Source organism: Phyllopteryx taeniolatus, chromosome 8, assembly GCF_024500385.1.
Source record: "Phyllopteryx taeniolatus isolate TA_2022b chromosome 8, UOR_Ptae_1.2, whole genome shotgun sequence".
Lineage (NCBI taxonomy): Eukaryota > Metazoa > Chordata > Actinopteri > Syngnathiformes > Syngnathidae > Phyllopteryx > Phyllopteryx taeniolatus.
In genome coordinates, this window is record NC_084509.1 from 12,671,635 (window position 1) to 12,743,723 (window position 72,089).

At 40.6% G+C, this 72,089-nt stretch overlaps 4 protein-coding genes across 5 annotated transcripts in view; 1 reads left to right on the forward strand and 3 right to left on the reverse strand.

Moving 5' to 3' along the window:
• Window positions 1-673: 673 nt before the first annotated feature.
• On the reverse strand, window positions 674-2,495 carry LOC133482199 (late histone H2A.2.2-like). Of its 2 annotated transcripts, XM_061782044.1 has the most exons (3): window positions 2,354-2,394; window positions 1,452-1,509; window positions 674-1,187 (listed from the first exon to the last, which is right to left on the reverse strand). In XM_061782044.1, exon 3 carries the CDS (start codon window positions 1,135-1,137, stop codon window positions 721-723), a length of 417 nt encoding a protein of 138 aa, XP_061638028.1. In that variant the 5' UTR covers window positions 1,138-1,187; window positions 1,452-1,509; window positions 2,354-2,394; the 3' UTR covers window positions 674-720. The 2 variants fall into 2 exon arrangements, with proteins under 2 accessions (XP_061638028.1, XP_061638027.1); XM_061782043.1 differs by lacking the exon at window positions 1,452-1,509 and having other exon boundaries at window positions 2,354-2,495.
• A 21,898-nt stretch (window positions 2,496-24,393) lies between these two features.
• Window positions 24,394-39,091, reverse strand: bmp16 (bone morphogenetic protein 16). The gene is made up of 4 exons (XM_061782985.1): window positions 39,003-39,091; window positions 36,854-36,937; window positions 29,276-29,649; window positions 24,394-28,215 (listed from the first exon to the last, which is right to left on the reverse strand). The coding sequence occupies exons 3-4, from the start codon at window positions 29,640-29,642 to the stop codon at window positions 27,260-27,262; spliced, it is 1,323 nt and encodes a 440-aa protein (XP_061638969.1). The 5' UTR covers window positions 29,643-29,649; window positions 36,854-36,937; window positions 39,003-39,091; the 3' UTR covers window positions 24,394-27,259.
• Window positions 39,092-62,315: 23,224 nt separating this feature from the next.
• On the reverse strand, window positions 62,316-63,676 carry gemin7 (gem (nuclear organelle) associated protein 7). Its single transcript, XM_061782087.1, has 2 exons — window positions 63,520-63,676; window positions 62,316-63,338 (listed from the first exon to the last, which is right to left on the reverse strand). The coding sequence occupies exon 2, from the start codon at window positions 63,329-63,331 to the stop codon at window positions 62,939-62,941; it is 393 nt and encodes a 130-aa protein (XP_061638071.1). The 5' UTR covers window positions 63,332-63,338; window positions 63,520-63,676; the 3' UTR covers window positions 62,316-62,938.
• Window positions 63,677-65,627: 1,951 nt separating this feature from the next.
• si:ch211-261a10.5 (potassium channel subfamily K member 13) overlaps window positions 65,628-72,089 on the forward strand; it is an 8,374-nt gene continuing 1,912 nt past the window's right edge. The window contains 1 exon segment of the mRNA XM_061782443.1: window positions 65,628-65,956. Coding sequence (XP_061638427.1) covers window positions 65,628-65,956 — 329 coding nt within the window.

Genomic DNA, 72,089 nt, shown 5'->3' on the forward strand with positions numbered 1-72,089 from the left:
CTATACACAAATCAGTTTCATTATTTTATTTATATATACATTTAAAAAAAAAAAAAAAAAAGGGGCAAACCAACTCCAGTTTTTCTTGGAAAACACTTATCCTTGCTGTCCTGAGGGTTTGCCTAGCACCTTTCTGTACTGCTGAAAGGTTAACAGAATGTTTTCAGTCCAACACTACTGCAACCCAATCTTCAGTACTGGTCAGGCCCAGAATCAGCACTGCACAAGTTTTTTTTTCAGCCACACCTGCTCTATGGATGTGATGACTCCCATGTTTTAGGGTTGGAAGGTGATTAATGTAGTACAAATTAGGCCTCTACTTTAATTCTTGCATTTTTTTCCTACCCATCTTTGTCTTGTTTCACAGTGTATTACACCCTTTCTGAATAATATGTTTTAGCTTCAAGGAAGTGCATTTCTTTTTAAATCGCCAGAGAGCAGGGATAGGTCACCACTCTCACCCTAATAACTTCTTTGCTGCAAGACTGGAGAGAGATCACAATCCAGGTTAAAAAAAATAAAAATCCCCATTTAATGACAGTTTGCTGCCTGTGATATCCTTGGCACATTAGGCTATCACAGGCAGCAAACTGTCCTCAGGGTGTCTAGTACAGCAACCTTGTTATAGATGCCATTTTGTATAGTTTAGACAAGATTTGAGAAACACTGCAAATCTAGAAAATGTCTTTATTGTATTAAAATAAACTGTACAAATTTCAGTTAAAATTCTTGTGACTGAACATCTTTAGTAGTGGTGTCCTCTCTTGGGGCCTTGGTCTTTTTGGGAAGAAGCACCGCTTGGATATTGGGGATCACACCGCCATCTGAAATGGTGACACCAGCCAGTACCATGTTGAGCTCCTCATCGTTCTTCACCGCCAGCAGAATATGGCGAGGGGTGATGCGGCGCTTCTTGTTGTCGTGGCTGGCGTTGCCCGCGAGCTCCAGGATCTCAGCACAGAGGTACTCCAAGATGGCGGAGAGGTAGACTGCAGCTCCATTGCCCACACGTTTGCCATAGTTGCCCTTCCTCAGCAGCCTGTGGATGCGGCCAACTGGGAAGGTGATGCCCGCTCGCACAGACCTGGAAACTGTAGTTTTGGACTTTGAGGCAGCCGTCTTTCCTCGGCCAGACATCTTGGAACAGTACGGTGCTTTTCTCCAAATGGCAGAGTGACAAATCAGTACTAGGGGAAAAAACAAAAAAAGCCCATACACAGCTCACAAATGGAGTTACAGCTTCCAGGTAAAATCTCATTATGTATCATTCAACTACTTAATGTTTCAGTTATTTTTGCACAACTTACTATTCTCTAACAAGGAGTTGCTTAAGCTTTACAACAGTTTGATCCATGAATGGCTTAGTAGATTTCCCATTTCAATTAAAATGTTTTATTTAAATACTCCAATTCCACATTTTGACATGAGCCCAACGCATAACAAATCCTCACCTTTGTAAAGCTTCTAACAGGAGTTTCTCAGAAGGAATTGTCCATTGAGCAGCATTAGCTATCAAGTTGTGCAAAAAGTAAACTTTAGACAAGGTCAAATAAGTTCACCAGTCAAGATTCTAGTGCATTTTAGGTTAATCCTGAAAATCCATCTTTGTTAGTAGTGTATAAACAAAACCTGGGATCAGGAGTATCAAACTTGTTTAAAAAAAAAAAAAAAAAAAAAAAAAAAAAAAAAAAAAATCACAAGCCACATAGTTAATGCTTATAAAATTGTGAAATCACGAACACATTTCTAGAAGGGTCTAAAATTAAGAGACGGTGGTTTTTGACGAGCGACAAGGGCAGCCACCCAGGACGGCCCAGACGATCCACTGCCCTCCCCCACCGACGTCTGTAATTTCAATGTGCAGTTTAACGTTTCTACCCCCCACCCCAATAAACTAATACATTGCAATTCACTGCATAATTTCACATAATTGCCCTTCATTTGCTTAATCATAGTTATGACTAGTTTTGAAAAATTGTGCCAACCAGAAAGCTTTCACATATTACACAATGACATGGACAGTTGACACCTTAAAAGGAATTGTTTGGAAGAAACCAAGCATCCTACAACTGCTAGTATACACATTGTAATATACTTAATAATAGTAAACATTTGTTGCTTTTTTCCCCCCTTCATTGATATGCCCCCCCGATAGTAAAAACAAAAAAAAAAAAAAAAAAAAAAAAAAAAAAAAAAAAAAAAAAAAAAAAAAAAGGGTTCCCAAGCCTTACCTAGACAGACTAAAAATGGCACACACAAAAAAACAAAAAAAACAAAAAAACACCACCACACAATCTTAAGAGTCACCACCAAAGTTAATACAATTGTTGGTCAATCTTCTAATGCTACATACCTTCTCGGTGGCCCCAAACTAAGACAGGAGTACTGTGTTGGCCCTCAGCAAGCTTCTTTTATGACAGAGCGTGTTGATTGATGACACCTGGCTCACTCTCATTGCCAATCAAGAGAACTGCCGCAGAAACGATTTGCATGACTTCTCAAACGTTTCATCCAAACAATGCAGTCTACTGAGTACTGTATATATACATATATATATATATATATATATATATATATATATATATATATATTTATTTATTTATTTATTTTTTTTGCTTCATTTGCCAAACATAAAGTGGATGTTCATTTTAAAGACACTGTAAAGTCATTTTTGTGGTTTGTTTCTAAATACATTAAATCTGTTTGCATGTGTAGAGCCACACAACAGAGACATTTTTATTACGTTCGCGAGTCCACAAGGTAACAAACTAGTGAGCTCGCTAGACCACGCCGGGGTCATCTAATAATTCGGTGCCTTGCTCAGTGGAGTTGTGTGTGCGTCCCCACATAATAGAAAGTTAAGGTAAAATTAACTGTTTATTCAACACAGTGGCACACATTATTCAGCCTGCAGCTGTCTACAGACAATTGCGCACATATTGGTACTGTATGAACAAATGTGTTTGATTGACGGGTGAAAGTTGAGCAGGGCGTTTTCAGTACCTTCAGCGGACACAACCACAGCATCCTACTGCTGGAAGGTGGGCTTTATTCTTCATGATTTTGAAGTCTTATTTTATATACTTGGCTATTTTTTATTCATTCAACTTTGACAGGCTTGTTAACAACACTGTTTTATGTGGAGAGAGAGAGAGAGCGAGAAAAAGAGAGATTGGGACAGGTTTCTTGGCCCCCGGCGGTTCCTTGGAGTCTCAGTAGCTACTTGGCTTGTTTGTCCTGAGGGTTTGTCTAGTTTGGGGATGGGAGGAGCACTTTTCTGCACTGGTGAAAGGTTGACTGAATGTTCTTAGCCCAACACAGCAATCACTGCAACCCAGTCTTAAGTACTGGTTGTGTCCAGAATTGGCACTGCATAAGGGTTTTTGCTTTATATATGGATGTGAGGCCTCCTGGAGTTTAGGGTGCAATGGGATGCATTTAGTACTAATTAGTCTACTGCTTGAATTTGTCTAGTTTTGCTTCACATAATGTATCACACCCTTTCTGGATTGATGAACGATTAAAAAAAAAAATTCTGTTGTGGTTGTTATCAGTCTTTGCCTAAACCACTAACACACAGGAATTTAATTTATTTTATTTTATTTTATTTTATTTAACCTGTCCAGTTCAGCTGCATGGCCATGCAGAATGGTGGATCTATATGCCTTTTGTGCTGGAAAAGTTTTGCTGTGCAACAGTAGAGTTTGAAATACTCCCTATGCTTATTTTTTAATTTTACTTTTAATTATTCTGATGGTAATTGAAAATGCAGCCGTACAGAAAAGGGCTTTAGGGGACAGACATTTGTGGATTGGGGATGGGGAGAAGCTAACCAATAGGACAAGATGAGAGAGGACAGAAAAGGGCAAGACAGGACAGGACAAGACAGGATGAAACGAGCAGTGCTACTGATGAGTGGTGTGGTGGGATGCTTTTTATAGGGTCTAAACACCTGTAAGAACCTGTGAGTTGATATCTTAATATAACCTGTGTTATTATTAGTGGTCCCAGCACAAGCAATTCAAGCCTATAACGTGTCTATGGAATTTATTAGTGAACGACAAGCATATCACATGCATCTTAGTCAATTGGTGTATATATGGAGTTGATGAGCTGGCAATTTGAGGAAGGGTAGGCCCGGTCCCCTTCACCCACAAGGGCCAAGCGAGCGAGGGGACCCAGCCAGGGGGAGGCCACCCACTCCCCAGGACCCAGGGCGGTCCCCTAGCCCAACCGAAGCGCCTCAACCAGTCCCAAAGAGAGAGGAATGGGTAGCACATTCCTCTCCCACGTTCAATCCCCCCCAAGTCTAGCAAAGAGTAATGTGATGTGAATACGATGGTTACCACGTCCCCGACTGGCAACCATTATCCCTGTACTGGTATCGTGTGTGGTGTCGTGCATTAAAATTAGGGAGACTGGTGGGGGTGAGGCAAGACGGTCACGGGGCAATGATGACCCGCAAGCGTCACCCTTAAAATGAATCCCAGCAACCCTAAACCTCTGATCATAGAATCGTCCCCGCTGCTCACATAAACTTAAGGATTTTGGGCTTCCCGGTGAAATTTCAGAATGAACCTAAAACACTATAGTTTTCACAGGTGAACTTAATGTGACCTTCTCTAAACTTCTGAATGCACAACTCCAGCTGTTCCGTTTTCAAGATTTTTTGCACAATTTTTTTTTCTAACATGGAGCTGAATGACAAAATTTCCAACATGTGATCGAGGTATCAACCAATATATTTTCTGGTTCTTTTGATAGATTTAAAGCGTTATTGATACAGTACATCACAATCATTTTCAACAAGCAAACCAGGGAGGGAGAAAAATATTTAATTTACAGTATTTTGTTTAAAGTGATGCACGCACAGTGAGATGCTGTTGCAGTCCGGAGTTTTTAGCCAAGCGGTAGTGCGCTCAGCACTCAATCTGTGAGGACGGTGGTGAGTCCAGATGTGGTTGCACCGCGTGTGACGACCACCGTTATTCAAAGTTGTATACATAGATGTATAAATAAATTTGGTTTTGATATAACGAAATAAATAAATAAATAAATGCAGATTTACTTTGCAATCTATAGGACTGTTTTATGAGACATTATAGTAATAGTCACGTTGGATTTGAATAATCATAATTTTTTACCTCACTAAAAAGACTCATCTAGTCAGGTTGAGCATATTCCTTCCTCCTGCTACAATGCAACAATGGTAGCCAGCTTTGCCCTCCGCCCATGAGCGTGACAATGAGACACCGAGAACACAAAGAGACATTTGGACTGTGCGTATTAATTTAAAAAGATGGCGAAGGGCCAGTCACGGAGTATCCAGAAGACAAATTAAGCGGGGACCTTCCCCAGTAGGGTGTCCTTGGACAGATTGGATGCAAGGAAGCAAGGATACGCCTTGGAAGCTGTCACATGGCTGCTTTTAATCAACTACCCTACTATCTTTGGGGTCATTCGATGTTTAACGTCTCGAAATGGATTATTTTCATCTTTTGTTTTTTTGCTTAATTATGTTACCTAATTTTATAGTTACAACTGGTTAAACTAAAATGACAGTAAATGATGATAGCGTTAAATCTGTTCCCCAGACTTCCCCAGCCACTTCATCCAGCTCTTCCGGGGGGATCCCGAGGCGTTCCCAGGCCAGCCGAAGGACGGAGTCTCTCCAGCGTGTCCTGGGTCGTCCCCGGGGTCTCCTCCCGGTGGGACGTGCCTGGAACACCTCACCAGGGAGGCGTCTCCTCACCAGGGAGGCATCTCCTCTCGATGTGGAGGAGCAGCGACTCTACTCTGAGATCCTCCCGGATGACCGAGCTTCTCACCCTATCTCTAAGGGAGAGCCCGGACACCCTGCGGAGGAAACTCATTTCGGCCGCTTGTATCCTGGATCTCGTTCTTTCAGTCACGACTCACACCTCGTGACCATAGGTGAGGGTAGGAACGAAGATCGACCGGTAAATTGAGAGATTCGCCTTTCGGCTTAGCTCCTTCTTTACCACAACGGACCAATACAAAGTCCGCATCACTGCAGACGCTGCACCGATCCGCCTGTCGATCTCCCGTTCCATTCTTCCCTCACTCGTGAACAAGACCCCAAGATACTTGAACCCCTCCACTTGGGGCAGGATCTCATCCCCGACCTGGAGAGGGCACGCCACCCTTTTGTGACTGAGGGCCATGGTCTCAGATTTGGAAGTGCTGATTCTCATCCCAGCCGCTTCACACTCAGCTGAGAACTGCTCCAGTGAGAGTTGGAGGTCACAGCTTGATGAAGCCAACAGAACCACATCATCTGCAAAAAGCAGAGATGCAACACTGAGGCCACCAAACCCATGGGTGCTGGCCCAGCCACCAGGCGCTCGCCTTCAAGCCCCACCTCCAGACCTGGCTCCAGAGGGGGACCACGGTGACCCACGTCCGGGCAAGGGAAACCTGAGTCCATTGGTTGTCGTCATCATAAGGGCTCTTTGAGCCGTGCTTTGTCTGGTAACTCACCTAGGACCAGTTTGCCAGACAACCTAGCTCCTAGGATCATGGGGACACACAAACCCCTCCACCACGATAAGGTGACGGCTCAAGGAGGGGCTCAGCTGAAGGTTACTATCAAACTAAAAATAAAACAAAGAGAATTACATGTTGTGTATTTAAAACAACCACATAGCCTCCGCTAGTTGAATCCTAAAGTACAATGGGAAACTTCAGAGGCACATGTACTAACAATTAACATCTATGTGGCAGTGTTGTTACACTTTAAGCAACGGATACTGGAACACAAATGGTGTAGTAACACGTAGACAGACTATGTAATACAGTTGTACAGTAGACACTTTATCCTCTGCGAAGAACGACGAATACGACTGCCTTACTGAGAAGCCGAGAGAGGAGCTGAGTCTCAAGTACAGTACAGTATAGCTGTATGATTTTCTTATACTGCCGCCAGGTGGCCAAGGTACACACACCAGAATGAGCAGCACAATGTGCATTGAAGGAAAAAGTGTGACAAAAACGGTTTAAAAATATTTTTTTTTCATCTCAAATGTCACTACTGTATGTTTTCTTTCTCGTTGAAAACATCTAAAAAAATTTGGGGCAGTCTGGAATGGATTAATGGCATGTTCATTAATATCAATAGGGAAAGATGATTTGCGATTTGTTTTGAGTTACAAGCGTTGTCAAGGAACAAATTAATCTCGTATCTCAGAGTACCACTGTATTTACAAGGTACATATCAACAGAAATGAATGCCTCCCGCAAATTGACACCTACCTTTTCCATCAGAAAAAAACAGGTGGCAAAAGGGCTCACACTCTGTACTTGAGTAGAAGCACAAAAGAAAAGATTGGTAACGGTAGAAATCCAGATTAAACTCCTGTACTTAAGTAAAAGTATTAAAGTACAGACTGAAATGTACTACCAACATTTATGCAAACAAAACAATATGTGCCCATAGCTTTGCTCATGTTATGAACTGAGTAGCGAAAAAAATCGATATTGCTAATAATGACAACTGTAAAAATACACCTCATTTTTATGTGTTTTATTTGGTTAGACAATTTTCGGAAACATGGCCATGGATGGGTAATATCATACTTCTCTGTGTCTACTGCCAAATGAATTGTCAACTATTTTGATAATTGATCAATCCTTGAGATACATTGTATAACTTCAAATTATCCATATTAAAATTGGAAATTTCAGCCTCTCAACAGCAAATATATATAGATTTCGGTGGTCCTCCATGAAAGAAAACTGATTATTTTTGACATTTTCTGACATGCTACAGACTAAATCACTACCTGGATCATAATCTATAAATATATGAGCATTTTCTGCACCGTCAATTTAAAATAGTGTCCTGTTTTTTAATAAAGACAACAATTTTACAAATATATATATTTTTTTATCCAATTCTTTGATGAATCGAATAAATAATCAACAATTTATACGATTATTAAAAGAAATTGTTAATTGCAGCCCTAGGAGAAGTTGCAAATGCCGAACTACAAATATGCACGGGTCCACTGTACAACTACCTGAAACAATGCACTTAAGTACAGTAACAAAGTATTTGTACTTTGTACTCTAACGTGATCCCGCCACAATGTTGTGTACATCTATGTTTCTGCTCCCAGGAGCTTCCTCTGTAGAAATGCACTTATTGGTAGCTGTTCGTTTAATTTATCTGACAACTGTCCATTTATCATCTGCAGTACCACTCGTCATGACAACGACGCTGAGGGTGACACGTCGGCGCACGAAGTGGTGTCTGGTACGTCTGGCCCTTCTTGTAATTTGCACTTAATAAGGAGACAATCAAGGCGTCCACAGCTTTGAGTAATTATAAGTGAGTAATATTTATAATCACACAGAGTGCAGATGGTGGGAGACAGAAGGTCTAAACAGTGTCACTTTCTTCAAATTAGCTTTGTATTTCAGACATAGCCATCAAGCTGTAAGTGGAGGACACTTAATACATTCCTGTAAGTTGTTTTCTTCCCCAGCTATGGTAAAGTCATAAAAAAAAAAAAGTCTCTGTTTCTGGAAGTAGCACTCCCCGTTCTTCCTATTTCTGGAACTTCTGGATGGTGGATGAGTCAAGAATAGAAATCTTTGACAGATTTTTCCATTCCAAGTCTACTTCCTGATCACTCTTGCTGCAAACTTTTATCCTCTTCGTTGGTACCATGTCAGATGTGATGGCTACCATATGTCCGTACCCCCTTTTCAACACCAGCGTGGGAGGAGTAAAAAGCTATTATTTGGCACCGAGCGTCTCCATATGGGGTTTGACCAGAAGAAGGACATCATCACATCATTAGAAGGATGGAGAACAAAGACATTTTCCATCATTCCGCCTTCCATCCCACCTGTACACTACCACCACCCCTCCTTTCCTCGAAACCATCTGTTTTTCTCCCCTTCCTCTTTGGTTCCCGTTTTACTTTTTAGCCATTAGAGTGGAACATCCAAAGTGGAACACAATCGTCTTGATTGTCTTCTAATTTCAAAACGCTTCCCATACGAAATAATGCGAAGTGAATGAATACCGTGTCTTTTTTGGACTGCACAGACGATGATGTTTTATGTAGCATTTTAAGATTCTTTAGTACCATACAAATACAAAGAAAAGGTAACTACTGTAAAACAAGACTAAATAAAAGTAAAATAAAGTACAACTACTAGGCATGTGAAGACACCTGCTGGCCAGACACTTAAGACAAAATCCTTTATACAGATGCGTTATTGCGTTATTGTTCAATGGAACCAAAAATTCCAAAAGGTGCAGCAAATTCAACACTGCTCGTCACCAAAAGAACACCATATCTGCAGTGAAGCATAAGCATTTCCAATGTCATAAGTTCCATTTCATGCTCAATGTTTATCATTGCACTTTTGCTAATTGCCATCACTAGCACCCTTGCAAAACACCAAGAAAAGACCATGCACTCATGGTCGACAACGAGGCTCTCTAAAGCAGTCACGCCAGCGGACAATCCAAAGGGAAGATGCATTTTTGGGGTGTAAGCATAGCTAGCTAGCTAACTGCACATCACAATTGCAGCAGATAACCGCTGATGCCAACAAAGGCACTCAAGTTATCCCCAAGGGCCCGAATGGGCCCCATTTAGTCACGCCCCCAAAAGTCTGGAAAACTGAACAGGTAAAAAACAGTTTAATGCTAGATATCCATAGTTCAGTACTACATATTTCTCAGTCTTGTCACATATTTTCAGTCCTTTCTTCAAACATGTATTATACATTTAGAGAAAAAAAATGTCAATTTACTTTCCAGGGTCTATAAAGAAACACACCTCATACCATAATATGCCTGCAGTACACTCACACACGTCTTTAAATATGAATTCCCACGTCTGTGATGTGTTCGAGGGAGTTTCCCATTCCCAGCCCTCCTTCTTCCTTGAGAACAGCCATGTAGAGGAAGTGGCAGTGCTGGCATGGTTCTCTTCCCAAGTGGACCCCACCCGCAGAGGTGGGTCACCGTGTAAAAAAAAAAAAAAAAAAAAAAAAACCCTTCTGGATTCTGGTTTATGTTTCAAGAATTGTTGATTCCAAGATCCCGCTCCCCTCATAACATGACAAGCCGAGCCGCTCTGCTCGCTAATAAACACCGTATATTGCTCTATTTCACAGCTGGACTTTCCTCCGAATGTCTATTCTTTTGAGAGGAGGAATTCCCAAGCCGTCACTCAGGATGTTATGACATGAGTTCCGCTCGTTGGATGCGTGTTTTGCAGAACAAAAAAAAAAAAACATTCCAACCCGCCAAAAAATACTTCATTTAAGTTACATTTATGAGATAACAAGGGTTCAAGAAGTTGAAGAAATATGTACACCAGAGTAGAAACTGGCCATTAGACTACTAAAACAGCAAACTGAAGACATGAAAGTGGACGGAAATAGTTTTCACAGCATTCATTTGTATTTGAGCCACTGAGAGCTAGAGTGGGCTAAATCAGATTATTTTTTTTCATTTTTAAGTGCGCAAATAGAGAAAAGCAATATATTTGAGATGAATACTGGTCTAAATCAAGGTTGAAATGAAATGTTGTCATGTATGGGGCAGTCCATTATCGCACTCAGCACTTTTCCTAATTCATCACTGCAACACTGGGCCAACATCCAAGAAAGCATGGTTCAGAAATTGATAAGACTCAGAAAGTAAGTACTGGTGTAGCTTGGGTGTCATTGCCTCTGCATGTTAGTGTAGTTGAATGTTATTTATTATCTTTCAAGATGTCACCTAAGATGACAATATTTAATATTTAGGCTTGATTTGTTTTTACATATATTATATTGGTATAAAATAAATTACATACGTATTTAACTTTTGTCAATTCTCGTAAGTCAAGGCACTGGTATCTCAAGTCACCACTGTATTATGTACAAGTATGTTCTGGATACTTCTTTTCACAGAAATTGCAAAAACAAGTATCCAGAAGAAGTAATCATTGCTATGTAAAAGACAAAATCCACAGATTTGACGACAGTCATGAAATTTTAAATCACCTGCAAAATGAAAAGAAAAGAAGACAAAAATGGATGTAGCCCACTCTTGTTCTCGGTGGCTCACTTGCAACATGGAAGGGTCATTTTATGTAAATCCAAAATAACACTATGGTTAACATAGATTTGGGTTGGGCCACATTCTCCCAAGTGCGCAGATTTTCTCATCGACTTCAGTCTGTCATTCACGCACCTTCACATTCAAGCATGCATGTTGGGTTAATTGACGACAATGTAAATTCTCCATTGTTGTGAATGTGACTATGAATGGATGTTTGTCTAAATGTGCCCTCCAACTGGTTGGTGTACCCTGTCTCTTTTCAACTGGACCCCATCCCAGCTGACGAGAGTAATATAAGAAGAAAATAATGAATTACTTGAAAAAATCTGCTCAAAATATTGATTCTAAATTGCGTACAAAGAGCAGAACACAAACAATAACAAACGTGATTTTTAAAGCACAATGAAGATACTGAAAGTCACGCAAGCAAGTGGAATGGAAGGAATGTTTATACAAGCTGTTTTTTGCGTGTGCTTGTCCCCAGAAACACAATCCACAGGTGTCTTTTTCACAACACAATACTAATTCATATAAGTATCCTATAATTGCTTCCATGCATTATTAGCATGCATCTTCAAAACACGCCTGGATGGGACACCTGCTATATGGTAATCATTGTTCCCACAAAAGCATTTGATGGTGCGCCGTGAGCACCCAGATGGCCTGTACGTGGCCATATCTGTGTGTTCACTCTACCCACGCACACACACACACACACACACACACACACACACACACACCTGATGTTGACTCAGAGCAGGTTTTGGGAAATGGCGAAAGAATGTGGCTTTTTTTTCATACAGGAGGTGGATGTAGCTGCGATGAATTATAGAGTTTACTAACACACACACATGGAACCCCCTCCCCCAATAAAATAACATTACGGTTATAAAAAATAAAGCTGTCTTCCTACCTCCAGCCTTTGCTTGTTGCGCCTTCTCTTCTTTTCTAATTTGATCAAAACTGTGCACCTGAAGGTTTTGACCTTTTCCTCTCCATGTTTATGATAAATAACATTTCCCATTATTCCCCAAGAATGCCCCCCCAACACACATAAACATACACCCACCCACCATCTTTTCTTGCATCCCTTCTACCGCCACTTCACAAAGCGGTGCACATTCCCCATACAATCACCAACGATTTACATATCATGATGCCAATAGAAAACCATTAAACTTAACAAATGCCACCCTATGCAGACACACATGTTGCACATACCAGAAACTGCCACTGCATACATATTTCAATCACTTTATTGAATAAACAAACATATTCATACATGAGCTGGTGATGGCCACAACTCATGCTGATTCACTCAACACGAGTTGGCCAGTTAACAGCCAGCCAACTCTACATTCTCATTTGCTGACGCCCATGTCACTCACCAGGCCAGGCCCTGGCTTTTAAAACCATACAAACTCAAAGTCATACTACAGTAGAACTGGCTTTGAATAGAAAGTGGGAATGGCGACCCTGAATGTACAAAAAAAAGTATTACCTGCACCCCACATGCACATTTTATTGCGTTCAATAATGCAAAATAAATTTTTATCCAATAATTCGATTAACTGATGGGATAATCTGTAAAATACGCTATTCTAAAAATATTTGATAGCCCCAAAAATTCTAAACTGAATTGAGTTGAACTTCTCTCGCTCTCGTACAGTGCAGATACGTTTTTGCTCGCTCTGCTTGCTTCGCTTCTGTTTACATTTTTTTCTTGCTGATAAGATTGTTTTTCTTCTAAAAAAAAATAGAACCAGCGACTCCTGGATATTTTTAAACCTGTGGGACTGTACTTTTTTTGTAGATACAGTCAGTTGTTGCTATATTCCAATATTTTCTGATACCTTCTCCCCATTACGTGAGCCTGCTAATTAGCACAAGCCTGCTATTAGCAACAAGACCAGCAATCAAGATTCCTCCCTTTTCCACTGAGGACTATCGCGGACTGCTGCAGAGGATGTCAATCCTGGAAACAAAAATCCACCGTATTGAAGTGTATGTGGATGTAAATTGACAGTCGGGGAATGAAATCACTCTCCCGATGTCTCAAAATGGTGAGCAGAAGTATGCTAACAGACAGCCACTTATCTCAACAAAGAAGACGGATGCGGACTGTGGAAACAGTAATGCGGGCTGCTTCAACGCCGAGTGAGAGGCCGTTGACAGTCGCTACAGCGAAGGGCGAGAAAAAAGGATGTGAGTCAATGCAAAACATTGACATCAGACTTACAAATAGATTTGAGCCATTTTTACAAAACCAAGAATGCTCATCCCCCACCATCCCTGAAAGGTATGAAACGAAATCCATCCATCCATCCATTTTCTGAGCCGCTACTCCTCACTAGGCTCGCGGGCGTGCTGGAGCCTATCCCAGCTATCATCGGGCAGGAGGCGGGGTACACCCAGAACTGGTTGCCAGCCAATTGCAGGGCATATACAAACAAACAAAGAAACAACCATTCGCACGCACATTCAAACCTACGGGCAATGTAGAGTTGTCGATTAACCTCGCATGCATGTTTTTGGGATGTGGGAGGAAACCGGAGTGCCCGGAGAAAACCCACGCAGGCACGGAGAGAACATGCAAACTCCACACAAGCGGGGCCGGGGATTGAACCCCGGTCCTCAGAACTGTGAGGCAGACGCTCTAACTAGTCATTCACCGTGCCGCCTGAAACTAAATCATACAAGAAAAAAATGGCACCCCAAACATTAATAGTTGGTGATGGAGCTGTCAAGGATGTGAAATGTTTTTGCAGTGAGAAGAACACCAAAGTACTGTGTTTTACCAATGACATGGTGTCTGATATCTCTAAAAGAAATCCTGGAGATCACTAATCAGCACCCAACTGTGAAATCTGTCATTATACACACATGGGCCCTGGATGTTCTCAAGCAGCAATCTGAGGTACTGAAGTGAGATTTCATTGATCTAACAAAAGTGCAATGTTTTAATGCTGAGGTTTTTATTAGTGGACCTCTCCCACTTGTACGATTTGGAGATGGACGTTTCTCTAGGCTCAGTCAATTAAATAAGTGGCGCAAAGAAGTGTGTACGGCACTATCCGTGAGTTTCATTGACAATTTCTGCATTTTTTGGGAGCGCAGACATCTTTACAAGGCAGACGGTTTCTGTCTAATAGACAAGGGGTTAAGTTATTGGCTGCCAACCTTTTTTACTGTGTACGTCATTCAGCAGCCCAAAAAGAAAACACTGGCCTTGGTGATGCAGTTGTTCCTAAACAATCGGAGGAACAGGAGATAAGGCGACACGAGGCGCAGATGGATTCATCAGGGTCATCCAAACACCCGGAGGAGCGAATGACAAATGTGATGAGCCAGCACATTGAATCTCCCACACCCCTCCCTGCCCCATTGGAGCAAAGCCCAACGTAAAACTCACTCTCTACTATCTTATATTCTCTCCTCGGTGTGACGGACAGGATGAAGATGATTGTCAATATTGGAATCCATTGCACACCATCCCAAGATCTTCCTCCCATCCCCCCTCGCCTGAAACCACCGTCCACTAAGATGCGAATGGCCCCTCCTCCACCCATGAAGAACCTTATCTGCGAATCTGACTGATATCTGCGGGGTCTTTTCCAAAATAAGTCAGACCCCTGTGGAGATCAGGCATTTTTGATCCCTGTAATTACAAGGGACAAAAAGTAGAACTACAAACTTAGTGAGGATTAAAAGTGAATCTATCAAACTATTGCCTCCAGTTATCTCTGTGAGACTAGTTATTTTCAATATCAGGTCACTGGGTAATAAATCAATGTTGATTAATTACAACCTATGATCTGGACTTTTTGTTACTAAATGAAACATGGTTAACAGAAAGTAGCTGTAATACCATTTTAAATGAGGCACCAGCAAAAGTTTTATTTTAGTGTCAAATAGGGGAAAAAGGTGGTGGTATCGCTGTTATTTTTAAGTCATTATTTCAGTGTAAAGAAAATATATTGGGTGATTTTAGCTCTTTTGAATATCTCTGTTTTTAGTTAAAGGTGACCCAAATGTTATAGTTTTAATAATTTATAGGCCTCCAAGATACAATAGAAAATGTATGGAGGACTTTTCAGAAGTGCTATCAGTTATTTGTACTATTTTGTCATAACGGGAGACTTTAACATTCATGTTGACAATAACATGGAAAAATAATCTCAAGAACCCTCTGCTATACTAGACACATTTGACCTATCTCAACATATTAAGAGTCCAACCCACACTCAAGGTCACATCTTAGACTTGGTCATCTCTAAGGATGTTGAAATTCTATCAATTGACGTTAAGGATATGGCTATTTCTGACAATTTGTGTGTATTCTTTGAATTACAGATTCTTCCAAAACTTCAGACAACATCTATGTCTATTAAGAAAAGGTACATAAATGAGAGTACCGCCACTAAGTTTATGGAGACCATTGCTGTGCCACAAACTGTGAATGCTGAGACAGTTGATGAACGTTTGGATAATTTCACCTGTAAAATCTCAAACGTCATGAATGCTGTCGCTCCTATTAAAACTAAGACAATCTTGAGGTGACCTAGAACACCGTGGAGGAGCACAATTATGGTAAAGACCTCTAAATCTAAGTGTAGGAAAGCAGAAGGAGAAAAACTAAACTCCAAATTGACTATGACCTCTAGAGACAAAGTATTTGTAATTTTAACCAAGACTTCAACAATCCTCACACTCTGTTTGCTGTGGTTGACAAGCTCACAACCCCCCCAAATCAGATAACTCCATAACTTCACACAACAGATAAAGCAAGGAATTTGCCTGCTATTTTAGTGAAAAAAAATACAATCCATCAGGTTAAATATTAGCACAATTCAGCAAAATGATAACATTATACTACATCTCAAGCCACGCAGGAAAAACTCTATTACCATATTAGAACTTGATACAGTTGACCAAAAAACTGGAGAGAAAACGGTTCAGCAGCTGAAACCATCAACAAGCTGTCTTGACTCAATACCCTTTGACTTTTTCAAAGCTATTGTAAAGTCTGTGCTACCTGATTTGCAGCAAATAATCAATTGCTCACTCCAGTCAGGCGAGTTTCCTAAAGCTCTTAAAGTAGCTGCCATTAAGCCTCTGCTAAAAAATAGAGCGCTGGACGCTTCCATGTTAGCAAGCTATAGACCCATCTCAAATCTCCCTTTCATAGCCAAGATTGTTGAGAAAATCATTTTTAATCAACTCAGCAATTTCTTGAACTTAAATTGACTTTTTGACAAATTTCAATCAGGGTTCCGAACTCATCACAGTACAAAATCTGCTCTTCTCAAAGTGCTAAATGATATAAGATTGAATACTGACTCAGAAAAGGTGTCAATTCTGGTCTTGCTGGACCTCAGTGCGGCTTTTGATACGGTAGATCATAATATACTGCTGAACAGGTTGGAAACGTGGGTAGGACTAAATGGAACAGTCCTTAAATGGTTCAGGTCCTACCTGGAGGAAAGGAGTTATTTTGTAACCATTGGAAGTGTTCAATCTCATCGAATGGGAATGACCAATGGGGTCCCTCAAGGGTCAGTTCTTGGACCCCTCCTGTTTAGCCTGTATATGCTACCCTTGGGTCAAATTCTTCAGAACTTTAATTTTGACTATCATAGCTATGCAGATGACACACAGTTATAGCTAGCAGTGTCTCCAGATGACTACAGTTCAATTGAGGTGTTGTGTCACTGTCTAAAACAGATAACTATCTGGATGAGCCAAAATTTTCTTCAATTAAACCACAACAAAACTGATAATTGTTTTTGGCAATAAAGAAAAGAGAATTGCTGTTAGTAAATACCTAGAGTCACTTTCTTTAAAAACCAAAGACCAAGTCCGAAACCTTGGTGTTCTAATAGATTCCGACCTGATTTTCGACAGTCATATCAAATCAATTACTAAAACTGCCTTCTACCATCTGAAGAACATATCCAGAGTGAAGGCTTCATTTTTTATTTTATTTTATTTTTTTCTTTGTTTTAAATGTTTATAAGCTGTTTTTTTCCTTTGTTTTTAAATTATTTTAACCATGTAAAGCACATTGAGTTACCTTGTGTATGCTTTGCTTTGCTTAAATTTGAACAAGTCAGTTTGATTAGTTTAACAAATATCTTAGTAGAGTCCAGTTTGACATGCTTTTCATCCAAACATACACATACACATACACATGCACACACACACACAGGCACACACCCATACACACAAAGCAGTGATTGTTGTTTTTCTCCATCGCTACCGTGCACTTTAAATCTTTGGGAAAGTTTTTAATGTGACACATTTTGAAAACATATAAAACCCGCACGCCTCTTTTTAATGTTAGTTAATCATCAATTCTTCCTTGGTTCAGTGCAATGCTTTTAAGGCAACCTTTATTATGAAACAGTTTATTCCTCATTAAACACTAACACGAAAACATAAAAAGAACTATAGTGATCTTATGTGATGTTTTTGTTTGGCACTGGACGCTATTGTGATAGTGTGAGTGATAGTGTGTAATTGTGAGATTTTGCTATGGAAACCAAGGTTGAAATTTTTGGCCTTAATTTCAGAAGGTATATTTGCCACAAGCACAACATTGCTCATCACCAAAAGAACACGTTACCTGATTGGTCAGTTTTGAACACAGCCATATAGTTATAAGAGGGTCTTTCCTTTTTTTTTTTTTTTTTTTACACTTTACACAATTTTTAAAATTTCCCCTCTTAAAAATTCAATTGAGTTGTACAGACACTAGCTCACATTAATGGTGGAAATAGTTTTAAAATTATTTATCTTGGTCTATTTTTTTACATTACAAAAACATGAAATTTTACCAGGGGTGTGTAGACTTTTTATATCCACTTTACAGTATGCTCATTTTACTGACTCACTAAATGATGCCTGATACTCTGCAGTTGAACGTGATAAGTATGAGGACATACTGTAAATGTCAGTTGTTTTCAGTTTTTAAGGGACTTTGTGGAAATCGTTCTAAATTCAAATTTTCAGCTCAAAATTCTTCGTCAAAAGATATCAGTTAATTAAATCGTAAAGCGTCGTCTTCAGATGAGGACAGATGCTTCTGGATGCGGCGCATTTGCTCACGTCGAAAACAGAGGAAACGGAGCGCAAACAGGGGGAGTGAGAGGTGAAAACGAGGGGAAACAGTGAGCTCAGACACACACAAACCTGTAGGGAAGCGCTAGTTTGGGCCGGGACGAGTTTGCAGATGTTTCAAGTGCAAATCTAATCTTTACGCCAGGCCTTCTCCCTCCTCTCATTGCCTCTTTCCCTTCCACTCTCTTTTTGTATATTTATTTGAGTTTTCTCTTTGGTAACACTGCAGCATGTGTTTATACTGTATATCTCAGGGGCAACCTGTACATGTCTTCTAGACCTATTTATATGTATGTTTACTGTATGTATGTATGTATGTATCTGTATATGCGGCTGTGTTATACTCCACTTGTCTGTGCAATAATGTCTTTGTGTTGGCTCCACAGTCTCCACTTTGCTGCAGTGACCTGTTTTATTGCTGCCCTCAGTCTCATCTTGACGAGATGTTAATAGTTCAATTTCATCACACATCACCTGTACTTATCTGTCTGTCTATCTATGTGTTGGTTCCACAGTCTCAGTCTCTGTTCTCTCAGAGAACATACTGAAGGTGCAGAAACAGTCATTTCTTTGCTGTTCATGGAATTGTCCAAGGCATTAAGAATTAAAAACAATACTACCGCTCGCCTATTTGTAACATCACAAATCATCCTCCCTGAACCAGGAGTGTCATTCTAGCTGTAAATCGTGGCGATCGTGTCAAACTTCTCCTGTTCGATTTTGTGCTTTGCTTTCTTGTCTGATTAAATGTGAGACAACGGTCGTAAATTATTTGATGGAAGCTGTCCTATGAGACTACCACTTGCAAACTGTTAATTTAGCAGCGACTCCAACCCTCATGGTGGTAAACATCTGGAGAAGAAGTCATTTTGTCCCGTTTGCTGCATTTCTTGTCTAATTGACTTAACAACTATCAATGACGGATAGACCGTAGAATGTCAAGAGGAAACACACATTTGGACAAAAACATTGCCTAATATGGAAAGTTGTGCTCATCATTGGTAACACACCTACTACTTAGCTACAAATGGAAACAAGAGGTCTCAGGTGTGCCCTTAAATCCAATTGGAACTTTGGCCAGATGTTGAAAAGATGTCGGAACATTTGTCTCCAAGCATGTATTACCTTATGCAAGCGAGTAATCTCTGGAGGTAGCGGCCAGGAGGGTGGCCCCTGCTGTGATTGTAGACCTCAAACACGGGTGTGGTTCGACATTTGGGGATGCCTAAAAACAGATGTTATCTCACTACTTTGACCAGTTAATTCTACGGACTTAAAGAAGAGGGAGCCAAGGTTTCCCACCCTTTATGGCAGCGTTTCCCAACCTTTACTGAGCCAAGGCACATGTTGTTAGCCTAATAGCATATTTGCATGTCTTTTTTTTAACATTTTTGGAAAACAAGAAAAAACTAATTCAACAAACAAGAAGGAGTCCAGTTGCCTCAATTCAACCTTTGCGGATTTCCCGGATTACCTGATGACCTGGATGACTGAGAATCTACACAAACATCAAGAAAAGAAATGAATTTAAACTCAAAAGGACTTAGGCAATTTTGCTATTAAGTTAAAAAAAAATCTCACAGGACACCAGCCTCACATATCGCACATGCCAGAAAATGCAACTGTCTGTTTAAATTCTTAGTCATCCAGGTCAGAGTAATCCACAAAGGTTGAATAGAAGCAAATGGACTCTTTTTTTTTGATTAATTTGTTTTTTTTCTAGTTTTCTGAAAATGTTCAAAAATGATTCAGCTATTAATTTCTTATTGAGCTATAAGGCTAACAAAATTAGTGTGAAATTCAACTGTTTAGTTCAACACAAAGCTACTATTTTGTTGTATGAATGCCAACAGGTGGATACAGAGGTTAATTGTACCTTTTGTCGTCTAGTGGAAGAGCATGTTATTCTTCTGTCTGTCACTATACGTTGCTGGCATAGATATATGAACATACTGTACATAAGACATCATTTTTGGTAAAACATTTTTCAGACCAATTAAGTAAAACTGGATCATTTCCCATGGCACACCTGTTGATCTCTAATGGCACACTAATGTTTTGCAGCACTGTGGTTGGAAACCACTGCTTTAGGGCAAGGTTGGCTTCTCGCAATATTTTTGTAATTTCTAATACAGGTTGTTCGAAATATTTTTTCACCTAAAAGTGAGGAAAACCTTCCGACAGCAAATAAGAAACAAAGCTACATCCATTGACCCTCTTCTCAGCTTCCTCCCAAAATACAGCTGTGCAGGCAAGCAAAAGGTGGAATGCACCACATTGAGAGACACCTGCAAAAACATCATTTTTCATCTGTGAACTTTTACAAGAATAGGATGAAGGGAAGCTGGATAGGAAAGCTGTTTTCATGAGGAATGTTGGTCATGATATTTGTCTTCTACTCGTGTTCGCGTCCAGCTTAGATGCTGCAGTCAATCACGGCCAGCTTCTTGGATCGTCGAAGAGGGTTTCTGGCTCGCGGCGTGGCCTGATTGACGGCCTGACTCACTACACCTGACTCAGTCTGCTTGTTCTTGTTCGCTTTCAGAATGGGTCGCGATTTGTTTTATGTGACTGGGCTCCACGGCAGCGCACAACTGGTGGAGTCATTGACATCTGCCGCAGTGATCTGGGACCCTCTCATTTTATGGTGTGACACACACACGTATCAAACTGCAATTTAGTGTACTTAAGGGGTCAGTTACAATGACTGATGTCCAAAAGGGATGTTTTTGCCACCAGCGCTGAGCCATGTCCCGGTATGAGTGTTGATAGTGTCGCTTAGCAAAAGCCACAATTTATGAAAGAACAGTTTTGACAGATGATATTGCAGTTTATTTTACACCAGGCAACACCAAATACCTAAATAAATGTTTGTAAACAAACAGTTCTAAAAAAATTAATGTAAACGTATTGTACCTCAAAGTTAAATACAGCTGAGCTGTACTAAACAAAAGTCCTGTCCTGGACTAAAAAACAGTTTCAACAACTGTAACATTATGCAAAATTTGAATATTTAATCCAGTGGTTCTTTACAAGAGAGAGCCAGCGTACCACAGACCACATATGGAGAATCAATGTGATATAACAACAGGAGCGGGGCCAGGGGGTGGCCTGGGGAGCAATTCCATTTGCAGACAAGCTGGGCGAGACCCTCTTCCACGTCTACCTGTCGAAAAATGCACTTGACGAATATATACGTCAATGGCACTAAATGGTTGGATTCCAGTTGATGAATATACCTGTAAACGGCCATGAGAGTGGCCATGTCTATTTTTTATGGCCATGTCTATTTTTTCATTAACCTATGGGGCAATGATGATTTAGCCCTGTGAAGTCTAGGCTTTACACAAACAGGATTTTTGGGGCCGATCACCGATCAGCGAGTTTAAAAAAATGATAACCGATCACTGAGATGGAGCAAGAATTCTGTCCGAAAATGCATTTATTTTTTTCCACCAAATCCCTTCCCAACATCAGGTAAACAATATACAGTACATACATTGGTGCCTTGAGATACAAGTGACCTGAATTACGAGGTGTTTTTTTTATTTTAATTTTTTTTTTAAAAAACAAGCTGTCGTTTGTCTTTTTTCAAAATTTGACTTGCTACCAAAAATGTTGGATACAAGCGCTTTTTGGGTGCTCGTGAACTCAACTCACTTCAAAACAAAAAGCAATTTGGCATATTGTTCACAATTGACCCTTTAAGCATCGGATTGAAGACAAACAGTGCAGCAACACATGTATACATACTGTATACATATATATATATATACATACTGTATACACACATATATATATATATATATATATATATATATATATATATATATATATATATATATATATATATATATATATATATATATATATCCTCTGCATAGAACGACTAATATTATTGCCGCACTGATGAGCTGCAGGGAGGAGCCGAGCTGTCTCAATTAACAGTATAGCTATCTATCTACCTGTCTTATGCTGCCCCCAACTGGCCAAAGCAGGCACACCAGGAGAAGCAGCACAATGGCCATTCAATTGATGCAGTGTGACAAAAACTGTTTACCATCCATCCATTTTCTGTACCGCTTATCCTCACAAGAGACGTGGGCATGCTGGAGCCTATCCCAGCTATCTTCGGGTGAGAGGCGGGGTCTACCCTGAACTGGTCGCCAGCTAATCGCAGTTGAATTCTTATTTAACTATGTTATTCCTGTATGTTTTAATGAAGTACAATACTATAGCGTGCTATGAAAAAAACACATTCCAAACCTTTTTATAGTTTTTTTTTTTTTTTGGAGAGGCTGGAACAGATTGAAGGCATTTCCATTTATTTCAATGGGAACAGATGATTTGAGATACAAGTCCTTTGAGTTACAAGCACGGTCACAGAATGAATTCAACTCATATCTCAATGCACCACTGTATTTGTAATTTCATCTGCACCTGTGGCTAAAAAGTGAGTCTTTCACTGGTGCAGTCAATGAATGGGGGGATCGTTGCCAACAGCCCCTCAAATATCCACATGATCTCCTTTTTTTCATGGGTAGGGGATTGCCACTGCCATTTATTCTGAGGCATGAAGGAAAGGTTCCACTTTAATTCAAATGGCAAAAAAGATAAATTTAGCAGGCGACTTCCTGATTCATGGAGAATGATGTAATGCATTACTGATGAATGAGATGGGAGAGTGAGAGAGAGCGGAGGGGATGGGTTGTTAGAAGAGGAGGAAGTGAGTGACAACTTTTTGATAGTGGAGGGGTTAGATAATGGAGGAGGAAGGCCAGAGGTTATCAACAGGCCAGTAAGTGAGGTCTGATGCGTTGCAGCCCTTGACATGAATTGTACTGACACTCATCTGCAATGTTTTGTAAGGCAGTCAGCAGCCATCAGTGAAAACATATGTTGCGACGAACGTCCTTTGTGTCCATGTGTAGTTTTTTAAATTTCATTTTCTATTATACACACCTTGAGTTGCGAGTTTAATTTGTTCCATGACCACGCTCGTAACTCAAACTACTCAAAATCATCTTTCCCCATTTAAATTAATACAAATGCCATAAATCTGTTCTCGCCTCCACCAAAAGACAACACAGAAGAAAACTAGCACTCAATAATATAGTACTTGATAAAAACAGACAGTAATGACATAATTAAAGAATGATACAATTTTTGCCACATTTTTGTCTTCAATTCAATGGACATTGTGCAGCGTCTTCTGCTGTGTGTGCCTTGACCACCTGGGGGGAAGTATAATACAGACATCGAGACAGACAGGATGTTTCACAACTGACTCGTTAAGATGCAGTAATATTAGTAATTTTTCACAATGGTTAAAGAATATATGCCTGTGAGTATTGGTATATTATCTGTCTACATGTATTGCTACACTGTTTGTGTTCAAATATCGTACCTCAAAATGTTTTTCACAAGTCAAAGCAAAAAAACAAAACAAAAAAATGGCCGAACGACTAAAAAAACGACTCAAAAGTCGTACTGTTGTCATAAGTCATACTAGAGCGGCTCCAACTACTGGAGACAAATTCCTTGTGTGTTTTTTGGACATACTTGGCAAATAAAGATGATTCTGATTTTGAAAAGTCGGGTCACTCGTATCACAAGGCACCACTATACGTTCTTTGCTCTCATATCTTACGCACAAATAAAAAGTCTTTGGCTGTGCTAAATTTTATTTTAACTCACTGTAGTTTTCATGGCGGTTAGACTGGTTAGAGCGTCAGCCTCACAGTTCTGAGGACCTGGGTTCAATCCCCGGCCCCGCCTGTGTGGAGTTTGCATGTTCTCCCCGTGCCTGCGTGGGTTTTCTCCGGGCACTCCGGTTTCCTCCCACATCCCCAAAACATGCATTAATTGGAGACTCTAAATTGCCCGTAGGCATGACTGTGAGTGCGAATGGTTGTTTGTTTCTATGTGCCCTGTGATTGGCTGGCAACCAGTTGAGGGTGTACCCCGCCTCCTGCCCGATAACAGCTGGGATAGGCTCCAGCACGCCCGCGACCCTAGTGAGGAGAAGCGGCTCAGAAAATGGATGGATGGATGTAGTTTTCATGATCATCTTTATATCTCTAAATATATCATTTCATTTGAACAAATGGATCTAGTGGCTTCACTTCTGTGTCTGTAGCTGCAGAATACACATGCATGCACATAGAAAAATCTCACAGGCACAGGTTTGTTTTCTTTATTGGGAGTCATATTCGGAAGTTTTACAAGCTGCTGCTGCATCGGTGTTTTCACAAAGAGAGAAGAGAATGCAACACTGGAAAAACAATGAGCAAAGAACACGTCGTTTTGAAAGGCACAAAATGTGTCATCATAATTTTTCTTTGCTGTTGGCACATGCAGACACAACAAACGAGACTTCACTTCGGCACCAACGATGATACGCGCAGGCGCACACATACACACACACACACACACACACACACACACACATAGACAACAGGGGTCGACACTAATGTGGTGAAAGTCGAGTCAATGTCGAAAAGTCGCTGATGATGTTATTAATGGTATTTGAGCATATAGGTCTTCAAACACCCAATTCATGAAGAACACACATGTTAGAACACAAGAGGATCGACGTGGGCTGGGTGAAGACCCGCTAGCTGCTGGGACAGTTCACAGCTCCACAAAGCATTATAGTCCAGTGAAGAAAGCAGATGGGCGAGTTGACAGTCCACAGTAAACTGGCCGTTTGGAAGACACGATGCTACATGATTAGCGATGAGTTGACTTGAGTAAAGTCAACGTCATGCGCTAAACATCATTGTGGAGTAGTAATGTTGACTCATCGAATAGCCAATTATTCAGTTCATTCCCGTTAGTGACTTGTCGACGTCGTGCTTTAAATATCATTGTGGAGGAGTAAAGTCGACTTGATGACTAATCGACTAATTGGTTCGACCCCTATCAGCGACTTGTTAATGCCACGCTTTAAATATCTTTGTGGAGGAGTAACTAATTGGTCCAATCCCTATAAGTGACTAGTCGAGGTTACAGTCTAAATGTTATTGTGGAGTAGTAAAGTTGACTCATCAACTAGTCGACTAATCGGTTCAACCCCTATTAGTGACTAGTGGATGTCACACTCCAAACATCGTGGAGTTGTAAAGTCGACTCATCAACTAGTCAAGTTATGAATTAGACTCCTATTAGCGAGTAGTCAATGTCATAGTCTAAACGTCATTGTAAAGTAGTAAAGTCGACTAGTCTGTCCAATCCCTAGGTCATACACGCACGCACACTCATACACACAGCTTTGTTAGTGGACACCACTTATGTTGTTTATGTTGCTCAGCTGACATGATGCACAAACATATAAAGCTACAGTATAACTTACTTCATGTGACTGTGCAGTTTATCTTAAATATCACTGAGATTAAATACACCACAACGCTGCAGTCTTTAAATACATTTTAAGTTAAACAATGGAGCAACGGTGGATTGAGATGGAATCGCATCAGATCACTTTCACGTCTGTAAAGAAAAGTTTTCTTTTAAATAATAATGGAGTACAGTTAAAACAATAGCGCTGTTTTTTTTTCTTTCTCAGCATTGCTGATGTGTTTTGTATTGAAATAGCTGGTGAAAGAAAGATGCTTTCACGACCAGTTTTTCATGAAGATGCTTTGATGACTGGCGTTTATCGCTATTGTAAAACAAAAATGTGTGTTGCCACCCTTTTCCCACTGCACGGTATACACTCGCTATTGACACTTTCATATCAGCGTTATGGGTGAACCACTGCTGGTCAGTCACTGATCAAGAAGCTTAAGCGGGGTAAACACATATCGATTTTTAAAAATCTTAACCAATTCAAAAAATGTAAGAGGCCTCACATAGACAAGGCAATGATTGAGAAGGAAAAATGTATCTTAGCACACCCCACACCACAAGAGTATTGCTCAGGATCATTTTTTTTCGAGGCATCCCATAATCGGGCCTTTGCTGACTTTGATCAGAAGGGGTGGAAAAGGCTCAAATTTGGTCCGATTGCCGGTATGTGTGTACCCCGCTTTAAGATGGGTACACACATACAGCTTTTTAACATATTAAGCAATTTTTAAAAAGTGAGAGACCCCAAACATGACAAGGAAAATAAAATCTGCAAGTGTGTTTATTCTCTTATCATGTCTGGTGTACTCGAGATAGTCGTGGCTGGGCCTAACTTGATGTCGACCAAACAAGAATTAGGAATGGCATGTATTGAACAGGTTTAACATTGCGATTGTCGGCCTGACTGTTTTGCGAGCAGATGGGGGTGGAGAAATCCCTCTTAACACTCCCCACACCACAGCATAATCGCTCAGGATAATCTTTTAGAGATATCTGATAATAGGGCCTTTGTTGACTATGATCGGAAGGTGTGTGTGTGTGTATGTGTGTGTGTGGTTGGGTAGGTGGGGGGGATTCTCAAATTTGGGCCGATTTGCAATGTTTGTGTACCCCATTTTAGCTGTGGATGCAGTGTTACACTCCACAGTCTCCATTGTCCGTATGAGTTTAACCTGCTCATTGGTCTATTGTTCTGCATTTGCGATCGTAAATAGATAATCATTTTAACATTTACAATTGTCAGCTTGACCATTTTGCGAGCAGATCAGGGACGAGAAATAACTCTTAACACATCCCACACCGCAGGATAATTGCTCAAGATAATCTTTTAGAGACAATTGATAATCTGGCCCTTGTTGACGCTGATCGGAAGATGTGTGTGTGTGTGTTTGTGGGTGGGTGGGTGGGGGGGATTCTCAAATTTGGGCCGATTTGCAATGTTTGTGTACACTATTTTAGCTGTGGATGCAGTGTTACACTCCACAGTCTCCATTTGGCTGCAACCGCCTCAGTCTCCTCTCAGATAAAGTTTTTCTCATTTTAGCTCATGCGTTCAATTCTGCATGTTTTTCGCACCTTCCGATACCGTGCAGTGGAAAAGTGCCGTCATATTTTCTGACATTTAAGCTTAAATTGGGATTTTCCTTGCTGGAGAACATCCTGCCATCATTTTCCTCCCCAGACGGTTTCTCCTGCACGCTACCGGCACCCGCAGCCCTCCACCACCATGTCCTGGTAGTTCTTCAGCACCACGCGGTCCTGGGGGTCCAGGTAGAGAAGGGCGATGGGACTGAGCGAGGTGGGCACGCAGCAGGCCCGTGGCACGGCGCCGTTGACTGAGTTGACCAGCGTCTGCACCATAGCGTGGCTGGAGGAATTCATGTGGTCGGCCAGGGGGAAGCGGCACTCGCCCAGGCAGAAGAAGGCGTTGTAGCCGCTGGGCGCGATGATCCACTTGTGCCAGCCCACGTCGTTAAAATCCACGTAGAGGGGATGGCGGCGGCAGCGGTTGCGGGAGAGGCGCTTGAGCTTGGCCGCGCGACCGCCGTTACGTTTAACCCTTCCCGTTTGGCCATCCCAGCTCGGCGTGTTATACGTTTTAACCCGGCCCCACTTTTGGTCTCTATTCCAACTTTTCCTGGGCATCCCACTAAGGTTCCTTTGTCCGTGTTTGACCAACGATTCTCCCCGCCCGTCATGACTATAAGTCACCAGGAGGGGCCTCTCCTGGGCCCAGCTGTGCTCGTCCTGCCCCACTGACCTACAGACCCTCAAGTGCCCCCTCTTGTGTCCCTCCCCTTCGCCCAAACCGGTGCTGTTTTCTGGCACCACCTCTAGGAGAAAGTCAAGGTGGTCGTCTCCGTTCAGGGCTAAATCGAAGAGTTCTGCGTTCAGGCTGAATGCCTCCCAGAGGCCGCTGGATGTATGACTTTGAGGCTCAGCGGCGAGGAATCTGGTCTCTAGTAGGGTGGGGCGCGGGTCCTGTTGGCGCCCAGAGAGGTACAGGTTCAGTCTGTGGGGGCCGGGGCCCAGGGAGGCGCTCCTGGCGGTACGCAAGAGGCGGAGCTCAGCCGAGAGCACCTTCTCATCAAGGGGGATGGAGGAAATGTTGAAGGAGATGTGCGCCCATTTGTGGTCCTCTGCTGTGAGGGGCTCTAGGAGAACATCAACAGAACAAAAAAATACGTAAAAAAAATGTAAAAATACATCATTGCTTGATGGCTGGACTTTATTTCTCTTCTGTAATTTACACAGATAAACTCACTGGTCACACTTTTAGAAACAGCTGCCAATAAAAATTTAAAATTTAAAAATAAAAATCCATCCATCCATTTTGTACAGCACTAGTCCTCATTATGGTCACCAGTGAGCTGACTTTGGATGAGAGGCGAGGTACCCCCTGGACTGGTCGGCAGCCAATCACAGGCGACATATAGACAAACAACCATTCATACTCACATTCACATCTACGGATAATGTAGAGTCTTCAATTAACCTAAGAAACATGTTTTTGGAATGAGTGAGGAAGCCAGAGTAACTGGGGAAAACAACAAACTCCACACAGGAAGGCTGGAGCCTGGATTTGATCCCCCAACCTCATAGCTGTTTGGCTGATATGCTAACAACTCGATTACAATGCAAATCTGTCCAAAATTAAAAATAAAAATGAAAATAAATGATAAAATAATCAAAATTAAAAATAATCTAAAAAAAAAAAAAAAACTAAAAATAAAACAAAATAGTCCTAATTGAAAAAAAGAAATCAAGAAATTGTTGTTTATAAAATAATGGAATGGGCACCCCTGATAAATAAACAAGTATAATAAATCTAAGAAATATTTTACTAATAATACGTAGTTATAGCAACAAAAACAGTAACAATAATAACAGTGACAATAATAGCAATAGTAATAGTATATAAATATATATATATATATCTACAGAATATACATATACGTACACACGTGTGTGTATACACGTACTACAGCAACCCATCTAATCTATTACGGGCATGCTTGGACCATGTGTCATGTCTTGATTGTTAAATGAGACTGGTAAAAGATATCTGCACCTGTCATAAAGTAGATTTATACATCACCATAGGCTGATAAAAGAGAACATATAAACAGCTTCCATGGTGCGGTCTAAAGGTCCTTTACTTGCTCTCATTTTGACACTATCTATCGTGTGGTCACGGTGTAGCAGTGGTCTTACCGGTGTGGTGAAAGCTGCGTACGGTGTTGGCCTGCTGCACGTGCTGGCTGGGGAAGCTGAAGGAGGGGTCCTCCAGCATGTGGTACTGCTGCTGGTGGAAGCGGTACAGATCCATGAGGTACCGAGGGACCGGCACGCCAGGCCGAGGGTTGGGTTGCGAATGCAGTCCCAGGCGGCTCAGCAGGAGACTCTGGATGGTCTGAGTCAGGCCCGGTTCCAGGGGGAAACCGGTCAGCCTGGGCTCCGAAGTGAAGGGCGGTGCGCCGGCTAGCCTGCCATTGTAGACCTCGCCGGTGTCACCCTGGCCACCGGACAAGGCTTGAGGTAGCAGCAGGACCATGAGGAGCAGGAGGTTAGCAGGGAGCATGATGGACCTAACATGAGCAGCAAGACATTTGCTTCAGTCAACAAGAAACATTACTTCATCAAGAATTATGCTTGGAAATATTGGGGGGAAAGTCTTAACCACTATCATGGAAAACCTCAGTTGAGCAAGCATCCAAGGAGTGTGTGTTTTGCTGCTCTTTGGCTTTTTGCAACACATCCTAAAAGATGTCACACAAGACAGCATATCGCATGTGTGGTTAATTAAGCAAGAATCAAAAGGATTCCCTTTTTTCATTTGGCTTTTTCTTTGGATTTTCGGTGGTACTTCAAAATGACATCATGCGAGAGGTCAGCATATCATGTGAAACCTCAGTACACTGGTTATAAAAAGTCTACACCCCCAAATGCAAGTTTTTTTGTGATAAGATAGAGGTTGAATCAGAAAATAACACTTTTTGGGGGAGATTTTGTTATAATCCAATTAAACCAAAGATGAACATTTTGGGCAATTATTCTAAAAGGTATGCTTGGCGCAAACACAATACTGTTCGTCAGGAAAAAGCTTTGGGGCTGTTTTTCTCTGACTGGAACTGGGGTCTTACACAATTTTGAAGTAATTATGAACTGTTCAAAATAGCACTCAGTGTTAGCATAATCCATTCTTCTGATAGAAAGCAAAAAAAAAATAAAAAATCAACTAAGCAGAAAAAAAGCCAACTAGAAAAGCCTACGAGAACATCTGAACTTTATTTGAGGTTCATCAGAGGCACTTTAAATGGCAGCAGGTGTGTGCTGACTCCCATTTACTGAGTTTGAATGTGATTGGTTAATTCTGAACAAAGCCACATCCCCAGTTAGAGTAAAAGAGAGTACGCACATTTGTGGAACCACATTATCTCAGTTTTTTTTTTTTTTTTTTACTTCCCCTTGAAAATATATCTTTTTTTTAAATAATTTGAGTTGTAAAAGTCACATTAATGGTGCAAAAAGACTTAAAATGATTTCTCTTGGTCTCATGTTTTTGTATCACAAAAAAGAAAACCTGGCATTTGAACAGGGGTGTGCAGACCTTTTATATCCACTATACATCACAAGAGCTCAGTACAAAGGTGCTTTGCTTTTTGCAACTTCTGCTGTTTTTTGTTATTCAAAAACAATGTTTTGCAAGAAATCAGCATGGAACTCATGGAGAGTTAAGTTGAGCATTCAGCAAAGGATTAATTGCACCTGTGACTTTTTTGTAACACTTATTGTATTCAAGAGGTCAGGATATGTGCTATGAGAAGAATCTGAACAAATTGGGGGTTAAGACCATCATCCAACAACCCTCCTAATTAGCATCAAACCCTAAAAAAGCATTGCTCGTAATGACTGTGATGAGAGCTGATTCACAGCAAGATGAGCTCTACCATCCTCTCCCCTCCCCTCGCACACACCTTTTTGTGTGTCAGCGCGGGAACGTGACCACAAACTGGGAGTTCACACAATTACGACCACAGCTAACAGCATACCACCATGAAACAGATGTTAATAAGTCAACCGGTCATTAAAGAGCCAACACCCCTCCTAAGGTGAAAATTGAGCTAAGGTGTAAAAAAAAAAAAAAAAAAAAAGAGGTCAAATAAAAGAAGCCAAACCAAAGTGATCTGATGTAGTGAGATGCACGAGTTAAAAAAAAGGGTCTTTAAAAGAAACCACAGTTCCTTGTCTGCCCTTCTTTATCCCTTTATGAGGCATCGAATCGATTAACGGCAAGATAAGTGAGGCGTTTACGGCCTAAGCAAACACATAATGATGTCGTAATGGTCCGCTAATCTGGCCACATTGTCAGAAAAGAGGTTAGAGCGAGGCTACAGGTGTGACCGTATCTGTATCTTTTATGCGTACGTGATTGCGTAGGCCGGGCCGGCCGACGCGGGGTTCAAAGGGCACGAGAGAAGCAGCGTGGGATTGTCGCCGGCCCTCCATTACAGTGTGACAGCTGGCCCCACCCGGCAGGGACTGTTTCACCTGAGGCGAAGGCAACACAGGACAATTACAGACCAGACGCCTCTCCCTCGTTACTAAAAGCGCATTGAGGACAAGCGGAGGAACATCTCGCCTGTACTTTCCTCATTTACTAAAAGACACCGAGCGGATCAAAGGTTCACACAAGAGGAGCAGGGCACTCACACTTTACACAACACATACACACATAGAGGTACAAGAAAAAATTACCGAGTACTTGTTGTTGAGTATAGGAGTAAAATAAGTGACCTACTTTTTTTCTGGAATAAATTCATAATATTGTGAGAGTAAAGTTGCAATCTCACGAAAATGAAGTAGTCATTTTACGAGTGTATAATGGTAATGTTACAAGAAAATATAATATTACAAGAATAAAGTCTTAATGTTACGAGAATGAAGTTGTAATCCCATGAGAATGAAAGAGCCATTTTATTTGAATAGTGGTAATGTTAAAAGAAAATGTTACACTGTAATATGATTAGACTATAGTCGTGATATTACGAGAATAAAATTGTAATATCATGTGATCTCACATTCAAGAAAATGTCGTAATATTACGAGAAAAAAGTTGTAATCTCACAAGAATGAAGTAGTACTTTTACGTGAATAAAGTGGTAATGTTACAGGAAAATGTCATAATATTATGAGATAAAGCCACAATATTAAGAAAATAAAGTTGGAATCTCACAAAAATTAAGTAGTAGGTAATTTTATGTGAATAAAATGGTAATTTTATAAGAAAATGTCATACTATTATGACTTTATTCATGGGAAGAAAAAAGTTATAGTCAGAAAATAAAGTCATAATCTCATGAGCGGGTGTAAAATAAAACAAAAAGTTTTCCTTTCTTTAGAATAGGGGCATAATGTTACAAGAAAATATTATGTCATAGTATTTCCCCGAATATAAGACTGTAATTTGACAAAAGCAACATTTTTTTTTTTTAAAGAAAAAGAGTTGCAATATTATGAGAATAACGCTGTAATTGCAGGGGAATGAAGTAGTTGTTGAATAGCAGTAAAACTATGAGGGAAAAAAGTCACAATAGCGAACCCATGAAGTCGTAATCTCACGACTGTGTAAAATAAAAAATAAAATAAAGTTCTCATCTTATTAGCATAAGTTCAAGAATAATACCTATCATCAGCATGAATCCAATGAATAATGTATGTCTGTTCCTATTGCATTTATGGAGAATGTGGGAATTTTGCCATTCACTTTCTTGTAATACATTTCCACTTTATTCTTCTTTTCTGTGCCCCTAACACTGCTTTGTAGCTTTCCTTGAGTGTCTGCCTCAATGATCTTATTTAAAGTGTCCCAAACAGGTTCCCCTCTTCATGTGTCACGTTGGCTCCACCCACAAATACAGTATATTGACATTTTTATGATGGCCCCCACCGAGATGATTCTTTTTTTTTTAAACCAACATTCCTGTGGGAATTTTTGTTTAAAAAGGCAGTGATGAATGTTTTCGGGTTAAGGTCAAATGAAGGTTTTAAGGTTGTGTCCGCCATAAGATATATTGGATGTCATCTGACCTCCCTTAGCAACAGACAGTGCGGTGATAAACTCCCATCCTCTCTTTTTATCTGTTTATTTCAACATGCCTTTTCCCCTTCCTCCTTCACTACAACCGTGTCCCCTTTACCTCAATGGCTTCTTTTTCACCTCCCATTTTATTCTATTTTTCCAAAGCCTTATATGAATGGTGTTTTTGCGGAAGAGCGCGGCATACGGACGGCCCCGAGTGTCACTGCAGCTGGCTGATTTATCCGCCGCCGCTGTCTTCATGTTACGCCCGATCCTAACTTTCCTTTCCTGTTGCTCTTCCCGTGTTTCTTTTCCCAAATTCCTCCTCTCTCTTTCTCTTTCTGACTTCTCAGTCCCCCTGCTACAGCTAGCGCTCGCTCTGTTGTACTTTGGAACATGCTGCATGCAAGCTAAAGATTTCACTCGCTTAAAAGTGAACCATTGAGAACTGGAATGCACTAACTCCATTTGGCCATATCTCTCAAAAGAAAACTTGTTTAAATCAAGGTGTAGTTCCAAATTTGACATATGGGAGGCAGTTCTTTATTCAACTGAGCACCTTTCCTGATTCATTAGTGCAACACTGGGCCAACTCCCATTTCCAAACCAGGCTTCACCTACTGTAAAAAACATCCCAGAAAGTGAGGTTCAGAGATTGATAGAAGACTCAGAAAGTTAGTAGTGTAGTGCTTTAGTTTGGGTGCGATTGCATCTGCATGTTAGTATGAGTGAATGTCATTTTCCATCTTTCATACAATGATAGATTTGACTGATGTTTGGACTTAGACCACTGTTGCGAAATTATTTATTTTTTTTAATCCTATTGTGTTTCTTTTCTTTCAGGCAACTGAGATAGATGATAGTGACAAGGAAAGCAACCTATGAAAGTAAAGATAATAACTACCTCAGTTGTGGATAAAAGTGCAAGCAATATGATCAATATAAATATCCAAGATGATCTAATTCCAAAATCATGATGTTTGGCAAAAGGCCAAAATCTGAGGAAAACCACAATTACTGTAAAAACAAGTATCCAGAAGTAGTAACCATTGTCATTGTCAAAATTGAGTTACCACACTATAGTTCTCAATGGCTCAATTTCACCCAATTTTCCATGGCGAGCTTATAAAATAACCATTTCTGAGAACCAAAATTGGTTCCAGGTTCAGCACAGGCCTTTTTACGAAACAACAAAACAACAAATACAAAACAACGCAGTTAACATCAATTTATAAGATCCAGAGTTGGTCAGTAAGCCAGATATCCATTTGTGTGAACACATAACAACTTAAACACGCACTGTATGCATCTACATACGGTTTGAACCACACTGAAGACTTCATTAAGTACACCTGCACCATCTAATACAATGATTCCCAGTCACTGTGCTGCAGGAAATAATCCAATTTCAACTAATTGGTTTGAAAATTATTATTTATATCCTGGAAATAGTGCATCTTTCTATGCCAGCGACACATAGTGACAGGCAGAACAATGAAATGCTCTTCCACTTGATGGCAGAAGGTACAATTAAACAGATATCCATCATTACATAAGTACAGTGGTACGTTGACTTACAGTACATGTGAGTTACAGGCCGTTGTTTGGTTGATTTTATTTTTGCTCGGTAAATTTGAGCACCAAGCAAGCATCAGATACACCGCAGCTCGAATGAAGTGGGGAAAAAAATGAAGAGCCACAGTCGGCGATGCACTTTCAGACAAAAGCCCACACAAATGCAAAATGAAAACACTCACAAGGAGCATGCAGCAGACGTTCACACTGAACTAACCGTGTAGTAAACGGCCAATCTGACTGACTCCAGATCCTGACATCACTCACTAGGCCACTCCCCCGAAAGGCACATGAATGAATACTACTGTATGTACAGTCATTGCATTTTATAAAACCAGTTTATTTCTTGACATTCTCTTTTATTATGTTTTTATATTCATATTTGACAATACATGCCTATTATCCTTTAATAAAAAAGCAACAAAAAAGTGTGGTGGCTGGAATAGATTAAAGGCATTTCAATGAAGAATCACGCAACGTCAAGGTACCAATGTATCGAAACTTTTGTGATGGTTTTGTTTGGTGCCGTGAGTTTAAAAAAAATGTAAAATACAGTATTTACCATGGCTCAGTAATGATTTGGAAACACCAATCTAATAATATTTTGCTCCGCAGATCCAACTTACATACACTTTACTCATTTGCAGGCTGTTTGAGCCTCACTGGAAACTGTTTTTGATACACACTTTAGCTACGCTACTGTATTTGAACATTGTTCATGATGGTGGTACTTGGAAAGAGAAATATTTTTTCAGTCGATACTTGTAAAACGTTTACAAACCACTGACGTACAGTATAAAGGTGCATTGTGGTGACTAGGAGGGAGCCCCCTTCCTTCCCCTCCCTCCCCTTACAACAAGCATGGGTGGAAATATTGACATATCTCACTGGTGACTGCGAGGGTCATGCCGCGTCTGACAGCTCGGCCGTATGTGAAAAATACAGACTGCCTGCTTTTCGCATTAATAACACGCCGGCAGCAGCAGCGGCGGCAGCCTCACAACGCGCTGGCTCAATTACCTGCTGCTCTTTAAACTCATAATGGGGACACTATTCAGGTAGCTTATAGCGCACTGGAGTTTGGATTGAGCAACTGCTGTGTTTGTATGCATGTGTGTGAGTTTTCCCAAGCGTGGCTAATGTCTTAAGCAGCACACATCCAGACCGATGGGCGTATTTAGAGTGCTTCAGCATGCCTAACTATCATCTAAGAAAGTATCCCCTAAAAATACCAATGGTGACAGTTGCCATTACAACTTTTATAGGGACAGCAATGCTGTCATGTCTAAACTGCACCACTGATACTCATAAAGTTCCATAATCCCATAGTAGTCCCAGTGGTTGGTGTGTTGTCAGTCCAGTAGTTGTCCTCATTCATGTAGATGCAAAATGTGGTTATTTATTCTATAAACAGTGTAATTAGGCTGCCAAAGTGTATTAGCGTGCTGGTTCCTTGGGGTCCCCAATGAGCGTACGGTTGCCTTTGAGGGGCAAAAAATAAATAAAGAACTAAATAAAAGTTTGGTAAAAGTATTTCTAACTAATGGGTCTTATTCCTAAAACGTTAGACAAAATTCATTATTTTTAGACATGACAATACAGGTACATCTCATTAAATTACAATATCATGGAACATTTGAATTCAGTACTGTAGTTCAACTCAAAAAGTAAAACCCATATAATCTGTAACACGACATATAAAATAATCCAAATTATTTGAAAATATAGAGATGAGGTAGGAATTGGCTTTCTAAACCCTATTTTCCTGTGTTTAATTAACCTCTATCAATATAGGAGTTCCACTTTTTGATTTGAGCTACTGAAAATGACCCTTTCCACCATATTCTAATTTATCGAGATGCACTTAACTCATGAAGTCGATTTTAAAAGTACTACTGTATCTAATTTAATCGAGGTTTGGAAATGGTTGGAATGCAGCACATTTCAATATTCATTTTCAAGAAAAAATATTTGTATTAAATGTACTTTCTTTTAACAAATAAAACAATGTTCCTGTGTCAAACTGATTGTTGATTTTAATGATAAATTGCAATCATTTCTGCTTGGGTTGAAATCCTAAATCGCCCCTGAAGTGTGTGTGCATGCGTGTGTGTGCGCGTGTGCGTACTGCTCACCTCCAGCTGTGTTGGGATGTACGCAGTGTCCATGGCTTATCCTTGAGCTCCAGTGTTCCGATCCCTCGGCTCTCCCTCCTGCTCCTTTGGACAGAGTGGATTGTGTCAAGTCTTGTGTGGACTTTTTTTTTTCTTGTTGTTGTTTTTGATTCTCGGAACTAAAGCAAGTGTCTGTCTGCATGTAAATACTCTACTACAAAGTTGCGTAATGGTCCTTCCATGTTGTATCCAAAGGTACACTTTCCACTTGTGTGTGCTGCTTTAAAAAACTGTGCAGGTGCTAATGTGTGCATGCAAAGCAGCAGCACGAGTGTGAGTGAATCAATCAACTCCCTGTTGGACCTCAACCCTCTTACTATATTGTCCCGCTCCCTTCCTTTGCTGTCTCCGCCCCCCTTTCGCTCTCTCTCTCTCTGTCTCTCTCTCTCTCTCTCTCTCTCTCTCTCTCTCTCTCACACACACACACACACACACACATATGCTCTCTTTGCTGCCTTTTCTGCCTCAAAGTGACCACCAGTTAAACTCATCCCAGTTACTTACTCCCCAATGATAATGTCATAACCAACGTAACCAACTAAACAAGCATATGACATGAAACAAACTAACAAAAATCATGTTTTTTCCTCCCCCTCTATACCAAACCTACCTGCTGCGTTTCAATAGAGCCATTGCTGTGGGACAATGGCTCCTTCATTATAAATACGTGGCCCCCATAACTCTGAACGGGATTTGGTTATAATAAATAATAAAATCATCTGTATGAATGGATGAGTCAGCGGCCCGTGAAGTCAGCGCAGTTTGCGTTTGTGATTGGATGGAAGAAGGGGAAAAAAAAGGTAGGCAGCGTTCGTTCACTATTATACGGGAGAAGCAAGGTGCACCCGTCCTTTGCGGAATTTGTATTCATGAAGCTGGCCCATGAGCAAACGTCTCTTTTGGATGCGTCGTCTCACATATTACCGCTCACACACGCACTCGAAAACTCTTCTCATTCATCGCAGCACACACAAAGAAAATCACACCTACCACACATCCATCAAATTGTTTTTCCCTGAGAAGAAAAATGTTATCTGCCAGTCAATTAATTTCTGAGACAAGAGACTGAAATGAAAGGGCATGATTAGCACATTTATGATTTGGTTATGATCACGTAACGACGTCCCATTCAAGCAAAATTTGAACGCCCTAAAACCATTCCAAAGCCTCTGCACATTTGTAATTTAGTTAAACTTATGTTAAATTGGTGTATTACAGTGTAGCACAGTCTAGATATGCTTAGTTTATCTTATTTTACATGAGCATAGTGTGTCTGAGCTTAGTTGAGTGTAGCGTAGTACCATATTTTAGCACATTTTAGTGTAGCATCATTTGTCATAGCTTAGTTTATCTTATTGTATTTTAGTTAAGTTTATGTTGAATTGGCATATCTTAGTGTAGCATAATCTAGTTTTGCTGAGTATCTTTTTGTAATGTGTGTCTGAGCTCAATTGAGTGTAGTGTAATACCATAGTTTAGCATACTTTTATGTAGCACGTTTGTCCTTAGCTCTTATCTTGTATTAGTGTAGTTGCTCAGTGTGGCATATTTGAGTTGATGTTAAGTTGGCACATTGTAACGTAGCATAATCTAGCTTTGCTAAATTTATCTTATTATGAATTTATATAATGTGTCTTATCTTAATTGAGTGTGGCATAAAACTATTTGAAATTAGCACTACGTGTCTGACTTAAGTTTAGTGTAGCATGATTTACCTTAACGTAGCATAACATATTTGAGCTTAGTTTAGCATTGCATCATTTGGTGTGGCTTACTTTAGCTTACCTTGTATTAGCTTCATTATTTTACCTCATATTAGCAAAGTGTACCATCTTGTAGCTTAACAAAGCATAGTTTCTATATCTTAGAATAATTGAAGAACATGAAAAATACTGCATACCTCCATAATGAGGTATATTACCACCACTTTCAATTTCAATTAACTAGCCATACCTTTAGTAAACCTACACATCATGTTATTATTATTATTAACACAGTATCAGCTGAAGCATTAATGGACAAAGTGTGCTGCAAGCTTAAAATCTTGGGTCAAATGTTGAAAGGCATTATAGCGGACATTCTTTCACATATGATCTGCGGCTTTACTAACCGCTGCCTCCTCCTCCTCCTCCTCCTTCCAAACGTGAGGCGATTCCAGCCTCCAGGTTTCCCATCCTCTGGAAAAGACGTCTGCTGCCTTGTCCCGTTGACTTCCGCTGACGGGGGTGGAGAGAAACTTTTCAGCGCCCTCTTTGCAAGTTATCCATTCCTGCTGCATCCTAGAATACACTATGAAATCAAAATCAACAACGGCTCAAACGTTGAAGGGGACATACTGTATTGTATTTAATGGACCTTTTCAACATGATGTCACACCTATTTGCGGATGGCAAAAGCACAAGCACAGTCCGAGTAAACATATTGTTCCGTCATCTGACCAAGATAGCGCAATTGAGAAAGCAGGGTAAACACTTGAATGAGCATTATTGCCTTATACTGCTGCAGTTTTGGTGTGTGAAGCATCAGTCATAAAAAAGATGTTACGTGATGTAACTTGCTTCGACATGAGCCATAATTTCCATTTCAACAGGCAAGTAGATTAAAAAGAGAAATGTGGTTGAAATTCAGACGATCAACGTGATCATTGAAGGACTGGCTCGTTTAATGGACTTTTCTGTAGCTCAGATTAATGGGACGGCCATGCTCGTTTGACACTGAAATGGATAGCACGCTATAGAGCTGACGTTTGCCAACAGGCTAGCCACTGTTTTGCTAAATTACTACAACCTAACCAAACATTTTATACGTGAAATGCCTTCCACAAACCCGATGATTGATGTTGGGTTTGCAGGTCGCTCCCTTTAGATGTGGCTAGTACATTTTGGGATTTTCTCTGCACAACTATTTATGACATCCACTCTATTCATGCTCCTCAACCGTGGATTCCTCTGGATTTAGACTTTGTTTTTTGGGGGTTTTTTTTTTAAGGAAAGGAAAGGAAAAAAAAACCTCAACCTTTCAAGGTATGTCTGGTGGTGCAAACCCAAACAACACATTTTCAACTAATCGCTTTTCTGCCATCCGGAAGTACCTTGGCACCTACTCTTTACGAACTTTGGGTATGTTTGGAAATTCATTCTGATGCTCTCATTGTGCTCTGAGAATGGAGTGTTCAGAGAGGCAGAGTGCGCTCCATTTTCTATGAATTTACGAACGAACGTGTTGGCCATTGGCAGGGATACGTCAGTGCATCGTCCATATTGAATGTGTCAGCGCTGCCTGTAAACATCTCGACCTGCCTGACGCTACGGCACTCCCAGAATGTTGCGCTCTGAATAACCGAACGGCACACTCCCACAACGCTCTGAGTTTCGGAACGTTCAGGAGTGTCGCGAGCGTGCTTGGAGTGAATTTCCGAATGCAGCCGTTACGAAAAGGTCTACGGCTGGTATACAAATCGTTGGGGCTTTGGAGTGCCTGCTCACCCATCAAGTGTGTAATTAAACAACCAAGTACATTTTTTGTTATCGAGTTAAAATGTTTTTATTGTGATCACCCCCCCCCCCCCACACACACACACACACACCTCCCCCCCCCCCCCCCCCCCCCCCCCCCCCCCACACACACACACCTCTGGTCTCTGCTTCATCAGGTATAAACCAATCTAGTCTCAAAGCTCAGGCTTCGTCCCCAGTCATCACGGCTATGAAAGCCAGACTCACCACTGACCGCGTCAACACCAGTCGCAGAGGATCCAAAATCACAAAACTTGCCAGAGAGTCCTATCTAGCCAAGAGAAAATGGGAACAAAACAGGCTGTGCATATTACCCGCCAAAAAGGCAGGTCTTTTGTTCATTAGCATCAATTAATGGTGGCCTGCGGAGTCAAAAAGACTGTTTTTATTTTGCCTCACAGACCTTAGCAGCTGTTAAATTCTTAAATGAAAGTCCATAGCGGTATTAAAAGTGACATGTCAAACCACTGCAGCAGCCTGTTTCAGGCATCTTTGGATATTTTCTGTTCATGTTTTGCTGGCGTTTGCACTGGCAGACTTAACAGCCTCTTAGCCTTCTTCCCCGCCGGGACCGTTTTTCTCCCACTGATTGGCCACTGCATCGCATTACATTACATTGCGGGCAAGTCTTGTTTTTCCAGAAAAAAAAAAATGTTATGACAATAAAGTTGCAATATTAAAAAAAAAAAAAGGTCATAATGTTACAAGAATTAAGTCAGATTTTTTTTTTCAGGTAATAATGTTTGCTTTTTTTCTTACAAATAATAGTTTTGTACTTTTTCTCACATAAACTAACTTTTCCTCGTAATATTAGAATTTTGCTTCTACAAAGACTTTATTCTCAGATAAGACTTTTTTCTTGTAATATATTAGCTTTTAGTGTAATATTACTGCTTTAATTTCACAAAAAATATTTTTTGTAATGACTCTATTCTTGTAAGATGACTCATATCTGAAGACTTATTTCTCATATTCTGACTTTTGTATATAATATTCAGACTTTATCCATGTAAAATTACTACTTTTCACATGATATTATGACTGCAATCTCATGAAAATAAGAATTGTTTGTGTTATATCATGACTTTACTCTTGTAAATTATGATTAGAACCCTGATAAAATAAGTTTTTTCTTTAATATTAGTTATTAGTAAAACCTTATTCTCACAACATACCTGTGCTACTTTTAAATATATTTTTTCCTCATATTACTTTTCTTGTAATATAGAGAATTTAATCTTGTAAAATTAGTGTTTTTCTCATAATATTATGACTTCATTCTCATAAAAACAAGGTTTTTTTTCAAGTAATATCACGCCTTTACTCTCGTGAATTACAATACTGTATCCTCATAAAATAAAACTTCTTTAGTATTATTCAATATTACAAAATATTACAATTATATTTTTTATTTTTCCAAGTCATAATAAAAATTGGACTTTTCTTAAAACATTCAGAATTTATTCTTCTAAAATTATATTTCTCACAATATTAGGACTTCATTCTCATAAAAATAAGATTTTTTAATCATGTAAAACACACCTTTACTCTTGTAAATGTGAATAACCTTGGCGAAGACTTTTCTTTAACATTACAAATTTGTTTTCATAAAAATACAACCTTTTTGAGTAGTGTAAAAGACACACTACTCAAAAAGGTTGTATTTCTGATATTAGAAGTTTTCTTGGAATATTCTGAATTTATTGTAAAATTACTATTTTTTCCCCTCATAATATTACCAATTTATGTAAAAACAAAAACTCGCAATATTACTATTATTTTTAAAAATCAGTTTTCTCCTTGCAATATTAAAATTTTATTTGGTAAAAACAGGACTTTCCTCATAATATGAAAAATATATTCTATAAATTTTTCTTTCCGCTGAGGCCCTAATACACTAAAAAAACAATTTATAGAATTTACCCAATAAATTTAGGGTAACAATTTTCAGCCACTTTAATTGGGTAGATTTAAACCACATATTTTGGGTAAAGAATACCTTAATACAATAGCAATACAATACAAAACTTTGACAAAGTTTACCACACATTTCTGATTACATTTCATCCACAACGCCTGAGATGAGGTGGGGTTAGTATACTTTGCTTTCCTCAACATCCATGTTCTTACTTAGTAGATTTCACTGAGGCAGACCTGTGCATAGCACCTACTGTGGTAGTATCAAGTCTTTCAAAGCAAACATCGTGCCAGTTGCCTTATAGCAAGACTGCCTACACATACATTTTCATAAGCATGGCTGAGAAATCATTGTTTTTCCATACTATCCCCAGACACGGGTTTATGAAATGCACATATAGCCTGCTAACCTTACCTGACATACTCATAATACAAGCAGGAACATATCTAAGTAATGATCAACGTTTAGGTAAGCTTGTTTTATCATATAGTGCCATTTTCTTTGTCGTTTTGCTTGCTTTAGTGCTGATTCGCTAGCTAACAACCAATCAGAGTGATCTGTTGTCACCGATGGAGGACGCCATTTTGTGCTGCTGAGCTGTTGACACGTCAGCCAATTAGTGCGGCATGCATGTGTCACGTGATGCATATTGGCGTACCATTGGCTTTTAGGTGGATTTTACTAAATTTTTCTTGGTAACACTTTTTACTGTTGTCAAATAGGTAGTGTAGGTAACATTTACCCTATTTTTGGGGTACTTTACCAATCGAATATAAAAATGTAAATTTTAGATGTTTTTCATGGATTATATTTACCACTCTCCAAAATATTTTTTTTTACATTGTACAGTACTATACACCTTGTATCAGTCTTTCCAGAACTTTGAGTCATGGCAGGTGTTTAGAATCTCATGGCACAAAACCAACCAAAAATGTCACAAAAAGTGGATACACAGGTTAAACTCTGGACCTTCTGCCATCAAGTAGAAGAACATTTACTTGTTCTGCTTGTCAGTATAGGTCGTTGGCATAGATAGTTAAACAAAGATACATTATATCTAGTAAATAAATTTTTGCACAAATAAGGTGAAGTCGGATAATTTCCTGCAGCACACCTGATTTACGGCAAACTGGTTGGGAATCACTGCCTTATATGATTGAATTCTATGAATTCTACCTAGCAACAAGCAGCCAGGCAAACATGTCATGCAACACTTGCAACACTTTTTCATGAGTTTGCAGTTTTATAATGATATTTTTTTTTATCCATAACATTGCTCTTGAAACAGCAATGAATACAAACATAGCTGTGGCCTCAGTGAACCTACACGGCTGCCTTGTGACATATGCACACACAATACTGCAAGGTTAGACCGGTCGTCATTGCACATTGTTCATCCTGCTGTGCAGCAAACAGCTTCTTCCTCTTCCTGAGCCAACTTAGCCGGTCTCCACCACCAAGACATCGACCCCTACAGGTTGTTTCGAGAACTTCTAAATTATCTCCCTGTGCATGAGTTTGTTGTCTGAGACATGATGCTAACGCATGTAGACAGAATGTAAACCATTGTTTGCATAATTTACGGAAACAATCGAGACGAATGACTGCCTCATTTGTCGTTTTTCCAATCCAATTGTCCCCCAGAGGAGGGCATCACGAAGCAGGGTGAGTCATAAAAGCAAAGTACCCCAATAGCCACAAAATGAGCAAAAATTTATGTCACAACACTTAAGGTGATTCATGCCTCAGACAGCAATGTGACGTGCCACCAAACCATGTTTTCGTAAATGAACTTAAGGGTAAATATGTCATAAATCTGTAAGAAAAAAAAAATTGCATTTATGGCAATTTATGAAGGAGCTCATCATTCATGTAGCAGACATGATTGTTCATTAGGTATACCTACATACAGTAGGTAAAAATGCTCAGGGTCTATTGACATGCTCATGCAAATCAATATTAATCTCAACATTGGACTTCCTATTAAGACCAGTTATATTTGGAAGTGTAGCAATTCAAAAACATTTATTATCTTGTTTAGGTAACAAGTGACAAGCATGTTAGCACCGTGAGAATCTAATGCAGCAGTAAAATTCGGACTTAGTTTTTTACTCGAGTAAATTACAATTTTATCCTCATGAAAATAAGGCTTTTCTAATGTTCTAATATTATAAATACGATCAAAGTAAGACCTTTTTCTCGTAACATTCTGACTCGTAGCTAACTTAATAACTGCCATGGACGTTTTATTCATCACCAGGAATCAAATTTTTCAACAAGTAGGCATGGAGGAGGAACTTGCCAAGTTTTTCTGTGAACATCAAGATTGTAAAGCATTGTAATGATGAAAACATCCTTGGTCGTGTGTGTGTGTGTTTGTGTGTGTGTGTGTGTGTGTATATATATATATATATATATATATACACAGTATATGTAGATAGATATTCTGTTTACATATCAAGGATGTCAGCAGCTAGTGCGAAAAGCTAACACAGCAGTCTACATCTTTACTCAGTACTCCTCCTTGTCAAACAGCACACACCGATGGACTCAATTACACAAAACCAGTCACCAAAGATACAAATTGAAGTCCTTTGTTCCAAACAATTTGGTTGATACCAGCGGAGAGTCTTAAAGTTTACATCAAAGGCATAATAACGTGATGAGGTAAGGTTATTTTTGTTTAGTTATTTGTTACTTCCAGTAAATACTTAGTGGTTCTTCACTACTTTTACTCATTATGTCGAAGCCAAAATCTTAGGAATGACTTTGCAAACAAAATAAAAAAAAATAAAAATAATAATTGAAGTGGATGATTTGTGAGGGTTTGGAATGGAAAGGACAAATGGATGTCGGAAAGTGGGGAAGGAGACAAAGACAAAATTGTATTAATGTTCACATACAGGGTTGTGCTCCAGAGGAATTATGTACAAAAACAGACACACACACGCACACACACGCAAACAAGGTCTGATGTTTTTTCATTCACCACTAAAAAATTCCACTGTGAGTTTTTGCACTGATAAGATGTCATTCCTTTGTCCTGAGCTCAATGTCTGTGGCCGTGGATAAGAAGCAGTAACAAGGACCGTAATTATGAATTAAATGCCGTATTACTGGAAATAGCGGCTAGGGCTGTTCAATACACAACTGTAGTTGGGGAGGGGGCTCATTTTACTTTACAAACACATTTTTGGAATAATATCAAACAATGTAACTGGTATATTACAATACATGTCAAATGAAAGTGGAGTTTAAAACGAAATAATGAAGACTATTATGGAAAAAACACATGCAATATTGTGGAGCAATCGTGCTAACTGTTGTTAAAATAGATGCTTCCAAATAGCATAAGACAACCGTTAATACTGTGCGAGGAACTCTGAACTTGACTTTAATTAATCTCAGAGACTATTTACATGTCTCGGTAGGTACTGCTGTTTTGGTTACCAACCAATTTCAAATGGGCTGAGCAGTTAAGTGTCTAATGTTTGGATATTAACAATAGCATCTATGAACTGAGGTGATCACAGTTTAGGGAGATAACATTTGCGGGAGGTGTTTAGTTCAAATCTGGAGCCTATCCCAGCTGACTTTGGGGCAAGAGGCGGGGTACACTCTGGACTGCTCGCCATGCAATCTCAGGGAACATTTGGACAAACACTCACACTCAAATTCATACCTACGGACAATTTATTGTCTTTAATGAACCTAACATTCGTTGTTTTTGGAATGGGGGGAACCCTCCGGACTTCTTGACTATGAGGCAGATGTGCTAACAACTAGTCCACCGTGCTGTTCTCAACTGAAACATTTAATTTGCATTTAACATATTCTTGGCTATCCCTCGAGTCGAGGATGATGGTCTCCAGTTAACTCTGCTAAGTCCTTTAATGGCTTAGGAGGCTCAGTTTAGATGCACACTGTCTGCCGCAGGTGTTGCAGGTGCTGGTATCAGACAGCCTCTGGCGGTCCGGGTTTCGTTGTTATTCGTTACAGTTTTTCTTAGATGTTGTTGGTCCTGTTTGTCTCAAATGTCAGGGTTCCTAGGTGGCTCAGCTATCTCCAGCTGGTGCGGTCTTTGGCCAGATCTTCCCACCTATTCCAGCTGATGGAGCAGCTTTGCAAGTTGGACTTGAGAAGGCCTTTGAAACGTTTCTTCTGTCCTCTCATCAATTGTTTTCCAACTTGAAGTTCAGAATAGAAGAGCTGTTCAGGAAGTCGAGTGTCGTCCATTTGAACGATGTTGCCAGCCCAACACAGCTGAGAGAAAGTACAGTATTCAACGCTTTCAATCATGGTCAAGGCAAGAATGCTGATGTTAGTTCAGTAGTCTTTCCTGCTGACATGTGTGATGGTTCTTAGACAGTGCTCGTGGAAACATTCCAAGGTAAGTATTGGATCCATGTTGTAGGGTCGCATCATGATCACTTTGTATACCACTATCTTGGTTTCTTTACGAAGATTGGGATTTTGGAAGACACAAGTGTGGTGTCTACCGTATGTTGTTCAGGGACATTGGATCTTGGATTTCATCACTGATGTCGGTGTAATGAAGGTAATGCTGCACGGACCTCGCCCGAGGCTCGAAAGCACGGGATCAATGTACCCTGGGTTGAAAGTTGAGTGCACAAACCGCCGAGCTGAAAGCCTGGGCTGCCGGCTAAGCAGGCAGCATCCTCTTTAAGCATTCTGAGGATTAAGGTTTGACCAACGTACAGTTGCACAGCACAAGCTGCCATTCTGTTACATCAGCAGTGGATGAGACATGACTTCCAAACTATGGGAAATATGCTAATGTTCTCGAGAGATTGTCCTTTGAGTCGTATGTTCAGTGGTGTGGGATTGCAGACATTGGGTGGTGGGTGGCTGGTACAGGACCTGTGTTTTCTTTAGGTTAACGTGGAGGCCAGTCTTGGTGCAAGTATTATAAATGCTTCACCAATCTGTTATATACTGTAAAACTGGAAAATACATTCTAACTTGGTAGTATGCAAAACATCATATCATATTTCATATTTGCAGAAAACGACAAGGCCCCCACTGTCTCTATCAGTGTTTGCACGTTCCTTTTCCTGTAAATTATTAAATGTATAATAATAATTAAATGCAAACGTGTGAATGTGTATGAGTGGTAAGTAATAACAGGAAACTGACCTTTAATGTTGACACAATCTTAGTAGACCAATTTCTCATTTGAACGAAACAAACAAAGACGTCAGGCTGCAACCCATGCAGGATAAAAACAGCTGACCTGTGGTGTACCTTCAAAGGTAAACACAAGGCATGGAGTTTATTGTGAGTGTCTTATTGCGAACCATAAGCTTTATTTACAGGTCTCCCTGTGTGTCCTGTATTGTAGCTGCAGATGTATGGGGCCCAGAAAAAGGTAGCCCTCCCTGATCCAGATGTCTCCAGGTGTGGTCCGCTTTCTCGGCAGGTTCCCGTGAAGATGCATTCCTAGTGCAACATTTTTTCGGGCAAATAATACATTTTTATATCCTGCATTGGTAAAGTCATCATATGAGTCCATGCGCTCCATTGCTGTTTTTGTGTGTGTCAGGATGTGACTTTCTACCTGTTCTAGACATCTGTTCTCATTTGATAGCCGCAGCAGGGAGAGCAGGAACAAGATCCTGAAGGCTTACCAGGACATAGGACACAGAGTAAAAAAGACTGACACGAGCAGCTAAAGAAGAAAATACTGGTTGGTTTTGCATTTCATGTACTGTATATAAATGTAAGCAAAGGAAGAACATGGAGACAGTTTATGCAATGTAAGCAGTTTAAAAGCAAAGACATGCTCCACTTCCTTTGTAGCATCTCTGTTTATGCAGATTCCATCTGCCAGATAACATCAGCAAATAATCTGTAGCTGCATTAAGTCAAGATGCTGCTTTCCACATCTGGCGCAGTTGTAAACACTCGTAAGTGGTGCGGCTGGTGGGAGTTACAAGGTCTTGGTATCAAAGTGAGTGTTTAACTGTGTGGGGTGAAGGGGATACAAAAAAAAAAGACGCTGATCCCCAAGACGTTGGGGGCTTGTCCCTGTACGAGCTAAGGGACCGAACTCTCTCTCCCACCTAGTCACAATTTTAACAGCAACACCAACCAAAATGTCTACATTTTTTTGGTCTATAACCTTCGACCCTCTGGTTCCTGAGTCCATACAGAATGAGATACCTCCCTTAGAAAGCTGTGGGTGGAAACAATGTCAATCTTTAGTGCCTTTCCCAAGGGGCAGCACAGGAGAGCTCTGGTTTCTACCAAGTCCAGAAACCAGTCCCAATTTTCAAACGTTTTGGTCATTGGAGGGTTCTGAACCTCCTAACTCCTTGTTCCCCATGGCAAGTCCTTCAGTGTGATGTGAATAGAAACAGTGTTAAGCAGAGGTGGAACCAAGTCATTGCTTTGCAAGTCACAAGTAAGTCCCAAGTCTTTGCCCTCAAGTCCCGAGTCAAGCCCCAAGTCGAGACAGGCAAGTTCCAAGTCAAGTCACAAGTCCTACACTTTGAGTTTCAAGTCCTTTTAAGTCATTATACCAACAAAATAAAATGAGATTTGAATATATATAATATTTGTATTGAATTAATATGTATATATTATATACTGCATTTACATATTTAATATATGTTAAAATCTGTACTTATTAATCAAAAGAAATTTGATAAACAAGTGCATTTAACCTTTATAAGAAAACTACAGGACTGATCAAAATCTTTGCACTTTCAAAGCCAATCGTCAAGGGGGGCTTAATTTATTGCCCCTTCAAAACCAATTCATAGTAGGTTTTCAGTTATCTTATGAAAATGCTTTGCTATGACTTACATTTTCTCACTTTATTTCTGAGGTGACATTAAACAGACCTGTCACAAATAAGAATTGGCATCCAGTAGTGCTGCAATTAGTAAACGAGTATTCTACTGACAATTCTGGCGGAATAATCAAGTATAAGGATAAAATGTGTTTTTGCTTGGTTAAAGAGCAATTATGAAGACGCAAGAGAAAATGAGATGTTTCACTTCACAATGAACAACCAGTTGGTTTCCTCTTTTAGATAAAAAGTATTTTCCTTTAATTCACATTATGCATATAGCAGGAAACTACATTTTCTTGTCTACAAACATTTCTAGTGGGACAATTTAAAACAAAAATATAAATAGATTTCAGTTTAAACTTGACGTTACTTGTGAGTATCAAAAACATAAGGCATTAATGTAAAAAAAAAGAGGTTTGTCATCTTGTTATAAAGGTACAATTTTATATATATATATATATATATATATATATATATATATATATATATATATATATATATATATATATATTGAGATTGGTTGCTGTTGGCGAGCGAACCTTAACTCATCACCTTAGACTGTCTAGGTCAAAGTTTTCGATTGTTTAACCTTGGCTCATGTTTGGGGACAACCTAAATAGGTCAGGTCAACTTTTCATGCTTTCCCAAAAGAACTTGGATGTATTAGGATGGTTTGAAGACTTTACTATTAGTATGTAAGTATTGTACTGTAGCGTACTCCACCCTCCCAGCCCTTTACCCACCATTGACGTCCCACCACTGTGTACACGTCTTTGTCCTCTCACCGTGATAGAGTGATGTGACAGTAGAGAGCAGACAATGTCGGGTTACCCTGCTATTATGGAAAGGAGGACGGAAACATCCCAGGCGGGCGGGAGGGGAAGTATCCCTCGTCGCTTCGCTGTGCGGCACAAGACCCGCTGATGATTCACCAGTCTGCACGATAAAAGGTTGGCGACCCCAATTTGAGTAAGGCAAGTAGGAGGAGAAGCGGGAGAAGAAGGCAGATGAGGAAGGGGGTAACAAGGAGGAGGGTACGCAGATGCATACGTCAGAGGCACTTCCTAATAGGAAGATGTCCTTGTCCCTGACACAAGTAAATCAAGTCACTTGGGGAGGAGAATAACAGATGGAGAGATTGCTGTCTGGTGAGCGGGAGTGCAGGCTCGGGACGTGAGAATGTCTAAGTAGAATTAGAAGCAATTAATTCAGCTGTTTTGATGATGCAAAAGATGGGAGAGAGCAAAGTGACGCAGATTAAGTGATTTAAGATGTGTGAGGGGTGCGCGGGCGGAGCAGTGATGAAAACAGGTGAGGTCTAGAGAATGGGACTAGAGGAGCAATGATGGAAAAGTACTCTGAAGACATCTTGTAGGTGGCAGTTAAAGGTTGCTGTTGATAATGGGAATACGATCCTGCTGCCACTGGGAAAGCACTTGTCCAACACCACAGGAGTTCTTTCTACTACTCTCTAATTGAATGACAGCAACCGACTTCAATGGTTGCAATCAAACCTCTGTCAGAGATATACATAAATTTAACAATGTTTGCAGTGGTTTGCCATGGTGTAAGACTGCACTACATTTTGAGAGATGAGATGTTTTCTTTGGGCGGCACAGTGGAGACTGGTTAGAGCGTCAGCCTCACAGTTCTGAGGAGCGGGGTTCAATCCCCGGACCCGCCTGTATGGAGTTTGCATGTTATCCCCGTGCCTGTGTGGGTTTTCTCCGGGCACTCCGGTTTCCTCAAACATCCCAAAAACATGCATGGTAGGTTAATTGACAACTCTAAATTGCCCGTAGGTGTGAATGCGAGTGTGAATGGTTGTTTATTTGTATGTGCCTTGCGATTGGCTGGCAACCAGTTCATGGTGTACCACGCCTCCTGCCTGATGATAGCTGGGATAGGCTCCAGCAAGTAATTTCACGAGATTAAAAAAAAACAAAAAACAAATTTAAACTCTCTAAGTAGTGAAAGGATTAACTCCACAAGTAAGATGTTTTGGGGGCAGCACAGTGGTCTCATGGTTAACGCATCTGCATCACAGTTCTGTGGGTTGGTGTTTGAATCTAAGCTATTCCCTTCCTTTATTTAGTTTCCATGTTAGGTTAATAAAAAACTCAAAATTGTCCATAGGTGTGAATGTGAGCGTGAATAGTCGTTTGTCTATACTGTGTGCCATACGATGGGCTCGTGACCAATCCAGGGTGTACCCTGCTTCTCGCCCAAAAGTCATCTGAGATAGCCCCCAGCTAACCTGCGACCCTAATGAGGACAAGTACCATTAAAAAGAATAGCTGGAATTTTTTGTGATAAGGAAACGAGTGCTCAAACCAGGAACCAGGAGTGCAACCCAACAGCAACATAGCAGCCAGTCTGGCTGCTAAGTACAATATGAGCCATACATTTACATACACAAATACATTTTACCAAGTAGATGCCATGTTTAACATACAATTACTAACGAGACAACCATAAAACCCAAGAAGCATTCTTAAGCTGAATGCTGAGCTTGGCTACGATGTCCCATATATCTGATGCACAGCACAGTTCTACTCAGTTGCAAATTACAACCACAATATTCAACAGATAGTTATCCTTGAACCCATTCTCAATACATTGAATTATTAAATGACGCAGCATAATTTTTGTAGAGGTCAAAATTTTAATCAATCTCATACTGAATCTCATTAGTTACTCTCTATATACAACTTTCTCAGAACCTAATTGTTACGCCCCAAACTCAAACCCAGTCACACTGCTTCTGTCTTGGATGTCATATTTCTCAGGGTTCATAGTACGTCAGCAGTTCGACCGCATCACAGACACTTGTTAGCGGTATCTTCCTGTGTTTACGCCGGTGGGACAGGGAGTGGACCATGATGGGGTCCTACAGACAAATAAAGATAACTTTAATTGCCATCTAATTGGCGCTTTCCCTCTCCTCCCTCATCTTTATGTGACTTCCTGCCTAGAATGGAGCCAGGCGCGCATGCGACACATCTTCATCGCTTGGCGCACACATAAAAATCGATGAGACAATTAATCATTTCTTGACAATTCATATGGAATTTCACTTTTTCACCAGTTTGTGGACAACCAGAGGGGGCAGGGTCACCTTATGGCATAGGGGGCCAGATGCGGCCCGGGGGCCAGATACGGCCCGCCACATCATTTTATGTGGCCCGCGAAAGCAAATCATGCTTGTCAATTTCTGGGATTATTGCTCCAATCTGTACCCAAATTCCAAATTGTCATAATAATAAACAAGAATGTTGAGATATTGCATTTTACTGTTACCAAACCCTTCTTCTACAGTAACTTAAACAATACTTGAACAAACTATTATCCTTGTCTTCTGATTTCAAAACTTGTTATCCCTCAATTTGTTGTGTAATGGTAATAAGATGATTTGGTGATTAAACATTTATATGGTTTCACTGTTCTAATGGGCCTCTGAGGGAAATCATAAGTACAATGCGGCCCGAGACAAAAATGAGTTGGACACCCCTGCCTTATGGGGATCAGAGTGATGACATTCTATTGGCTGATGATTAACTGGGGAAAATAGTGCTGTATTTTTAATTTGCGGTATATTTTTAATTTGTGGGGGGCATTACTTGGCAGTAACCAGCAGAGACTTATGGCGAGTCAGCCTGAGCTCGTTTGCTAGCTGAAGAAGAAATTGACAGCTACAGCAGCGACGTTTACTAGAACATTTAACCTGTACAGGGGGTCCTTAGTTTCCGACTGCGTTCTGTCCCTACGGCGGTGACTTAACATGAAGTTGCACCCTAGATTATCACTAATCTACACTAATGCAGTGGTTTAATTACAGTAAACATTTGTATAAAAACACTTCTTTGTAGAAAACTGCCAAAAATCTAAAACAAATCACAGAAAAACACTAAGTACAGATGTAACAGAGTGTGCCTTTTTGTGCCGGGGGTGACCACGTATTCTTACACCGCTAAAATCGTTCATTGCGTTTCATTCCGTTTCATTCCGTAACCTTGAAACCTTGTAAATCAGTACCGTTGTAAACCGAGGACACCCTGTACTTTGAACTCTCTGACTCAAATGTGCGCTCAATCTACCCTGAAACAGCAGTTCCAAAATTAAAAATTGCGGCTGTACATAAACATAAAGCTAGTGTTCCAGTGTGGCTATCCTCCTTTATCACCCCAGGCTGCTGGAGTCAGGAAGTGAGGCTGCCACACAGCTCCTGGCCCTCACAATCACTGGAGTTCCTCCAACATTTCCCGCTGATAGCCGCTCAAACAAGTCTAAGGACTAACAGTGACTCAGACATTCCTATTGTTGCCACTCAAGGCTGGCTGCCTCAAAAACCATCCAATGGGCAAGCATGTTACCATTTTAGATAAGCAACGTCGCAACTTATTGTACTATTCAGACTTAAAGGAACTTTTAAAGATGGCATTGATCAAATAGAACTAATTCATCTATGCATTTTTCATAACTCTTATCCTGTTCATGGTCACGAGGAGCAAGGACCTATCTCAGCTGACTTTGGGCGAAAGGGTGACTACATCATGGACTGGTCGCCAGTCGATCACATATAGATTTCAATAAATTGATTTTCTATAGTAGACGACACATAGAGTGAAGGGCAACCATTCACACTCATTCATGTTTAACTTTGAGTTTTGGAAAGAGAACAAAACCCTAACCCTAAGACAACTCATTAATGTATTCATCTCCGTAGTTTGTGGAGAAGCTTTAATAGACAAAAAAAAATAGCTTATTTTCCATTTACTGTATATTGTTCGATCCATTCCAATGGGTTCTATCGTATAAACAGTGAGTGGTCTTATCGTTAGTGAAATGTTCAAAAAGAAACATACTAAAAATAAACTAAGCATGAGGTCACAGCCCAGTTATTTCAGTCCAGGTTTGGGCAAAGGATGATGAAGTGCTTCTAAAAGTTATCAGACACTGGCCAGGAAGGGTGAGAGAGAGGGCCACAAACAGGAAAGAGTTCAGAATGTGCTTCCTATTGACCGGCTGCGTGTACGGGTCAGATTCCTTGTACCGGCACTGCTGATCTGAACTGTATGCCAACACACACACAAACACACACACACACACAGAGTCAGAGATGTTTTCTTACTGAAAGCGGGGACTAGCAGGAAAGTGTGAGGAGATAACATGGAGACAACGTCTCCATGCATGGTTACAAACAGGAGCTGCCATAATAATTCAGCTCATTCCTGTAATTGATCACCACATCAGTATGTGAAATGTGCCTCTGAATCCATTCAAAATCCTGGCATCATTTAACTGGAGGATCCATTCAGTACATTACATATCTCTTACACACCATATAAAACAAAAATGAATACTAAATACGATATTTCACATAGGGCCTTGCATGGGCCCTATGAAGCAAATATTCATTTACGATACGAGGACCCTGACACATCTGTCGCTGCTTTGCAATGTGTAAAAATACCTATTAGTAGTCTCTTATCAGCCTTTGTATTACATTGTTGACTCAGTGATACATAGACATTCCCATTTTCTCAATGTATATATTGCAAATGACTCTTTATTTTTAGTGGGGGACTTCCTGTACCTTACATTGAGCAGCTAGCTGTTAGCCGCTAATAAGCTGTTAAATTCCAACACTGCCAATGGTGGGCCGGACCTTTCTCTGCATCATCTTGAGCAGTTTACCACCCTGCTTTCTCCAGCGCCAAACCCCGCAAGAATTCTCTCCTCTATTGGAATCTTCCATCACGCTTCTGTTAGCTGTCAAGCCAGCTGGCAAACAGCCGGTGGCCAATGCTAGCTAGTCCTCAGCTAACATGGCGGCTACGAAGGCGCGGGGCATTTGGGTGGTGTCTTCGTATATAGTATATCGTTGTAGATATCGTTAGCCTAATAGCATCATTTGGAACACCTTCAGAAAACAAGAAAAAACACAACAAATTCAACAAACAAGAAGAGTCCAGCTGCCACGATGAAAACATTTCGGATTAACCTGACCTGGATACCTGAGATTAACACGGACATAAAGGTAAAAAAAGCAAGCACATTGTTATTTTTAATTAATATTTTGTCAGTAAATTAAACTGACTTGGACAATTATGCTATTAGGCTAATGTTATGCTCTACAGAAGCATTCCCAAGTATCAATCAGACCAGAAACCAGCTGACAAAAGATATCAACATCGCAAAGAGAAATTATGCAGAAAAGATGGGAAGTCGGTTTGCTGCAGAGGACTCCGCGTCAGTTTGCCGAGGATTACAATCTCTGACCAGCTACAGACGATCATCCCCCCAAGCAGAGAACAATAAAGGACTGGCTGACGACTAGACGTAAAAAGTGTCTTTAAAAAATAAAAGATCAACAAAGTGGCAGGCCCGGAAAGTATGTCCTCCTTCTGCTTGAAATTCTGCGTGAACCAGGTCGCCCCGGTTTTCACACAGCTCTTCAATAGATCTTTACAACTGTGTGAAGTCCCAGTTTGCCAATCATGCAAACAGGTCTATGGATGATCCAGTCAACATAGGACAGCACTTCATCCTAGAACACCTCGACGGCACAGGAACCTACGCGAGGATCCTGTTTGTGGACTTCAGCTCTATGCTCAACACCATCATCCCAGACCTCCTCTCCTCCAAGCTTCTCCAGGTCAACGTCTCGCCTGCCATCTGCCAGTGTATTTACAGCTTCCTAACGGGGAGGACACAGCAGGTGAGGCTGGGGACATCACTTCCTCCACACGCACCATCAGCACCGGGGCCCGTAAGGTTGTATCTTTTCTCCGCTGCGCTTCTCTCTCTACACAAACGATTGCACTTGAACGCACCCAGCTGTCAAACCCCTGAAGTTTGCAGATGAAACCACAGTCATTGGCATCATCAAAGACTGTGACGAGTCTGCGCATTGACATGAAGTGCAGCGGCTGGAGCTTTGGTGCAGCCAACACGAGCGGCTACAGAGGAAGCTTTTAAGGCAGTTCTACACAGCAGTCATTGAATCAGTCCTGTGTTCTTCCGTCACAGTCTGGTTTGGTGCTGCCACATAGAAGGACAAAATCAGACTGCAACGGACAGTCAAGACTGCCCAAAAAATTATCGGTAACCACCTACCCACTCTTGCATGCTGCCAGGACTAAAACAAAAGCATGCAAAATCCTCTTGGACCCTCCACAACCTGGTCACCACCAATTCTAACACCTTCCCTCAGGTAGGCACTATTAAACAATGCAGACTAAAGCCAGCAGGCATTCCAACACCTTCTTCCGTCTTGCCATTAACTTCATAAACAGTTGACTTACAATTTCACTGTAACTTGCTACCAATTTTGCACATATATGTCGGGACACTTCTACATTACTCGTAGACTCACTGTTTTATCACGCTGCACTATTTGCATACTGTTGTTGATTACTACTCACCCTTTACATGATTGAGCTCTCTCTGCCCCATTTGCATAATCGTCACTGTACCAGATCATTGCACTACTCGTCACATTAAACTGCTCTAAATAGCTTGAGGACTGCAACATTTGCACAACTTCCATTATATCAGCAATGGTATACTTTCATTGCTCAATGACTCTCCATACTCATGTTTTTTATGTCCTAAATGTGTATTTCGTCATAGTGGCTGTCTGTTGTTATACTAGAGTAGCTCCAACTACCAGAGACAAACATTCTTTGCCAATGAAGCTGATTCTGATTCTGAAGTAGGTAATTATGGGAAAAAAATTGGCATGTTCATCATTATTCATACATTTACAATCAGATTAATGTTACTGTTAGCCAACAAGAAGGCACTGATAAATATCAATTTTAATATTAGCCCATCTAGACCTCGTGCAATACTGTAGATGAAACAGCATGCACGCTTACAAAGTATGATGCATACAAAACCAGGGGTGTGTAAACTACGGCCCTGATGCCATTTGTGGTTCGCTGTCCATTTTTAGGGGCCCACGGCCAGAGGTGGGTAGAGTAGCCAAATATTGTACAAGTAAGAGTACTGTTACTTTCAAATAATATGCCTCATCACTCGATCTGATACTGTTTTCACCTCCAAGACATTCTTAGCCAACTCTTCTTTGAGAATAACCCTGACTCCATTTCTTTTCCCATCTACACCATGGTAAAATAATTTAAACCCTGCCCCTAAATTTCTAGTCTTACTGCCTTTCCACCTGGTCTCCTGGACACACAATATATCAACCTACCTCCTAATCATCATGTCAACCAACTCCGGAGATTTTCCTGTCATAAAATAACATTGTCAGAAGTGGGATTCTAATCCACACCTACAGAGAAGACTACGACCTGAACGCAGCGCCTTACACAGCTCGGCCATCCTGACATTAATCAGAGCATGAACATCAAATAAATAAATAAAAATCATATACAGGAGTCTCCCGTCTGTAACTGCCCAAAAACCAACAACACATGCATTGGGCCCTACAGAAACACTATTTGCTTTATTCACTTCAAGTACTTCATGAAGAAGCTGTTTGCTGACCAGACTTAGTGATTGTGTGTGCGTGTGCTAATTTTGCCACATCCACTGCCAAAACAATAGAGAAAACATCTGCAAATTTTCTCAAAATGTTTTCTCAAGGCGGCATGGTGGACGACCGGTTAAAGCGTCAGCCTCACAGTTCTGGGGACCCGGGTTCAATCCCCGGCCCCGCCTGTGTGGAGTTTGCATGTTCTCCCCGTGCCTGCGTGGGTTTTCTCTGGGCACTCTGGTTTCCTCCCACATGCCAAAAACATGCATGAATTGGAGACTCGTAGTAGTTGCCCGTAGTTGTGTGAATGTGAGTGTGAATGGTTGTTTGTTTGTATGTGCCCTGCGATTGGCTGGCAACCAGTTCGGGGTGTACCCCGCCTCCTGCCCGATGATATCTGGGATAGGCTCCAGCACGCCCGCGACCCTAGTGAGGAGAAGCAGTTCGGAAAATGGATGGATGGATGTTTTCTCAAGTTAGAAGTGGGCTGAAATATCAAAGTTTGGGCGGTCACAATTTAAGAGCTGTTATTTTTTGTCTGTAAACACACTCGCACGGCTGTTTTATTTATTTTTTAAATTAGTCATTTTGATTGGCTCATGAAGGCTACGTGCGCGGTCATGTGACTGCCTTGTGTCGTCTGATTGGTGAATTGGAGTCAAATGACATAAGTGATCCCGTGTGATTGGCGCAACGGGCGACCTATGGGGAAGTTGAAGATAGTATAAAAGCACGCAAGAATGGATAAATAAAAGTAACGAACGGCATGTAACGGATCATTGTAACGGAGTAAAAGTATCGATCCTTCTTCACATAAATACTCAAGTAAAAGTCAAAAGTACAGTGCATTTAAAGTACTCCGACAAGTACGGTTTATCGAAAATGTTACTTGAGTAAATGTAACGGAGTAAATGTAGCGTGTTACTAACCACGGCATATTTGGAAATTAACAATTGACACAGCCTATTTGCCTGCATGTACTACTTATTTTCTACACGAGGCAACACAGGAGAAGAAGAATGAATTCATTGTCATCGCTCACTTCCCTGTTTTCCACTAAGCACACATCCTTCAGAAAGATGTGTCTTGGAATCATTACTTGCATCCTTCCATTTTTTTGTATCCGGCCATTGGAAGAAAAACTTTGGACACCCCTGATCTAAATAAAATGAATAGACAAAGCAGCATAAAATAAGATCAAGTTTTCATAATGTGTAACCACCTCAATACTTGTGCACAACACCACTTAGTATGCAAATGTAATGTACAGCCATCACATGGTGGACACAGAGGTGAGAAGTGACAGTGTCTGAGGCTGCTGCCCACACAACAAGCAAGTGCGTAAATAAAATTAACCTTGCTCGTCCTTGAGCGCTTCCTGATTGAATCACACAGGGCCCCGATGACGTCATTTAAGTCATATTTCGGATTAGGGAGGGCGAAGGGGAGGGATGAGTCACTCCCTCATTGATGGCTGTCTACATTGAGTGGTTGGATAATTCAGGTACAAAAAAAGAAGAAGAAAAAAGACGCAGGCGGAGCACGGCCGCCTAATGGCACTCAAATAAAATGATTTATTGGGAACTCGCAAAATACACCTTTTAGGGAGATTAAATAGTATTGATGTCCCCGGCTCATCAGACTGGCACAACAATGAGGAATCCTGAAGCTCGGAATGCTATTTACGATCAAGGATGTGTGCTGCCATCCCATGTGCTCACTGCTTGACTTCTTTGCATTACAGGAAAAAAGTAATATGCAACTTCTTATTGTATTTAAGGCTCACCCGGTGTGGCTTTTGCTAGCTAAAAAAAAGAAAAAAGAAAAAACATACTGTAATATCTCTAATTGTTAAATTAGATCTATTGTTATTGTTGTTTTTATTAAAATCCTTTTGGCAAGGCCTTTGGTAAATTTCAAGCCAGTAGAATTTGTGAACATATCACAGACATTCTGGCACCGAAATAATCCATCCATCCATCCATTTGCTGAGCCGCTTCTCCTCACTACGGTCGTGGGCGTGCTGGAGCCTTTCCCAGCTATCATCGGGCAGGAGGCGGAGTACACCCTGAACTGGTTGCTAGCCAATCACAGGGCACATACAAACAAACAACCATTCGCACTCACAGTCACACCTACGGGCAATTTAGAGTCTCCAATCAATGCATGTTTTTGGGATGTGGGAGGAAACCGGAGTGCCTGGAGAAAACCAACGCAGGCACGGGGAGAACATGCAAACTCCACTCAGGTGGGGCCGGGGATTGAACCCAGGTCCTCAGAACTGTGAGGCTGACGCTCTGACTAGTCGCCCACCATGCCGCCACCAAAATAATCAATAATAATAATAATAATAATAAACTCATTCACAGCCAGTCATTTTCAAACCAGTTCCCCATAATTCCAAACATTTTAGATTTTGTTGATCTTTCAAGACCGACGGACAGTATTCTTTGTCTATATAAGAGCTGATCCTACCAAAAGAGTGGACTCTTCATTCAGCAGAAAAGGTTTGTTTCTAGATTTTTCCCCCTCAGCAGTAGAACATGGGTTGGTTTCACCACAAACACCGCTTTATGACCAAAAAGCTTTTTGTAAAAGGAAAGGAGAAAAATGACTGACGCTAATATTTGCTTATGTTACACCTCAAACTATGAAACAACAAAACCAAGACTGTGAAAGGGCTTTTGATGGTAAAATAATAATTTATTTGCAGACGTACGACTATGAAACGTGCCATGAGCGACACTGACTCACCACATGGCTCAAGTTTAACGTCAGTGGCTTTGTTACATGTCGGTTGTGACCCACTACATGAACTACATCTTTACTCCCAATTGTGATTCACACTTTCTACTGCTTACCGCAACACACATACTGTTTACACTATACATGCACATCCTCTGTTCGAGTGTGTGGTGCCTAAAGTTGTCCGTGTTCCGTGTCGGCTTTTCTCTCCCTTATAATCGACAAGCTGAGATGCACAGCCTAATCTAGAAACAAACAACCATTCGCACTCACAGTCATGCCTATGGGCAATTTAGAGTCTCCAATTAATGCATGTTTTTGGGATGTGGGAGGAAACCGGAGTGCCCGGAGAAAACCCACGCAGGCACAGGGAGAACATGCAAACTCCACACAGGCGGGAACGGAGATTGAACCCCGCACCTCAGAACTGTGAGGCTGACAGTGTTGGCTTCGGGGCGGAAAGGGAAGACGAAGATCTTCGCTTGTGACGTAGATAAGTTTGAGAACTCTGGAATGGGTCTTGGTCCGTGTCTCTTTCGGTAATTGGACATAACGTTTGGAGACAGATATTGAAAATAGAAAAACAACTGGTTATTTGATTTGCTTTTTAAAATAGAAAAAACAAAATTAAAATACAACTTGCATTTCTGTTTTGTTGTCTGGAACAAGTAAGTTCCAGACAACAGTGGGCGACTGGTTAGCACATTTGCCTCACAGTTCTGAGGACTGGGGTTCTGTCCTGTGTGGAGTTTGCATGTTCTCCCTGTGCCTGCGTGGGTTTTCACCGGGTACTCCAGTTTCCTCCCACATCCCAAAGACATGCGTGGTAGCTTGATTGAAGACTCTAAATTGCCCGTAGGTGTGAATGTGACTGCGAATGGTTGTTTGTTTCTATGTGCCCTGTGATTGGCTGGCGACCAGTTCAGGGTGTACCCCGCCTCTCGCCCAAAGATAGCTGGGATAGGCTCCAGCACACCCACGACCCTAGTGAGGATAAGCGGTACAGAAAATGGATGGATGGATGGAACAAGTAAGAAAAAGTTGAATAATGGCTTGATTTTCAGTTTTCATTTCTAACACGAAAATAGAAACTAGCAGGGGACACAAATCGAAGAATGGCCTGTAAATTTGTTTTGGCAGAAGTTGTCACTGACAAGAACAGTGCTCATGCTGGCCAGGAGAGGCCGATAGCGTGGTGCCTACACATGCCAACCGTTGAAAAACACAGAAGAAGAACGAGGGGCGCAATTAATAGCTTACAGTTGTGGGAGAAATCAAATTAGTGGTACGCTGTTAGCACTTTTGAGATGGAGCTGGAACATTATATTGTCTTCAGAAAGGACAAACGTGTCTCTCTACGGGAGACAGACTCTCCCTCCCACACCTACACAGCCTACAAATCTCATTAATTGCGCATAACATTTGAGGAGCAAAACAAAGCCCATCAAGACCACGTCTGCCTCACAGTTATGTGGTTCGGGTTTGACTCTCAGCTCTAGCCTTCCTGTCTGGCATTTACATGCTCTCCCTGTGCTTTTGTGGGGTTTCTCCGGGTACTCCAGCTTCCCCCATTCCAAAAACATTCATGTAAGGTTTATAAAGTTTCAAAATAGGTGAATGTAGTCAATAGGTATGAATGTGAGCGTGTGGTTGTTTGTCTATGTGTGGCTTCCGATTGGTAGGAGACCAGTCCCCACAGTCAGCTTAGATAGGCTCCACCTCACCCAAAGAAAATGAACAGATTTAAATCTTGACTTGATGCATATTAAGTATACTGAACATGTACATCAGTTGCACATGATTAAAATGTGGTAAACTGACGTTATTTTCACCTCCTCGGTTTAAACCGGTTTAAGCCTCAGTGACCGCTATGCACCACAGGGTTAAAATAATGTTCTAATATGAATGAATGTTGGATAACATTCACATTGTGTCATCACTATTTATTTAATGCATGGTGTAACACAGTGACTGCCGACTACTGTGGCATAGCAAAAATTATTTAGTTTCACTTAAATGGGCTGAAAATTATTTATTTATACAAATGTACAGTATCTTTGTTCATCCATGGCAGCAATGTATAGTGATTGGCAGAACAAGTAAACGTTCTTGGCAGAAGGTACATAAATAACCTTTGTATCCAATTTTTGTGACATTTTTGTTTGGCAGTGTGCTATGACATTTGTAAACTATGTGCCTTGGCTCAAAAATGGTTGGGAAACACTGGGGGGGAGGTGGGTAGACCATGAATTAGGTACAAGTGCAATACAGAACCGCATCCAAAATTCGACTTTAACAAAGAGGTAACGATGCTTTCTGCCCTGTACAGACTTCAAGTTGGATTGCATACCTGTGCGACACTGTGGCATGGGGGATTATTCTTCATGAACACTAACCAAGATAGAAACATCATACCAATACATGAGCATATGCTGCCATCTTGTGTCAGAAAGCTTGTGTCAGAAAGTGTCTAAATAGCCCAAACTTCTCACAAAAAAGAAGTTCATCGTGATGTAAACAATTTCCATCTTGACGTGGGGGGTCTTCACAAATCAAACGTGTATGAAATGACGTCCTGGCATCTGATGAGGGCCTCCTTCTGCACGCCGATGGGAGTGTGCAGGTCGGACACCTGCAGGTTGAGCACGTCGATGTCGCAGCCTCCGAACGTGGCGTCCACGCTCACGTCGGCGTGCATGCGGAAGCGCACCTTCTTGTCCCGCGTGGCAAGCAGACACCTGAGGAAGCGCTCCCGCAACTGCGCACGCACGTGCTGCTCCCGCTTCAGTTCCTCCGGGTCTGGGCATGCGCGTGGCGACGAGGAAGAAATGATGGACGGGCTGCACAGAGCGATGAAACGAGGGGATTTGGGGTCGAAGCCACGGCTGTGGGGGTCAGGTCCCCTCGGCAGGCGAAGCACGGGAACCGGTGTTGCCATTCTTCAACTTTATTAATATACAGAAAACAAGGACGGGTGAAGGGTCGTCGTACTTTTCTCCAAATAAAAAGCTCGTTTTGGGCGATATTGGTGATATAACCAATGTAGTTGCTGTTCTGAGCACACATTTTACATATAACATACACATATTGTAGAAAAGTATCCGAACAGATATATTTTACACTTACCGACTCGACTCTGGTGTTAGCAAGCTGCTAACAAAACAGTGCAAACCACAGATATGAAGCGAAGACTAGATAAGTTCGGAGTCTAGCAGCCACGTTATGCAATATGCCTGCGTGGCGGCCATGTTGGTGGGGTCAACGTTCCCATCAAAGGCAATGTGTGGACATTGAAATTAAGTCACAACTTTGCTCATTATCAACCGAGGTTTACTTTTTTGTCAACACCAAAGCGTGTGCTATTAATTCAGGACATTGGGGGGGGGGGGGGGGGGGGGGGATAAAAATAGTTTGATCTGTGAAAGAATATTCCCAGTTCCCTTGTAGTAACTTAATTGTACAGCGTTGTGTGCAAACGAATAAAGTTTAATGTACAGGCATCCTTGTTATTTAATTGTTCTCGCCGTCCACACACACACACACGGGGAATGCGCTGACTTTTTGCCCCCACTATAGCTCAAAAGCGGGTGTGTCTCATCTACCTATTGTTCATCCGTATGAGGCAAACTCAACGGTGCTTTGTCTTCTTCTGTTGTGCTTTATTTCCGGCTCGCTGACAGAGAAGTAAACTACTGCCGTCCACTGAATCAAAATAAAACTGCAGCTCTGTGACAAGTCTAGAAAGCACAGTTGTGCTCATAGGTTTGGCAAGAATGGAAGAGGTGGTGAAGTGATGACTTACAGGGGAACATCTCGTTACTTTCTTTATTGTTATATATATTTTCAATGATTATGCTGTTCTGAACTACCTTATAGCAGTGATTCTCAAACTTTTAAAACCAAATACTGGACCACATAAAACAATACTAGAACATTAAAATACAGTAGCATAGTAGGTAGTGTTCATCAAAAACAAGCCAGGGGTTTTATTCCTAAAAAATATATTTAATACTATTGTAAGCCATTGCAACATTATGCAGTTTGAACATTAATACTAATCTTAAATATATCCATCCATCCATCCATCCATCCATTTTCTGAGCCGCTTCTCCTCACTAGGGTCGCAGGCGTGCTGGAGCCTGCTCTTAAATATAGGAAAATGAAAACCTATACGTAACGTTTCAGTTAAAATGTTTTGCACGTAGAAATTAAGAAAAAGTGTACCTAAATAAATATTTGAAAAGTTATAAAAAGACTAAATGAAGCGGCATTGTACTTGTAAGTTAATACAACTGAACTGTACTAAATAAATGTATTGTACTGGATTAAAAAAAAAAAAAGTTTATGACACGCTAAATTTATGCACGTTTTGAAAATTTAATTCAGCGTTTCTTTCACGTACCACTAGAAAGAGCCCACGTACTTGCATACCACACAGAGAATCATTGCTTGAATCCCATAGGGGTTATTTTTTGACCAATCACTCGTTTTCTTTAAAAAAATCGTACACATCTTGAAAATTCTGTCAGGGTGCGTAAACTTATACAACTTACTTACAACTATATTTGGACCATAGGTATCAAGTTCAAGGCCAGATCCAACCCACCACATCATTTTACATGGCCTACTGAAGCAAATATAATGTGTCTGCTTCATGTTTCTTGCTAAATGGATTTGTTCGTTTGATTTTGGTGTGAAAGTGAGTGTGAATATCCCAGCAATGCTAATAAGAATAAGTGGTATAGAAAATGTATGGCTGGATATCTAAACTGAACATTAGCTGTCTTTCTTGTATTTTATTGCACGTGAACCTCATGATGCCTTATAAAAATGAATTAACATTGTCAGTCTGACTCTCTTTTATTGCTACATTAAGTCGTGCAAGTAGTCATAACATTGTGTGTGTATCCATGGATGGGAAAGCAGCAGTCTACAGTATATGTTTATGGACCTACTGTAACATGTTTGTCGCTCATAAAAGTAGAGTAACGGCTGATTATTGAGCTGGTGATAAGCAGTAGCCTACATATATCATTACAAGTCCCCTTTAAAGTCATCTGCACTCTGATGTAACCAGAACACCATTGGATAGGGGGGTTGCTGATTTGCAAGTATCTGTAATTCATTAAATGATTAAACTAAAACAGACATTTGTTTGTTACGTACATGCATATATCTTTAATGTTGTTTGTTTTCCAGCACACAGAGTAAACCAGTCTTCAACTTATTTCCCAATGGCAGTGAAGAAAGATAGGTGTCCATCCCTGTCAGCCAGTGTGGATACCTCTCGCTTCGCCCTCCTCTTGGTGCTCATTGCCCTTTACATGCTGCCTGGCGCCATCTTATTTTCTTCCTTAGAGAGATCAGCGGAAATTTTGGCCCACCTGCATTGGCAAAAGAGGTTAAGGGACTTCAGTCAGGCGCATAACACTAGCTACCGAGATCTAAAATCTCTTTTGCGCCACTACGAGAAGGCCAGGATGGCGGGCATCCGAGCAGAACAAGGCAGAACCCTGTGGGACATTCCGGGAGCTTTCTACTTTGTGGGAACTGTGGTGTCCACCATTGATAAGTTACATCAGTATCAGTACAGCATCAGTGCTGTCCAAAAGTATTTGGACAATGACATCCACCTTTTTTTATACCCCCATTATGGATTTTAAATAATTAAAGTACAGACCTTTAGCTTTATTTCACACACAAAAAGACATTCGCCAAATAGGAATTGCAGCCATTTTAAGAAGGATAAAAAATTTTTTATTTGAAATGCCTTTCAAGGAACTCAAAGACACTGTACAATCTCTACAATGACAATGGTTGAAATCACAGACAATTAAACAATATATATACTGTAATTGTAAATATAACCAATTGCTGGACGAGTTAATGACTTCACTGCAGCCACCTTCACTTGCTGCTTGTTTGTAGGTCTTGCTGCCTTCACTTTTGTCTTCAATAAGTGAAAAGTATGCTCTATTGGGTTGAGATCAGGTGACCGACTTGGCAATTGGAGAATACTGGCCTTCAAAAAGTTGCTTTCACAGAATTTTTACAGTCATTATTTATCTATTGTTGGATTTATCTTACCCAACATTATAAAAAATAGACACAAAAGGAATGAAGACGCTGGTTTCTTTTTCTCATGAGGAGGGCGTATGGGAGATTGTTCAGATCACAGCCTCTCAACACGCTCTAAACAATCCCCCCCCTCGCTCCTGCATTTATTTGAAATAGGAGGGATTTACAAATCATAATGTTCTAAGCAATAAGACACAACACAAAATATTTTATAATAAGAGGGTTTTTCCCAGACATCGTATTCTAAACAATAAGACACGACACATAATATTTGATAATAAGAGGGTTTTTCCCAGACATAGTATTCTAAGCAATAAGACACAACACAAAATATTGGACCAACACTTGTCCCGACCCGACCACATCCGATCACGTCCTTGGTCCAGGCGCCCTTCCATCGGATGATGCTGAGTCTTCTTTTTGAAGGCGAGACATCTAAAATTGTCCATTATACTAATGCAAGCTAAGCAAATAAATGATAACTTCTACAATTTATCTAACATCTATCCTTTCAGTTGCTAGGCTGTAATCGTGTAACGTGTCAGCAGTCACATCATCCCAAAACATGTACATGCACAAAGACTGCTGCCACCATTTTTGACAATACTGTATATGATATGCTTCACATCCTTTTGTTTGAAAGTGTACATTTCAATCACATCTTAATTGTTGTATTTCAAATCGAAACCCCGCTGGTGTGCACGCGCAAGTCACCAGCTGGCTTTACCGTGGTCTCCTCGTAGAAGCAACTTTGCCATTTTCGGCATGTCTTGTTCCCCGGTAAGTAAAAAACATTCATTTCCAGTCATATCGGCCATCTGAGGGGAATTGTAACTACAATGTGGCCCGGGACAAAAATTAGTTTAACACCCGTACATGTAAATGCAAAAAAATGATGTATTAATTTTTGTGGATGGGATGGGTTTGAGGGAATTTTCTGAATACTTGCTTAAACGGCTTTTATATGTGTACATCAGAAAGAATAGATGCAGTATTTGTATCAATGGAAAGCCAATTTCACAAACACAAAATCTAATCACCATAATGTCTTCCTTTACAGGAGAGAGTCGACAGACTGAGTTTGGAGTAATTACATATTGTGATGAAGAAATTTCTGCGACATCCTCCACGAGACATCTGGGGAAGCTCCTTCGATTCTTCAGCCCCTGATCAACGGATTGGTGTCTGCCATAACTGCAGACACATGACAAACCTCATGGACACCATCTTGACCAGGGGGAGTTTTTTAAACAGAGTCAGACGATTGTGGAATGACATCAGGCCAGCTGATGACCTTCGTGACCCTGTACAGAACAAAAGACAATTCCGCCAAGGCTGCCTATTGCCAATATGTAATGTGGAAAATCCCCAGGGACATTATATAGGTTTCAGACAAAGCAGACAATGAGGAACCGCATTTCCTATTTTCAAAGCATTGCTCCAGTAGAAATGTGCATGTTATATTAAATTATAAATATTTGTAGATCAATTTGCACCTTATTTTTAAAATTTTACTTACAGGAGTGTCTGCACATTTACCTCTACCATTTTGAAATTGTTCAATTGTTATAAATAAAGAACTGAAAATGAATGGTTCCTTTTTCACAATTGCCACTCAGAAATCAAAGTGTTACATTTCCTATCTCCTTGTAGTGCCCTATATAACGCTTGTTCAAAACTAATTAAAGGTATTTAAACACATTTTATTTACAAGATATATTCATGGTTCAATTACGTCATTCTAAGAGTTTTTTTCCGGTACTCCAGGACTGGCTCGTGTCAATCCAATCTTGATCAGGCAGTGTCCTTTGGAAAGAAGCTAACATTTACAGTAGATAACTATTAAATGCATTTCACACACAACCCTAAATACTAATTTAAATTTTTTTTTTTTACAGATTTTTAAAAACGTGTACAAGAAATCTAAATTATTACAAATAGACCAGATGTCAAACATGTATTTACTCAGTAATGTCATGAAGCATGGATGTTTATAATTACATTATACCTATTTGTACATTATTATTTCTTGAGACAGCCATAAGACTGAAATAAAACTCCCCTTACCCTCTGCTTAGTTGTGTTTGCAGCACCTGAGTAGGTCATCAGGCCTTAGCTGTTGTAATCTGCGGCAGGCCACTGGTGACAGAAAACCAGTAATTCCATTTTATTTTTATTGGCCTATTTGTAACGGACAAGAGCAGAGGGAAATTGACAGTTGCCGAGGCAGCATGGGTTGCACTGTACCTTTTGGTACTCTGAATTTGTGAGATACACGTAACGATTCCAGCTCGGCAGTGGAATTGAGAAATTAATGGAGACAAAGTAGCAAGTAGTGTGGGTCATACTGGTCAACAACAATTATTCAAATAACGCAGCGTGATGAAGCCACAACAACGAGATTAGGTAAAGAACGTTGAGGTCAAAAAATGTATTGAAAAAGTATTTTTGGTCAGCTAACGAGTTTGCTGGCTTGCTTTTATAAAACATCTAGCCACAGCTCACTTCTGCACTATTTTAATTGTCTACTGGCCAGAAAAAGGTACCCGCAAACAATTTTGCATTGACATCAATGTGTTCTCATTGAAATAGCATTTGACACAATCAAGTGTGGAAAACAACATTAATCATGTGTTTGTGGTTGTGTTCTGCACAACACGATTGTGTGACATAACTTAGTACCTCACCCAGCATGCGCCCACACTGTTGCATTTAGTGACGACATAGTGCTGCTGCGCTGCTCCATGCTGCAAATAGCGTCAATTACAAAGTCATTTTGACATAAAGGCTATGGCTATCGGCTTGTGATAATACTAACTTAGTATTGTAATGTGAGTGAGCAATGCTATTTTGTTGAACTAGTGCAGTCGCCGAGTGCTACACATGAACGCGGCTTTGTAACACTAATGCTATCGGTTCCAAGTTATATTCTGGGGGAATGCACAATCAATTATGAATAAAAGTATGTGATAGACTTGAGGCCTTTTCACACTGCACGTAACAAAGCATCTGACGCCTTCGACTTTCTCATCCATTGTGTGTGTGTGCCGAGCATCGCGTCAAAGCAGAGGGCGTCTGACGGTCAGCGTCACGTCATTGGATCGAAAAATGTTCTCTTCGGGAGCGTTGATGCAGTGACAACAAAAAGCTCCTACAATGGGAGCGGGGCTGGCGGAGTGCTTTCTGAGTGCTATTTTGGCGAACTTGTACAGTAAAAGGCAAAGGGGGAGATGGAGGAAGGAATAATAATTGCAGTGTCTCACTATCCCAAACTTTAGGCCACTAGAAAAATAATATACCGAGACATCTCTGTGGGAGGATTTCCAACTCCCTGCTTAGCCCGAAATACACCTCGAAGCGCTCTTCCCGGAACTACAAAACTCAGAAACAAGTTTGAACTCCGAGTTGCTGCCGTGAAATTAGTATGTGATATTCCATCCATCCATCCATCCATCCATCCATCCATTTTCTGAGCCGCTTCTCCTCACTAGGGTCGCGGGCGTGCTTGAGCCTATCCCAGCTATCATCGGGCAGGAGGCGGGGTACACCCTGAACCAGTTGCCAGCCAATCGCAGGGCACATACAAACAAACAAAGAACCATTCGCACTAACATTCCCACCTATGGGAAATTTAGAGTCATCAATTAACCTAGCATGCATGTTTTGGGGATGTGGGAGGAAACCGGAGTGCCCGGAGAAAACCCACGCAGGCACGGGGAGAACATGCAAACTCCACACAGGCAGGTCCAGGGATTGAACCCCGGTCCTCAGAATTGTGAGGCTGACGCTCTAACCAGTCTCCACCGTGCCATGTGATATTCCCATTCCTTTTTATTTTATTTTTGTCATTTTTTTTTAGCTGCTGCGTGACCTCCTCCACCTCAAAATAGGCAAAGTTGGGGCTTTCTTTTCCAACAATGACAAATGCATATTTCCGAGCCACTCAGCGGGGACAGCCTCACGACTTCCTTCTAGGCTGTTGCGTCACCACTTCCAAATATGGGGTGGCTGCAACCCCGTTGCCGTCCTCGTCTTTTCACACTGAGCAAGTGCAGTGTGAAAAGGCCTTTACCCATCGAGCAGAAATGAAGCCTCGGCGCTCGTGTGTCCAAGTTCCTCAGGGAGTCTGACTTGACCCCACCTCTCGAATAGTAGTTCCAATGTGTATCCTAGTTTTGTTTCTTTCTCTATCAGTTTCCATCCATTCTCTCCATCACAGAGACTTTTTAAATTAATAATGAAAATGAAATTAGAGGCATTAGATGAGGCCTGAGAGGAATGAGTTTTCACAAGATCATTTTAATAAATGTTTTACTTTCAGGACATGCAGAGAGTTACAACATACAGTACATGATAAAAAGTGTTCTCCCCCCCTGAACTACTTAAGGAGTGTGATCAAATTGCAGTGTAATATTTAATACCCTTTATGTGATTGATTATTTAATTATTGTTATTGGAACGCATTGGTTTACAATCAAATTGAAGTGTAAGGTGTAATTATGTAAGATAGTTGCATTTAATGGAATGATACAGTACATTTGTTCTCATTTTGCAAATTTTCATTGACATTGACTTGCAGACAATACAGTACACATCCAAACACATAATCTTTCCCTGAAACAACAATAGAAGAATAAAAAAGAGGCTTTTAACACTTCCAGACAAGAAACAGCGATTGTTGCTGATCAGTCATCACTCTTTCACAGGGAAGCAAATCTATAACAATTTAACTCAATTAAATCAACTCAACTGATCGTTTGAACCGGATTTGATGGGAATCTAAAGCTACAATACACTGATTCAGTCACGCCCACAACAGTCAGTCAATATTCCCCCTGGATCCATGAGGGACAAACAAGTCATTCAGATATTTTTTTCCCCTACCGCTTATCCTCACTAGGGTTAGATCAAAAATTATCGCAGAAAATCAATTTCTAGCCTTGCGACTATTTTCACTATCTTTACACTGCCTCTGTCACTGTGGAAAAGTTGGAGCAGACAGCATTAATCACAGATCAATTTCCTTTTTTTTTACTGCAACTTCCATTATTATTATTAATCAGTGTACTTGAAAGGGGACAATGCAAATTCATAAAACACATGAAATACACATGGTTAAAAAAGCCAGAATTAGCCAGAAGGCTAGTTTCATCTGTAGTCCCCTGGCCATGATGTAAAAAATCAAATAAAATACATCTACAAGGAATGAGACAGTCACCTCTGACAGAGCCTTGAGTGACACGCTCAGAGCTGTTTCTTTGGCTGATGAACTCACCCAGAGGAGCTGGAGCCAAATCATGCAGTAAATCAAATTTAAATCTGCAAAATATGTGAAGACTGTCCCAGTTTAAAAGACTGTATTTTTTTTTAAATTGCACAGTGATGATAGTGCCTTGGTTTTTTTATCCATCACTTTAATTACTTGTTTGTACAAAACTTCCAATGTTTTTTTTTGCATTCTGACCAGCCTGGGACCAACATGTTTACTGACATTTGATGATGTAACTGTGTGAGATTTGCGACATTTGATATTTCACTGTAGTCCTGGTGATTGACACACTGGTATTCAAAAACAACTTTTCCATCTTTGCTTCACCAAATGTTGCATGTAGCCACTT

Bases quoted from the DNA above. Each gene is read 5' to 3' on its own strand.
- LOC133482199 (XM_061782043.1), bottom strand. From the start codon at position 1,137: ATGTCTGGCCGAGGAAAGACGGCTGCCTCAAAGTCCAAAACTACAGTT.
- bmp16 (XM_061782985.1), bottom strand. From the start codon at position 29,642: ATGCTCCCTGCTAACCTCCTGCTCCTCATGGTCCTGCTGCTACCTCAA. The intron at 28,216-29,275 runs GTAAGACCACTG...ATGTTCTCCTAG, and splicing joins ACGCAGCTTTCACCACACCG to AGCCCCTCACAGCAGAGGAC.
- gemin7 (XM_061782087.1), bottom strand. From the start codon at position 63,331: ATGGCAACACCGGTTCCCGTGCTTCGCCTGCCGAGGGGACCTGACCCC.